The 72,089-nt window shown below is 42.7% G+C and overlaps 1 protein-coding gene across 1 annotated transcript; it reads right to left on the bottom strand.

The window, feature by feature from the left end:
* Positions 1–15,455: 15,455 nt before the first annotated feature.
* Positions 15,456–66,085, bottom strand: LOC124776045. The gene is made up of 11 exons (XM_047250885.1): positions 66,033–66,085; positions 59,004–59,137; positions 56,027–56,155; positions 46,370–46,520; positions 41,369–41,544; positions 41,152–41,278; positions 34,989–36,048; positions 26,777–28,829; positions 21,832–21,979; positions 21,651–21,741; positions 15,456–18,067 (listed from the first exon to the last, which is right to left on the bottom strand). The coding sequence occupies exons 1-11, from the start codon at positions 66,083–66,085 to the stop codon at positions 17,900–17,902; spliced, it is 4,290 nt and encodes a 1,429-aa protein (XP_047106841.1). The 3' UTR covers positions 15,456–17,899.
* Positions 66,086–72,089: the final 6,004 nt, after the last annotated feature.

Below are 72,089 nucleotides of genomic sequence, written 5' to 3'. Positions count from 1 at the left end.
GCCGTGCAGGTGAGCGCAACAATCAGGACTGCATACGACCGAGGCACACAGGGCCAACACCCGGCATCATGGTGTGGGGAGCGATCTCCTACACTGGCCGTACACCACTGGTGATCGTCGAGGGGACACTGAATAGTGCACAGTACATCCAAACCGTCATCGAACCCATCGTTCTACCATTCCTAGACCGGCAAGGGAACTTGCTGTTCCAACAGGACAATGCACGTCCGCATGTATCCCGTGCCACCCAACGTGCTCTAGAAGGTGTAAGTCAACTACCCTGGCCAGCAAGATCTCCGGATCTGTCCCCCATTGAGCATGTTTGGGACTGGATGAAGCGTCGTCTCACGCGGTCTGCACGTCCAGCACGAACGCTGGTCCAACTGAGGCGCCAGGTGGAAATGGCATGGAAGGCGTTCCACAGGACTACATCCAGCATCTCTACGATCGTCTCCATGGGAGAATAGCAGCCTGCATTGCTGCGAAAGGTGGATATACACTGTACTAGTGCCGACATTGTGCATGCTCTGTTGCCTGTGTCTATGTGCCTGTGGTTCTGTCAGTGTGATCATGTGATGTATCTGACCCCAGGAATGTGTCAATAAAGTTTCCCCTTCCTGGGACAATGAATTCACGGTGTTCTTATTTCAATTTCCAGGAGTGTATTTGATTATGACGAAGTATTACTGTATTTGGTGCAGACGTTTGTTTCTGCACAGACGAAAAATGTTTTTCAGCAGGATAATACATATCATACTGTAAACTGTAACGCTACCATTGATCAAGGTTTTAATAGAGGTCATAGAAAAAAAGAAGGAAGTACGCATAAGTACACCTGATCAAAAGTTCTACAGGCTACAGGATCTACTAAACTCCTTCCACAAAAAATTGGAAGAAAAGCAGAAAGAGTTTGAGGCATTGTGGATAGCGGGAATCGAACAAAATCGCATTCTGGTGCTCACGTTATAAAGACACTTGCAACAGCTCTCATTCATTCACTTGTGGTAAGGTCTTATGGGACCAAACTGCTGAGATCATCGGTCCCTAAACTTACACACTACTTAATCTAACTTAAACTAACTTACGCTATGGACAACACACGCACACCCATGCCCGAGGGAGGACTCGAAACTCCGACGGGGGCAGCCGCACGGATGCAGCAGCTCTGAAAATCAGCAAAAGGACTGCGCAGTGGTAGGGAACGATCAGTACACTGTAGAGTATGATGTAGCTGACACAAATAAGGTGGAAAAAATTTTAAAAATTAAAGTAGTCAAGGAAGCGCGTGACGGCTCTGGACGATCTCCCCAACACGTAATTCGTCATATTATATTTACCTGCTGTGAGACAACTTGCTCATGTCACTTCAGAAAGACAAATATTTTTAAAGGCGAGGAAGCAGCAGTACTGTTTCGGGCAGTGCCGAAGAAAAAAAAATTATTGGCAATTAGATGCCAACAGCGTTGTGAAGGGAGTTTTTCCATCATATATGCAACTCAGAAACATAAATGGAAGTGGTTCCACTGACAGGCATAACATTACACCTTCTTTTGTCAGATTATAACTGTTAATATTCTGACGGATTCTTCTGTCGTGCGTTCTAAGCAAATGATGAAAATATTTGACAATGGAAACAAAAAACACTAATAATAATTTGCGATATTACGAAATTAGTTTGCATTTCCATCGTGAAATGTTAAGAAGTAACTGAAAGATATTTTGGCTCGCTATATACTGAAGAGTTCCTTTCAGTGTTTCGAGTTTACATACCAGATGTATACCTCAAACAAAGTGGTTGACAGATGGACACTAGAAGGCGCGCTGTTGTCAATTCATCGTTACCAGCAAACCCAATACGAGTCTGTCAGCAACAGCCGTGCAGTTCAACACTACATTCTTTCTTACGTTTCTCCTCAAACTGCGTGATGCCTTCGCCTTGCACGATCGTAATAGTGTCATCACTGCGATCCTCACTTTCGCTATTGCTTGTAGCCATTCTTTTGCGTATTATAAGGAAAAGCAAGGCGAATGAGGAACACTAATCGTAAGTTAACGTTAGCAGCGTTAACCGCCATCCCCAGGGCGATATGTCAACGATCAAAACAGGCGGCGCGACTAACCTCGTTTTCTGATTGTTTGTTGCTACGGTCGCTTTCTTGTAAACAATTAACTGTCTATCACTTTGTATTCTGATATGGGTATAGCTTATACAGGGCTATTACAAATGATTGAATCGATTTCATAAATTCATTGTAGCTCCATTCATGGACATATGGTCACAACACACAACAGATACGTAGAAAAACTCATAAAGTTTGTTTGGCTGAAGCCGCACTTCAGGTTTCTGCCGCCAGAGCGCTCGAGAGCGCAGTGAGACAAAATGGCGACAGGAGGCGAGAAAGCGTATGTCGTGCTTGAAATGCACTCACATCAGTCAATCATAACAGTGCAACGACACTTCAGGACGAGGTTCAACAAAGATCCACCAACTGCTAACTCCATTCGGCGATGGTATGCGCAGTTTAAAGCTTCTGGATGCCTCTGTAAGGGGAAATCAACGGGTCGGCCTGCAGTGAGCGAAGAAACGGTTGAACGCGTGCGGGCAAGTTTCACGCGTAGCCTGCGGAAGTCGACGAATAAAGCAAGCAGGGAGCTAAACGTACCACAGCCGACGGTTTGGAAAATCTTACGGAAAAGGCTAAAGCAGAAGCCTTACCATTTACAATTGCTACAAGCCCTGACACCCAATGACAAAGTCAAATGCTTTGAATTTTCGGCTCGGTTACAACAGCTCATGGAAGAGGATGCATTCAGTGCGAAACTTGTTTTCAGTGATGAAGCAACATTTTTTCTTAATGGTGAAGTGAACAGACACAATGTGCGAATCTGGGCGGTAGAGAATCCTCACGCATTCGTGCAGCAAATTCGCAATTCACCAAAAGTTAACGTGTTTTGTGCAATCTCACGGTTTAAAGTTTACGGCCCCTTTTTCTACTGCGAAAAAAACGTTACAGGACACATGTATCTGGACATGCTGGAAAATTGGCTCATGCCACAATTGGAGACCGACAGCGCCGACTTCATCTTTCAACAGGATGGTGCTCCACCGCACTTCCATCATGATGTTCGGCATTTCTTAAACAGGAGATTGGAAAACCGATGGATCGGTCGTGATGGAGATCATGATCAGCAATTCATGTCATGGCCTCCACGCTGTCCTGACGTAACCCCATGCGATTTCTTTGTGTGGGGTTATGTGAAAGATTCAGTGTTTAAACCTCCTCTACCAAGAAATGTGCTAGAACTTCGAGCTCGCATCGACGATGCTTTCGAACTCATTGATGGGGACATGCTGCGCCGAGTGTGGGAGGAACTTGATTATCGGCTTGATGTCTGCCGAATCACTAAAGGGGCACATATCGAACATTTGTGAATGCCTAAAAAAACTCTTTAGTTTTTGTATGTGTGTGCAAAGCATTGTGAAAATATCTCAAATAATAAAGTTATTGTAGAGCTGTGAAATCGTTTCAATCATTTGTAATAACCCTGTAGATAAGACCTGCATGTTACCGTATACATTGGATTTGCTCAAGATTACGCGAGTCTTTATCGACTAGGGTGCCGTACATCACATCCAGTAAAATGACCACCTTACCGCCTTAATAGCCGATACCAATCATGCATCTCACGGACTGTATGACTGAAGGAGCCAGAGACCTGCAGGTGAGCTGTTTGCTACATTTCTCACTACGTCGGGCCGGATACGGAGAACACACAGAATAGTTGCATGGGAACGTGTGTTTTTTTTATGCATCATATGGGAACTCAACGAGAATCGAAAGAAACTAAGCATGTGTTGGTTGCACGTGTTCTCAAGTGCCAACTGCTAAGTGCCACCAAGTATTGTAAGGCTTGCTCAGGATATTACCACCAGTGTTCGGAACATTTTAATACGCTGACAGACATCGCGCTTCGTAACAATATCGCCACTAGCAGTTCTAACATTAGTGGAGCAAACCAACGTTTTCATTTAAATCGTAAAGTCATGTTAATAGTGCTGGCGCGTAGTACTTGTGTGAACATCGGGATGTGTTCTTCCTAATAAGAATTGTGCGGTCTCCTTGGTTGAGGAAAAATCTCGTTTATCTCTCGTCAAACACTTTTCCATATTCGAATTATGTGGTGCTCTGCTTCTTTCTCGACTTTTTCGCAAGGTAACTAATGTTTACTAAGCCGTCAGAACAGAGACCTCACATTCCAACATCCACATGGAGCGTGCTTAGTTTCCGACGTCATAGCACCGAAAAAGGAAAAGAAAAAAAAAGACGTTTGGGTGCCTTTCCTAGCGTGTAAAGCAACATGAAGCATGACAAACTCTGAACGTGAGTTTGAAAATAAACCATCGAGATGGACGAAAGCCACCCATTCTATCACACGCGCATCACCTGTTTTCAGTACTGAATTGAGAGACACAATGTAGACAGTCAGCTGAAGCCTATATTCGCTGGGTTCTATAACTTACATCCTATGACTATATGACGTTTAGAAGCATCAACGAACTGATCTCTCGAAATATAAGTGCAATTTGTTGTGATACAATGGCAGGAAACGACGTATTGGTTGTTCAAGAATTTTTGAATTATAGCTTGCGTGTCATGAAGATATTCCATTTGAAGGCAAATTCACTTTGAACGCCCATTAAAAACTCTTTTTATTGATATGATTTGCTTTCATTAAATGTCAGTTAATAAAATTTCTGCTATTAAAGCGTTTAGAAGGTATTAATATAAAGGACAAGATCGTATGTCGGTTGTTCAAGCATAGCGTAATGGGTAGAGATGAAGGTGAAGTGTTGCAAGTTTGCGTCTCACTCCAGCCAGTTATTCTATAACATTCAGTGTTACGCACTTTCTTGCCAATTTTATACATGTTTGTCCCATAATATTGGACGTTATGTACATATAAGTGCGATCTCTCTCAGGATCGAGCTTTTGAACTGCATTTATTAACAAGAGAGCTTGCACTACACTAATGAGCCAAAACATTGTGACCATCTGCTTAATAGGTTGTTTGTCCATCTCTGAAACGAAATACATCACTGATTGTGCATGTCAGTGATCCAACAGTTTGTCCTTTGGTTTTTGGATGTATGTGGCATTAGATGTCTGCCCACAGATCATGTAATTCGCGTAAATGACGGGCCGCTGATTTGTGTTTGCGTTGATGGCACCCGACAGCGACCCAGATGGGTTCCATAGGATTTACATCAAGCATATATGGTCGCCGAGACATCAACGTGAGTTCATTATAATGCCCCTCAAACCACTGTAGTACAGTTATGGCTCCGAGACACGGACAATTACGCTGCTGAAAGATGACATCACCGTCGGGCAAGACATCCAGCATCAATGGATGCAGGTAGTTAGCAGCTGTCAGCGTGTCTTCGATTACTGCCACAGGTCCCATGCAAGCGCAGAAGAATGTCTCCTATAGCATAATACTACTTCCACTAACCTGCGCACGCGGCGGGCTGCACTCTTCAGCCGCGGTTCATCTCGAGGACGGTGTTGGTGGAGACCATCGACCTAGTGCAGCAAAAATATGGTTCATCCGAACAGCCGACCGTTTCCATTGATCGAAGGTCGAATCCCAATGGTCCCGTGCCCACTGAAATCATACTTGACGATGGGGCGTTGGGACAACATCTGCACACGTAGCGGTGGTCTGCTGCGGAGCTCCATGTTCAACAATGTACGATGAACGGTGTGGTCCGAAACATTTTTGCTTGCACCACCATTGTACTCTTTCGCCAGAGATGCCACAGATCACCATCTATCCTACTTAACAGCGCATACAAGCCTTCGAGCCCCAAGTTCTGTGAAGAATCGTGGGCGTCCAACCATTTAGCGTCTAATGGTAGTTTCACTGTCTTTCTTACTCTTTCCATAGATGTTCACGACAGTAGCACGTGAACATTCGATCATGTCCACCCTTTACGGGATACTCGTTCAAAGGCTCTGCGTAACAATGATCTGTTCTTTGTCAAACTCGCTTACCTTAATGGATTTCCCCACTCCCATATCTTCGCTAGTGTGATCCCTCGTCCGTGTATGCTCCTGTTACGTACAGCTGTTAGCTCATTACGTGCAGTGGTCATAATGTGTTGACTGATCAGTATACTTGCAGAAAGACGTTTTGCATGTGCTTGCTTAGTCTTGTATTTCACATGTTCCAACGATTTTCCTAATAATACAAACAGCGATCAAGTCAGAATGACCTCAGAGTCCCACTAAAAAGTGAGAGTGGTGAAACAATTTTTATGTTAGGTCGATGACTGTTGTAAGTTCGTATCGTACTATATGTAATGGAACTTTTGTAAGCTGATGTCCCTAATGGCTGTACATGGAACTTTTCTTCCTAACTGAAATGAAATGTCGTGTGACGAGGGCTCCCCGTCGGGTAGACCGCTCGCCTGGTGCAAGTCTTTCGATTTGACGCCACTTCAGCGACTTACGCGTCGATGGGGATGAAATGATGATGATTAGGACAACACAAGACCCAGTCCCTGAGCGGAGAAAATCTCCGACCCAGCCGGGAATCGAACCCGGGCCCTTAGGATTGTCAGTCTGTCGCGCTGACCACACAGTTACCGGGGGCGGACTTCTTCTAATTTATAACACGTTCGTGTATATTTATGTATAAAGTGACAATTATTGAACTATATGAAAAAAAAACGTAAATTCGTAACACACTACGGGGTGCACAACTTTATTCAACATGTAAACGACACTAAAGGTATTCGGAATTAAGTTACGACATATTCGATATACCAGCTATAATTGGCGATGATGTGGCGCTGACGAATAGCGAAGTTCTGCAGGACCCTGTGTAGTGTCTGAACATTGATGCTGTCGATGACCTCCTCAGTGGCTACTTCCAGCTCAATACTGGTTTTGGCGTTATTGCTGCGCACCTTATCTTTAACGTAGCTCCACGAAAAGGAGTCGCATATGATCAGATCTGGAGAATATGGCGGACAATCGACGCTCATGCCAGTGGCCTCTGGATGCCCCGGAGACATAATGCAGTCCCCAAAGTACACCCTCTAGGACATCAGTCTTCTTCTTCGATGAGATCGAGCTCAGTATTGCATGAACCACATCGTTTCGAAATTAGGGTCACGTACCGTTGGATAGTCACCCTGCCATCAAGGAGTATCAGACCGATTATTCCGTGACTGCACATTGGACACCACACAGTCACCCGTTGAAGGTGAAGAGACTTCTGTATCGCGAAATGCGGATTCTCGACCCTCCAAATGAGTTAATTTTGCTTTTTGACGAACCCATCAAAATGACAGCGCAAATTAATTCCCATTATGCCCCGTGGCCAACCGTGCAGTTTGAACATCCTAACGCAAACCTTTCAGAAGTTATGACGATTTTATTTCATATAGTTCAATGATTGCCACCATGTACACGGTAAACAGAGCAACATCACTAGCATATGAGCAAGGGGGAAATCTGCGTTTTAATAAAGCCAACGTACGAATTTAACTGGCGTCCATTTAATAAACAAACTGTGTGATTTGCATGCCATATAAAGCCGGTAACCCCAGTTGGAGGGTGTTCCGATTGTGTACACGACAGTGAGACCCGCGTACATTATGCAAAAGTCGCAGCATTTCAGAGTATTCAGGAGCGCGATGAACTCGGCACCCTCAAAATTGGTGTTAGAATCCACGGTCCGTGTAACGACGATTTTAAACTAGACGGACAGCAGTTCTCTGCTGGCTCTTATCGTTTTCCAGGTTGTGGGAAAAACTTTCTTACCTGCCAATAGTCTCTGAAATCAGGAACTGAGTTCAATTACTAACAGGTGACATGTCCAAAACTGAAGATGATCCTTCTGATCACCTATCACATGGCATTAACCCAGAATATTTGCGCTCACTTGATCAACGGTAGCCCAGTACTTCATGGTTATGTAACTACGATTTGGACTGGAGCAATTTCCTCCACTTGCTGTAAAAGGTGCGCCAGAAAGATGGCGTATGTCGGAATCCTTACAGGATTTTGACCTGTGAACTGAGATCTCATAAAAACATTGGAGTGAAACAAACAAAACAAATGGGCCACTTATCCCATAATAATGCCAAAACGACATGTAAAGGGCCTTTGGCAGTGTATTGCATTGTCAGTATGGCAGTGAGATTCTTTTCGTTAGAGGCTCGTTCCTTTCATTCAGCGTTTGGTTTATAAGCTCTTGCAGTAGCTTTGTTTTCTGACAAAATTACTGGATTTCAGGTCGATTTTTACCAGCTGTGTATGACATGATGTCTGAGATACTCTTTATGTTTCAGAACACTTTTTATAGTTACAAATTTATTTATTTGTAATTTAGTTGAAACTAGAGTAATGCTTTAAATCTACTAGATATGTATAGACAATTGGAAGTTACAGATAAAATTAGTGCAATGCTGTAAAATTAAGGAGGTGTCTACCTAAAGTCTGAAAAATACAACTTCTGAGAATTGAGAATAGAGATTTGAGTCATATTAAATCATGCCTCAGAACATTTCTGAATTATACTCTTCATACTGCTTCATTCCTTCATCCGTTAGTTTCTTTTTCGCAAGTCTTTTAGCGCTCCTTGTTTTTTTTTTTTTTTGTTTTTGTAACTGTATATTAATCATATTTATGTCAGTATAGCACAGCAAAACCATTTAAATCATTTTTTCACCATGAGGTTATTTGGGACATAAATGTATACAGAATGAGATTTTCACTCTGCAGCGGAGTGTGCGCTGATATGAAACTTAATTAAAACTGTGTGTCGGACCTAGACTTGAACTTGGGACGTTTGCCTTTCGCAGACAAGTGCTCTACCAACTAAGCTACCCAAGCACGACTGACGCCCCGTCCTCACATCAGATACTGGCAGAAGTAAAGCTGTGAGGACGGGGCGTGAGTCGTGCTTGGGTAGCTCAGTTGGTAGAGCACTTGCCCGCGAAAGGCAAAGGTCCCGAGTTCGAGTCTCGGTCCGGCACACAGTTTTAATCTGCCAGTAAGTTTCAGATAAATGTGTAAATTTCAATGGTCTTAAGACTTATATCTGCCTAGCAATAAAGTTCTACTGTTAATTCAGGGGATATAATGATATAATTTCAAAATCGATTATTGACTATAGAACCTTCTTTAACATAAAAGTGTCGAAATGCAAATAATATTTTGATGTAGACTGCCTTTGAGTAACTGAGCAACAAAATGGGAGTGGGGAGGGGGGGGGGGAAACATCCACTACAGATACAATAGCATTGACTGCCTTTTTGATAAACTTGTTATCACTGAATTTTCTTTCATCAGATTTCTTGATGTGTGGCATTGTTAGTATTTGTTGCACACCAATGAATGAATATCCACAGCTACAAAAGTGTTTAGCACTTAGGAAACCTACTATCATTAGGATATAAACAAAACACTTCTCCAAAGCTAAAATAAACATAAGCAGCGATGATCCTTTATAGATTCCACACACCAGCAGTTTTCCAATGCGAGCAATACATTTCAAAGACAACCAGTTTTCGAAAACTTTCCCAGTTCTTTTGTTAGATACTAGCAGAATGTATAGATGAAATAAAGGTGGCATGACAGCATACATGACAGTATCTCTAAAATTGACTATATAGCAGTTAATTTTCATTCTAAATGCAGAATTTAATAGCTGTAAGTATTTCTCCATCATTGAAAAGCATGCCAGCTGGTCCCGGTGGAGGTTCGAGTCCTCCCTCTGGCATGGGTGTGTGTGTGTTTGTCCTTAGGATAATTTAGGTTAAATAGTGTGTAAGCTTAGGGACTGATGACATTGGCAGTTAAGCGCCATAAGATTTCACACACATTTGAACATTTGAAAAGCATACACTGCCCTTAATTTTTTCTACATTGTTGGGGCCTTCCTTATGATAACATAATTGTTCTTAGTCACTATCATCTGCTATTAAATAGTGTTCTTGAGAGTTTGATTAGAATGTTAACAAATCACTATATTTATAAATGTAATTTTGTTACACAATAGTATTTTACAACTGCATTTTCTGATTAGTTTTGGCTAGTTTAGACATATCTGTACTCATCAGCATTCTCATCTTTTTTTTAAATGCATGCACAAACATAATATGTATTTTCTGGAACTTCACTCATAACTTACACTTTTTCACTTTACAAAACACTGTGTTTATATTGCTACCATGTGTCCTGTCCTTGTTTTTAAGTTCTCTGTCCCTCATCACATCTGTGTGTGTCTGTGTGTGTGTGTGTGTGTGTGTGTGTGTGTGTGTGTGTGTGTGTGTGTGTGTGTGTGTGTGTGTGACAGAGAGAGAGAGAGAGAGAGAGAGAGAGAGAGAGAGAGAGAGAGGGAATGGGTGGATGGGTGGGTAGGTCAGTTCACATGTGTGCACATGTGTATGTGTGTGTGGTTGGATGGGCCAGTGCATATGCATGTATATGTGAGTGTTTATCTGTTTGTATAGTCTTTTTGGTAGAGCTCCTTTAATGTGTTACATAGTGTGTCATGAGATAGTGTATCACAGTCATTTAGAACCTGTTTTCCTATTCCAAATGCCTTGTGAATGTGGAGATACTCTTCTATTTTGAATTTATATTACACACTGTGGCTAGAGTTTAGTATCTTTAAAACTGTATCTATTTTAGTTGGATGATGGTGGTCAGCAAATATACTATGGGAGATGTTACTTACCAGAACCCTGTGTTCTGAATATGTTGCTTTAAAGTTTCTGCAAGTTTACTCTATATATACTGACAGATAAGAATTGCATGTAAGTTCATATATCCCGTTCTACATAATTTATCTGAGTTTTCCCCATGTTCTGAGTTTTTCTCTGTTGTTTTGTCTATTCTTTATCCTACTTGAGATCTCTGTTTCTTCAGAATGTTGCCTATTCTGTAAATTTTTTTATGGAAGCTAGGTATGACACATTTTGTTTCGTGTGTCAGTTCTTGACCTGTTGGTCTTGACTATAGTCATTATATATGTGCTAGTTCTTCTGTTTTGCTGAGAACTGTCTTATGTGCAACTGGCCTGTTCATTCCCTGTTCAGTTACGTGCTATTTGTTTCTCTTTCATGTGAATGTCATAAATATTCTCTACTACTATTTGTTTTATTGTATTTCATTCCAGAGTTTAGCTCTGTTTGTTTGTGGGTGTTCAGTAATCTGTGGAGCATGAATCTGAAGCTTGCTTGTTAGTGTGCCAAAGGGTAGTGATTGTGAATGGTGGTGCTAGTGGTTGTGGCTTTCCTGTGTATTGTGATCATGAGTGTGGTTTACTCTTTGTATGGAGAGATTCAGAAAATTTAGTTTTGTCTATTTCTGTCTGTTGTTTAGTTTACTTTTATGTGTGTGGTTCATCAAGTGGGCATATTATGTCATTGACACAACAGTACCAGCATACACCTCTTTAATGTTTGGTTTTACTGTGTGTCTGAAAAACTCATTCTCTAGGTTGTTTGTGGATATGTTGGCTAAGAGGTCACTAATCAGTTATCCCATTGGCAGTCTTTCATGTTGAATTATTCACTTGACAAGCAACCTTTCAGTACAGTAACATCATTTAACTGCACATGACATACTAACAGTATACAGTAATGCACAGAGAGTGATACTACCCAAAAATGTAGAAAAAAGTTACTTTGTAATGACAACAGATAAAAACTGTTTTATGCCTTATTTTGTTAGGCTCATTACTTAAAACGAGTTGACAGTTCATAGAATAGAATGAAAATGCCCACTGATGATGGCACAAATGTGCTGTCACACATTTGGAACCATATAGAGAATAGTTGTTTACACAACAAGTGGACAAGAAATCCAATAAACTAATTGTTGTTTTCCACATAATACCAGTTTAAGAAAGAGGATGTTAATGAATGATGACGTACCATATTATGAGTGACAACCTATTATCACACCATGTAAGTATAACTTAAAAAAATCTCAGCTGTGAGCATGAAAATATGTCACATACCAGGTTTCGAATGATGCTTTACATGTGTCCAGAGGAGATTTCGGATCCACAAAGGGCGTAAAACAGGCAAATGAGCTAATGGAATATGTTTGTAATGCTTTATGTTCTAATTTCAGATTGCAGTTCAAATTCCAAAATGTAGCGTGAGCCAGTCTCGTCCTTACCAGTGCCATGAAGTGGACTATGCAGATCTTGTTTCTACACATCATAGCGGAAAATAAGGTTTCATGGCTGTCAGGGTCATGGACCTGAAGTTAGGTAGTCACTTAATTACTCGATACTGGCTCCCCTCGGGAGATTCCTTGCGGGAAAGGAAAGCCAGCTCATTTACTATGGGAATTGCACTGCTTTCGTAGATGCAAATAATGAAATTCAACATTTTTTTCTGTAAGGATTTTACTTCTCCAAATGTGGCGAACAGTTCGATCTTTTCCAGCACCAGTTGGAATGTTATCTAATGCATACCCTTCACTTTGATGGACTGAGGGAAGTAGGAGTCAAATCAATGAGGTCATATCTCAAACACCTCACTAGCCATTGACAGATACGTACATGCTTACATATAAGGCCATTGTGCACTGCCTCTGATGACATAGATTCCCCTCTGCTCACAGTCAATGGTTTTTTCTCGTCGGGCAGCCCCTTTCTGCCCCTCTTGAACCACCTGTCCTTGGGATTCCCAGAAACAAGTGGGACAGGTGGAAACTTATACAACAGCTCTAGTCAGTCCCTTTTCAAGGGGTTGACCCATGGAAACCAGCATCATACTTTCCTCTCATGGCATACAGGCTGAGTCTTATTGACCTTACTGTTAATGAGCACAATGAGAGGCATATAACAAAACTGTGTCCCTTCTGTAAGCAGATAAACAGTTATCTGTTCTCCCCCTATTTGTGTGGCAGTACTCAATGTACACATTTCCAAATTTCTATTAACAGCAAACAGATCTTAGCTCACTAATTTAACTTAAGAACTAGCTAATGTATTCTTGTGGACTGACTTATGTCAATAGGAATTATTTATCTACATTACAGTCCACCTTCATTGAAAGTACTTTTCTACTTTCATATGCATTAATATTGTGTACAGTAATATATTAATGGTTTGTTGTTTTTGTTGTCAATGGTTCTGAATTTACATATTTGGTGGGTTATTGTGTTTCACTTAATGCTCATGTCAACCTTCCAGCTGTTGGCAGTTAGTGTTATATGATATTACTATTTCTATACTGAATTTTTCTCATATGCTGGTACTATTGATACTTGTGTAAATATTTTGTTGTTTTTGTCATATTACATCACCTTTATTTGTTGTTACACCAACTTTTCTGTAAAGGTTTCTGCAACTACCACTCATGAGCTGGCCTGTCTGTAAAATTGATTAGTTTCACTCATAATTTTTACATTTAACTGAGGAAACGAGAAGATTCGTTTTAGAGTGAGAATATGTTCTCTCACTCCCCTTTTACCACTTCTAGTAACATCTAGTATTATATTTTGTAACTGGTCAGTTGGTACTGTCCACTATCAGTTGCTCCCCTAATTGTGTGCTACTACATGGAGCAGTCTGTCCTTTTGTTCAGCTAAGCCACATATTTCAGAGAGGCTGCAGTGAGCAGATGGATGTCTCTGTGCAAGTAGCTTAGGACTATCACAGTGAGCAGATCTATTGTTTAGCACTGTCTTAGCACATTTATGGGCAAGCCGCAACTGTGATTCTTCTATAAATCACACCCCATTCTTTCAGATCATCTGAGTGGTAATAAGGGTATAGCTTTGTGTCCTCTCACTATATATACTCAGAATGTAAATGTACAACTGAAGGTCCAAAGTTGTCTGGGAGAAAAGCTTGTGTTCAAACACATTAAGTCTGCTCAGTGGGAGCATATGTTTTACCATTAGGAAAGATGCTTAGTAAAAATTTTCATTGATTTACTAAGTAGCAATTTTCCATATGGTGCAGAACAGACCAGTTGTTCAAATTCTTCAGGATAACATGATGCCATTACAGCATTATTAAAAATAATATACTATTAGGTGCAGTGAATAACAAGCATCAAATGTACATTGTCAAACATACAAGATTTCACCTATCATGATACAATGCTTCCAGTTGTTGGTGACCAGTTTGTCAGTGTGTTAAATGGACCACATATATGGACAACTAGTAAAGTTTTACTCTGCATGGAAATCAAGGTACTACTGCACTGTGGCTTCACAACATGTAAGATTTCCTTACAGTCACACTGCAATATTATTTTGTTTAATATCTTGTTCACAGACAAAGTCATGTATGATTTGTCCATTGGTAATTGGTTTCAAAACTATGGGTATGGTCATATATTATTATTGATCTCTGTTCTGCCTGCTGTCCTATGGCCAATATAAATGTGCAAAATTTGTCTTCTTTTGAGTTACTGTGTGTGTGTGTGTGTGTGTGTGTGTGTGTGTGTGTGTGTGTGTGTGTGTGTGTTTATCACATTAAAAAATACTCCATGCTACAGAGAAATGGATGATCTACTACTGCAGTAGAAAAAAATTCTTACACAGTTTCATTTGTTTATGCATATTGCTGATTGTTTTATATCCATTATATAACAAAACTGCCAAGCAATTCTTATGATAAAAATCCAAACTTCAAGTATTTGACAGTAAATATAACTGTATTTATAAATGTAATCAAAAGTTTTAATTTACACCACCCATTAGCTGGAAGTACGTAATTATGAGCAATAACTAATATTGCAACTCTGAGGATCTAATTTGGCCATTAATTTTTTTGACACTTCTGTTTCATCCAGACAACAGGAATAGTTACTGAAAGGAGTAGGTGTCAAAGTAACACTCTTAGGTATGTTGTTGAGGTGAATTAAAAAATCACATAAATACAATTATTCTAAGTACAATAATTTAATAAATCCTTTTTGCCTTGCTTTGTACAGACTCATCTTACAACTTTATGTCAATGGCTTAATCTTACATATTACATATATCAAACTTTCACACAACTTCTACTGCAGAATTTTCATTTTTACTTCAGTTATTAACACAAACACCACTTTTTCAAAATATACTTCAGTCAGTCAGTTATCTTTACATGTTTGTGCAAACATAATTTTGACTAGCTCTGAATACTGTTCCATGACAGAATAAACATAAGCAGCTAAAAATTAAGCAATTTGTAATGTGGGATGCTAGAATGAAACCAGCTGTTACTAACAAGAAGGATAGAAATGTACTGTGCATAGAAATAGATTGTTAGATTAAATAAAATAATATTTCTAGTTCTTAAGTACTGGATGCAGCTACTCAGCATAAAATAACTGTACAAAAAAAGTAGTTTTTACATACCAAATGCAGGTACCAGGCATAAAAGAATTTTGCAAAAAAAAAAAAAAAAAAAAAAGAGAGAAATCTATTTCCTTAAGAAATAAGAGTCGAAAATAATACTTTCATGTTAGATTAAATGTTCAGCAATTTTTGTTTATATACTGTTGTTACATTGACCTTGAACAGTATTAATCACATGAAGATTTGCAGATCAGTAAATGAGGACTGGGGCTAACTGATTTTTGATAAAGTGATTAAAATTGATTCCAGCATACTTATAATGTTTTCATCTTAAGTAGTAACCTTTTAAAAGATGGCAAGGAATGTCTCTCATAAGCATATGTCTCTGTAAAGAGTCTGGCAGTATGGTTTGAAAGTGGTATAATCTCAAAAACTTACAGGTTAGCTAACATCATGTTGTGATGCTTACATCTACTCTTCACATTTATGATTTTAATTTCAAAATTTCTTTACTTTTAAAGGCTATGTACATTGTCTATTTTCATTTTGCAACATGAGGTCTTTGTGAAATTGGAACTGTTGCATTCTGTACACTCAGCTAAACAAATTTATCCTTGTAGTAATCAGTCATAGAAAGGAGCATCCATCATTGATATCCATTACACAAAAGTAAAATAATAAGCAAGGAATTAACAGAACAAAATAGTGGAATAATTCTGGATTGAAATCTAACATACTAGTCCTTCTCCTTTATAAGATAAATGTTGCATTGTTAGTTAAGGGGCATGATTATATCACTGTATCCACATCAGCCACAGAAAATTCTTAAATACACTAAGTACAACCATTATGGATCTGTACAGGAACTGGATGAATTCTTCTGATAGTATGTCCAATCAGTTTCATCAATACTCCATACCAACACATCTCAAAAAATTCTGTTTCTCTTTGTCAACTCTGTCACAGTGGTGCACATGAAATAAAATGAAAATCTGCCATGTGACTAGTTTCTATTGGGTTATACGCATCTACCGCACATGCACACACATACAAAATAACTGCCATCATTTCAGTTTTAATAGTAGAAAATATTTCAATCAACTATAATATTAGCAATGGGTATATATGTACGTCCCCTTAAAAAGTGAAAACAATTTCTCATCACTTTTCTACTTATACTTTATAAAAGGGGTATATAAGAATAAAAAAGTGAAAGAACAATTTTCCTCCACAATTTTTCATGATAAATAAATTCTACTGTATGATTAGAAATATCAAATCACTAGTAAATACCAGGTAGTCAATTATATCAAAATATGTATAAAAGATTTACTGGGAAGAGATAATTTAAGAAATATCTGTGATCATGCATTAAGCTCAAATACACATTCCTGTTGTGAGCAAATTTCATAGGTATCTTCAGAAATAAATGTCATTATTAGCAGCAATTGAAAACCACTACAAAAATATTAACATAACTTATTAAATTTTCGTGAAAATTACAAAATAATTCTTCAGTGTCTAATATCAAAAAACGTGCTGAACATATAAAAAATTATATTACATTTCATTTACATGTTTCATAATATCAGTTTACCTGTACCTAGCTGAGGTAACATTACCTTCAAAAAAGGAAACTTTTCCCTGCAAAACCTTAGCAACTGCAAATAAACAAAATGTATATGAAATGCTGCAACACTGTCTGTTTCGAGTTAATGTGACAGTACATGTGACCAGATTTTGGATTTTATATGCCCAGATTTATTCATTTTTGGTACTTCGTTTTTTGGCCATGTTATTTTTAAAATAGTATTTACCATTCTCAAATGCAAATCAACGAATGTAAAGCATACATTGGCAGTTTCAGAATATTCAAATGCCTTGAAAACAACAGAAATGGTTTTTTCTTTTATGGGTGAAAACATTAGTTGGAAGTGAATTCAGATTTTCGGTTAGGATATAATAGAGACTACCTAGAATAGAAAGATAACCCATGTCGGTCACGGGTCATGACGGAAGGAGGACGCAGAGTAGCCTTCATGTTAAAGGCTGAGTTGTTTCCCATTATTATAACTCGCGAAATGAAATCGGTAGCGTTCTGTAAATCAAGTAAGGTGTACATGATTTTGTAGTCTCTTTGTTGCCTACGTCCGTAGTCGACACATATCATAAATGGTGCTACTTGATACAAACACCATTCAACTAAATTTGCCACAAGAATGGCCACTGTAGAACTATGACCGTTCTTTTATACTGTTACTTCTTACGCTCTCGAATGCAGTACACTTTTTGACATTAATTTGTTACATATACACAGTTAGGACCCCTGCAATAGGAGGAGAACGTATTCTGAAATGGTCTTGATGTTGGACAGGCGATGCACCTTGATACACAGTTCAAACTCTCAACAGCAGTCATCGAGGAGCTCCTTGCCTTCATCATACGATGTGACGAGCTCCAGTCAATGAGCCCAAGTTGCTGCTCAGCACACTCCTACAGGTACCAGAAAATGGCTTCCATCGGCACTCGCTGACCCACGTCAGCCGCAACGCAGAGGTGATGGTGCTCTACTTTGTTGCGAAGTTGTGCAAGATGAGAGGCTGGTCGTCCCGTTCCTGACCTGGAGAGCCGCTCATGTATCCAGGCGAGGGTGATTCGGACTTCTCTGGCACCGGGGTGATGTTGGCGTACTGCCCGCCGATGGTGCGAAGTGGGTGGCCAGCTTTATCGCCCTGCTGCAAACACACATCGAAGCTTAGTACCAGTGCATTTTCCGTATTAAGACGACACTAAAAACTTCAATAGGGTGACGATGGTAGTGGAAGTGGTGGTAATAGTAGCAGAGGTGATAATGAAAATGCTGGTGGCTATGGTATTTCTAACAGAGAATACAGTGGTATTTAGTCATGTTTGGTAAAATGTTGATGTATTATTAATTATTGTTACACAAAAAGGTTATTCGACTGCAATATGAAAACTCTCAACATAGCCGCTAGGGTTCAGTGACCGTGTCAGAATTATATTAGAACAAATAAGCCTTCGGTCACAAATATTAAGTCAAAATTGAACAAGTTTCGACGCTACTATGAGCGTCGTCTTCAGAATTAGACTAACTGTTCTAAAACATATTAAGTATATAATACATTAATGAAATTAAAGTTTGTACTGACTGGAAAAAGATGCAGTAGTTCCAAGTTACATATTAAAAATGGCTAAGCCGGAAAGGCGACGCCATGAATGGTTGTAAGTAAGATGGCGAGCCACTAAGGGCTGCTCGTACTGTGAACAAGGGTTGCAACAAGACTGAGGTGCCCACGTTAGAAAGTGTGGGCATGGTGTTGCTACGAGCGCCATCTAGTAGCCGCAGGCGCTCGTAGCAACACCATGTTTACTTGCCCACACTATCTAACGTGGGCACCTCAGTCTTGTTGCAACCCTTGTTCACTAAAGCACGAGCAGCCCTTAGGGGCTCGCCATCTTACTTACAACTATTCGTGACATCGCCTTTCCGGCTTAGAATTTTTTTAATATGTGACTTGTAAGTACTGCATCTTTTTCCGGTCAGTACAAACTTTAATTTTATTAATGTATTATATACTTAGTATGTTTTAGAACAGTTAGTCTAATTCTCAAGACGACGCTCATAGTAGCGTCGAAACCTGGTCAATTTTGACTTAATAATTGTGACCGTGGGCTTATTTGTTCTAATACAAGTATGAAAGTTAACAATAATACAACAATTTACTAGGTGGTAGGTACATCAACACAAATTCTACCACACGCCCTGGCTGTTCACTATGATGAGAAAGGGTAATCAGGCCACACTGCAAACGTACTGGAAGGGAGTAAGCTTATCCACTATGGATATCGTATAGTTCAAGATAACTGCAGCCTGTCACTTTGTTTATTCGGATGAACTAGCTACAGAACCATTTCAGAGCCATCGTTAGATGACCTGTGCCTAAATTACGTCTCTATTTTCGTAGCGTAAAGCTAGATACTGGTTCCTTGACAAGACGATATGTAACGTTCTGAAGTGTCCACATCAGTGACAGTTATGTCACGTTATGTCGAAAAACGAATTTCTTCACTTACTGCAGCAATGAAAGCATGTGGATGCACATTAACTATAACATGAGAAAAAAAAGTTGAAATGGCTCTGAGCACTATGGAACTTAACATCTGAGATCATCACTTCCCTAGACCTTAGAAGCACTTAAACCTAGCTAACCTAAGGACATCACACACATCCATGCCCGAGGCAGGATTCGAACCTGCGACCGTAGCAGCCGCGCGGTTCTGGATTGAAGCGCCTAGAACCGCTCAGTCACAGCGGCCGGCTTCCAGTAATCCCTCGGGCAAGGGTGTGTGTGTTGTCCTTAGCGTAAGTTAAAGTTATATTAAGTAGTGTGTAAGCCTAGGGACCGATGACCTCAGCAGTTTGGTCCCATAGTAACTTACCACCAACCAACCAACAGAAATTCATTTCCGACACAGATTATCACGTAAATATCACTCAAGGCGATATATTGAAATATTTCTCAAACAGCCAGTACAAAGAACTTTTCTCCAAATGTAACTCCTGAAAGCTTATCTGAGTGTGAACGTGAAAAGTTTGGATAACAAGTTTACAGAAATAATTATCTGAAATGTGAATAGCCTCAATTCTTCAAACTTTTGCTTCGCGCTTTCTTCTTTGCTAATGAAAAGTCATCGCAGTCTGTCCTGTATTTTACATGCTTAAATTCACATGTGTATCTATGGTGCATTATTTTTGGTCAAGATTTATTTCAATTTTGCCTTACCCCCACTTATCCAGTTGAACTGAAATTCTGTTCCGTTAACTGTTGGAGACAGTGAAGTATCACAGTTACTTTCCGCGGAAATTTCAGGTCACAGCTCCATATTGTCGACAAACTATAATATTTGCTGTCAGATTTTACTAAAAATCGATATCCCACAGTTTTCAGAGCCACAGATAATGAACTACTAAGCGTGTGAAAATAAAAATTCATTACATATTATCTTTTCACAGTGTTGCATTGCGGTTTCCTTCGTTGATTTACTTGAAACTATTTGCAATCAGTTTACAGATATTTTATTAAGAGCTAAGTTATTAGGAGTAACCTTACTGCACACCCAATTATTTACATTTTTAACGAGAATTGCACAGCTACGCCGGCCGTGGTGGCCGAGCGCTTCTAGGCACTACAGCCTGGAACTGCGAGATCGTTGCGGTCGCAGGTTCGAATCCTGCCTCGGGCACAGATGTGTGTGATGTCCTTAGGTTAGTTAAGTTTAAGTAGTTCTAAGTTCTAGGAGACTGATGACCTCAGAAGTTAAGTCCCATAGTGCTCAGAGCCATTTGAACCATTTTGCACAGCTATGCCTCTCCATGGAAGGCCTTTGCGTCTCTGTGGTTTGAGCACCTCTGCACTAAATCATAGTATTTGATAGAATTTTAAAATTATGCAGGTGGAGGGTTAAGCTTACACTCTCTTGCCATAAAATACAATGTACTATAGTTAGTGATAGATATCATTCCTGAAGTGCAAAGTTTCTAGTCTGGAGAATGCGTTACACAGAGACAATTGAATGAAAGTCTAAGTAACTGTTAAAAGGTAGAACACTGACCTAAACCTGCTATCACTAAGCAAACGTGTAAGTCACTGTACCTCCCAGTGACACATGGCCTCCATGCATCAACAAAGTTGCTACCCCTGTGATTACGATATAATCTTACTCGCATCCTTCGAGTCCAATGTGTCATGGTATTCAGTAGACTGCAACAAAATTCCGCCGGTTCTTTTGTTTTCAGAAAGATATGCAATATTGAATTCTCCAATTTTTTCCTTGTGGATCACAGCAGGAAAGCTAATTCTTTCCTCAGTAACACTATATTGCTCCAATAGTTTCAGGGTTCCACAGAACTCTGCCTTATTACAGTAACTGATCTTGTGAAGAAGAAAGGAAGGAAGATTAGGAGTTAGCGTCCTGCCAATTGGTCTTGGAGGTAAATCTTATAAACATAGTAAAGGAGAACTGAGCTGCCCAGGAAGCACCTCCATCCCCGCCATCCCCCTGCCCACCACTGTGCAATCGTAAAATGATAGCACTGAAGTTACATTTGCATTGCATTCGCTTCCCGAAAAATTTCAGATGTGAAGCGTACAGACTTCCCTACGGACCAATAGTGAAGAAGGATTACTCAAGTTTTGGGGGTCACGACTTGTGGGGAGTAAATGGATGTTTGAACTACGACAAAATCTCAGAAGTTTATAGTACTATACGTAGCATACGAATGCATATCGACTTTACCTTCATGTCGCCGTCAAGTATCGACCGGTCGATTAGCTGATATTCCTTTCCAGACCTCGGCCTCAGCGTTGTTGTGGCTTGTCTTCCCAATCTAGAACAATAACAAAAGAATACGTATATTTTCCAGCTGAAAAACGACGGAATAGCAACTGATGAAGAGCAATGAAGTCATCATACGTACAGTAGAGCGTCCTGGACGTCAGAGGAGCTGTGAGAGGAGACCGACAGAGTCTCGATGTAGTCGGACATGTCAGATGTGCCGCTACTGGTACTGCGAGAGTCCATGTAGGGCGCAACCACGGCGCTCTCGCCGCCCGGACTCTGGAAGCCTGCATACAGAAGAGTTGCAACATTACATCTGCTGAACAACAACTGGTATAATTTACGTATTACGCAGTATAGTGATGTAAGGGCCATACAGTCGTTACGTAACTGATATGATTTCTTAAATTCGAGATTAATTCGTCACAAACTACAGCTGAAATCGTTAAAGTTTAAACTGTCACTGGTGCATAGTGAAATGCACGAAAACGAATTTTATGCTGAATTTCGTACAATATTTTTGTTCTACATCTACATCTGCATGGATACTCTGCAAATCACATTTAAGTGCCTGGCAGAGGGTTCATCGAACCACCTTCCAAATCTTTATTATTCCAATCTCGTACACCGTCCTCCGTATGTAGGTCGGTGCCAACAAAATATTTTCGCATTCGGAGGAGAAAGTTGGTGATTGGAATTTCGTGAGAAGATTCCGTAGCAACGAAAAACGTCTTTCTTTTAATGATGTCCAGCTCAAATCCTGTATCATTTCTGTGACACTCTCTCCCATATTCCGCGATAATACAAAACGTGTTGCCTTTCTTTGAACTTTTTCGATGTACTCCGTCAGTCCTATCTGGTAAGGATCCCACGCCGCGCAGCAGTATTCTAAAAGAGGACGCACAATTATAGTGTAGGCAGTCTCCTTAGTAGGTCTGTTACATTTTCTATGTGTCCAGCCAATAAATCGCATTCTTTGGTTAGCCTTCCCCACAACATTTTCCGTGTGTTCCTTCCAATTTAAATAGTTCGTAATTGTAATACCTAGGTATTTAGTTGAATTTAGACCTTTAGATTCCACTGATTTATCGTGTAACCGAAGTTTAACGAGTTCCTTTTAGCACTCATGTGGATGACCTCACACTTTTCGTTATTTAGTGTCAACTGCCACGTTTCGCACCATTCAGATATCTTTTCTCAATCGTTTTTCAATTTGTTTTGGTTTTCTGATGACTTTATTAGTCGATAAACGGCAGCGTCATCTGCAAGCAACCGAAGACGGCTGCTCAGATTGTCTCAAAAATCGTTAATGTAGATAAGGAACAGCAAAGGGTCTATAACGCTACCTTGGGGAACGCCCGAAATCACTTCTGTTTTACTCGATGACTTTCCGTCAATTACTACGAACTGTGACCTCTCTGACAGGAAATCACAAATCCAGTCACATAACTGAGACGATATTCCATAAGCACGCAATTTCACTACGAGCCGCTTGTGTGGTACAGTGTCAAAAGCCTTCAGGAAATCCAGAAATACGGAATCGATCTGAAATCCCTTGTCAATAGTACTCAACACTTCATATGAATAAAGAGCTAATTGTGTTTCACAGGAATGATGTTTTCTAAACCCATGTTGACTGTGTGTTAGTAGACCGTTTTCTTCGAGGTAATTCATAATGTTCGAACACAATATATGTTCTAAAATCCTGCTTCATATCGATGTTAATGAAATGGGCGTGTAATTTAGTTTACTACTACTACCTTTCTTGAATATTGGTGTGACCTGTGCAACTTTCCAGTCTTTGGGTATGGATATTTCTTAGAGCGAACGGTTGCATATGATTGTTAAGTATGGAGCTGATGCATCAGCATACTCCGAAAGGAACCTAATTGGTATACAGTCTGGACCAGAAGACTTGCTTTTATTAAGTGATTTAAGTTGCTTCACTACTCCGAGGATGTTTACTTCTATGTTACTCATGTTGGCAGCTGTTCTCGATTCGAATTCTGGAATATTTACTTCGTCTTCTTTTGTGAATGCATTTCGGAAGGCTGTGTTTAGTAACTCTGCTTTGGCACCGCTGTCTTCGATAGTATCTCCATTGCTATCGTGCAGAGAAGGCATTCATTGTTTCTTGCCGCTAACATACTTCACATACGACCAGAATCTCTTTGGATTTTCTGCCAAGTTTTGAGACAAAGTTTCGTTGTGGAAACTGTTATAGGCATCTCGCATGGAAGTCCGCGCTAAATTTCGAGCTTCTGTAAAAGATAGCCAATCGTGGGGATTTTGCGTCTGTTTGAATTTGGCATGTTTGTTTCGTTGTTTCTGCAAGAGTGTTCTAAACCGTTTTGTATACCAAGGAGGATCAGCTCCGTCAACTATATTACTACATAACTGTTAAAACTAATATTGGATACATTAATTAATTCTCGCTCTTTGTTCGACAGAAAACACATGTTCACTTTAATAGAGTGGTGTAAGGTAATTTTCTGCAAATAGTGTCATTTGGCTTTTCGCACTTTCCGGTAACGGATGCTCCACTCATTTAGTCAGTTTTAGAGATCTTAAAAGATGTGTTGTTCAGAAAGGCCATGCTGCAGGGGCCGAAGCAAATAACTGGAAGGGGCCTTGCCTGGTGAATATGGCGCGGGCGGGGTAAGACATCCAGTCTTGCGACCTGTGGTTTGGCATTGTCAAGAAGCGGAACTCCTTTGTCACGTCTCTGAGCTCATTGGAGGTGTTTGACTTTAACTGCACGATTGAAAGTGAAGAATTGTGCTTATAACCGTTCAGCATTCACGGTTGCAGCAGCTCACGGTACACCACACCGACTACGTCGCATTTTACCATTCACCTCAGTATTATCGCCTTTGAATCGTAGAAAACAATGTCAGCACGTCGTTTCCGACAGAGCATGTTCTCCGTTAGCTTGCAGTAGCAAACGATGAATTTCCGCAGCAGATATCTCGAGACGAAAGCCGAAAAGTAATACTTCCCAGACACACTATTTTGTAGGTTCAAAACATGACATGTTTGAGGCACTGAATAGGCATTTCCTTTTCAGTCGACTCTGAAGGTATATACTTTCTGCTGTTAAAATTGGTCTAGTGTCCATGTCCGCTATGCTGAACTACAACGGCTATAGCCCATTCCTTGTCAACAGTGAGAATTAATTTAAGCTTCCAATAAATTAACATTCTTTCACTGCACCATTAATGTGCAACAACAAGACAAATACATGCAGTACAATCAGATAAGAAATTATTTTGCGTACGTTTCTCCAGCAGAAACGCTATAACTTACTTAATGACACAGCACATTAGAAATGAACAAAGATTTAGTATCATCAAAACTATTCTACAGGAAGCTTTATTACCTTAAGCAGAGGAAAAGAAGAAGAATTATGCATTATTCGACAATATCTTAACCATCTTTGTTTTGCGCTGGACATTTTGTCGATACAACGATGAGCGGAAGATCCTGATAAAACACGTTTGATAGCAGAGATGGAAATCAGTTACAATAAGACTAAAGTATCGTGGATTAAATTTCAAACCTCTCCGAAGTGCGTTATGAGGTAAGGACTAGGACACTGTTGATGGCCAGTTTTTCTTTTTTTTTTTTTTTTTTGCGTAATGTCAGTATTTCCTCAATGGAAAGCAGTTATTCCTACAGCTATGAACGATGCGAGTAAATAATAGCTGCTGGATCTATCTAACGTTACTAGAGCTTTTCGAGTGGAGATCACAACTCAGCATATCCACAGGACACCTATGTGCAGCTATCGTCATCTTTCGGACTTCTGGAAACGTCTATTCATTGGTATGTGTCATATGGGAACAGATCTCTCAGACAGTGGTCTGTAGTACGTAGAGTGAATACGGAACGAGTGATGACGAGACAGACTCAGAACAACAGGCGTGGCAATAAAAATAGGCACTGATTATACTAGAAGCTCTACAGCACTATAGAATCGTAGCATTGTCAGACAGTCTCAGGTGAGACGGTGCAGGCAGACAGTCACCACGAACCATCGGCAACAGATTACTGGAAACTGGATTGAGATCTCGAGCTGCCATTCGTCGTTTACCACTGACACCACATCAAAGACTTGCATGGTGTAGAATCAGAGTCAATTGAGACACTGAATAACATTTCCTGGTATTCAGAGAAGACCCACCAACTTCTGCAGTCATGATGAGAGGAGCTATTAGATATTACAAAGGGACTGATTTGTTAATTGGTGAATGGGGACTGTCAGTATGTGGCAATAATAGTAGTTCCTGTTACCATACCTTTCATGAGCAGGATAAAAATGGTATTTTCCAGGAGTAGAATGCGAGACCCCACACTGCAGTTCTCACCAGAAACAGCGTGAAGAAAGTACAGGTTCTTGACCACTCTGATAAGTCCCTTGATTTGTCACTCACAGATCATGTCTCGGATATGATTGGAAGACGTATATTTTCTTCTAGCGTCCAGCAAGCAATGTGATAAAACATGTAGTTGAAGTATGGCAAGATATTTCTGAAGATGACGTATGGAGGCTGTTTATCCCAAACAACAAACATAGGAATGTAATTGCGTCCAGGGGTGTCAGACATACTGATTTTGATGATGATGGACATCAGTTCCGGATGAAAGTTTAATCATCTAAGAACAGTTATGAGCATCTATACAGAGTTTGATAAATACTGCAAAGTACTTCACTATGTAACTATTTTCATTTCCTGTAAAACAACGACGTTCCATTCCTGACACTGCATTTCCTCGATTTGATAAACATCACAGACTGACGAACAATACTAGAGACTTGGTTGAACGAAACATTCGTAATCTGTCCTCTGGGGAAGAATTACTTCCTCCTCAGTATTCTCTCAATGAAATTCAGCCTGTGATGTACCTTCCTAGTTTCATGTAGTTTCATGTGGTCGCTCGTTCCTTGAATGGAACTGGTAGAGATTTTACTATGTGGTAACACAAAAAAATTGCATAGTTTTATAGTGATATACAAACAATGGATTTGGATAAACTACTGTGCGAGGATTAGTTAATTTGATGACTAGGGAAGGCATAGTTACCTCTAGCTTTCGGACATACTGGCACTTCAGCCTCCGCCGAAGAAGACTTGGCTGGAACTTTAATCTTTTGGAACTGGAAGGTGATGTCTCTGAGAGGATCCACTGACTTGGATCTCCTCGGTAACGAGGAGTGCAAGCAGTTGGTGACATAGCCAGGATGCCTAGCTAAGCTGTACTGGTGCTTCTTCGCTGACACGGACGTCGTCAGGGGCAGCTCAAATTCGGAAAAGTCACCTCCTCCTTGTTTCAGAGAACCGGTGGAGACGCCAGAATCATTGGAGCTGGACGAGTCGCGGTTATTTCCGGACTTGCAAGGGACGCTCGACGACCGACGAATGTGGACTGAAGCTGGTACCGCAGTGTGAGATCCCTTGGGTTGTTCCGATATTGACAGCTCGCAGTTGTTAATGCTGGGTCGGCGAGAGCTGGGCACGGATTCATCGGAGCTCCCTGGCTGGCTTGCTGCAACTGCCTCTTCCTTTTGTCTGGATGAGACGCCATCAGGTTGCGGAGTTTCTTTGTGAACATCACATGCCGATGAGACTTCAGTCTCTGTAGTGGATATCATTTCAGTCTTTGGATCGCATTTATGGAACATAGCGTTCGCGCACACTCTCCTCACTGGAGCCGGTGACATCTTTGACTGAATAACGCTGTTCACGTCTTCTAGAGCCTCTGGGTTTCTCGAATCCGCGGAACTCGATCGTTTCCTGCAAACCACTTGGTGTGCCCGCTCGTCGGATTCGGCAAGCCGCTGCTTTAGGTACGGGCTCATCATCATGGCTGCGCCAGGTACTCTGTGGTACTCCAACTCCGACCTCTTACAGCATTTGTCCGCAGACTGAGTTATTGGGCTGGCCAGACTGGGGATGCTAGCGGACTTTTCACTGGACAAGTTGCACATACCTCTCTGGTGAGCGCGCTTGAGCAGATCATTCTTTGCAGCAGTGGATCCGCTAGGTACTGGAGACATCGGGAGATAACCTGGATGGTTTCTACCTGCTGATCCGGTGCTCGGTCCCGCTGAACCGTTCTTTGCAGGTTCCATCATCAGGTAATCGTCTTGCGCGTTAGCACTTGCTGCTTCTGCACTCTCGGTCAGTGCTGAAATACGGCAGTCTCCGTCACTTCCCGCACTCATTGGGCCAGACAGAAAAGCGTGACACTCGTGGCCACATTTACTGCACACCATGATCTCGTGAGTGCCGTAGTGTGTCGTGAATTCCCCCGAGGAGGGCTCTTCACACTTCTGTGAACATGTGGCGCCAGAAATTCCACTATCTGAGGCGTCCTGATTCATACCTGCCCTCATCAGCACGTCTTTGGCATTCTCGTAGTACTCTAGTGACTGGGCAAAGTCAATATTTTCATAATTCGTATCCATCTGGCAGAATTCGTCTCCAGCTGTCTGTTGCTCGCCAGCAGTAGAACACTTCGAACTCTCTCCCTCTATATCGACATTCACGTAGTTCGACTGGGAAGAATTCTGTTCTGCGTCTTCCGCTGTCACTCGGGGACATGTACAAGCCCCCTGGCTGCAGGATGGTAAGTGTTTCCTGCTCTTCTTGGACTTATCCACAGTCGCGTAGATAGCTATCTCTCCGCTCGTGTTGACAACTGGCATCTTGCCCTCGCCACTCAGTTTCACCTTCTGTATAGGAACACCAGTGTTCTCAATGCCGTTGCCACGCCTGCAGTAGGGCAACATCATTAGGTTCTCCGCCCAACACATCACTTTCTGGCAAGGGCAGTTGGCAGGAGCGCTCTCTGACGGATCTTCGTGTTCCATGACGAGTTTGGTCGTCTCTACCAAAGACGTGACCAGGACAGACTTCTTGGACAACTTGATAACGCAACCACAGGGCTTCCGCAAAGTTTTCACACTGGGCGGCACGTCGTAGTTGCCGTACTGGTTCGTGGTGATCTCCATTTCAGTCGTCGAGGCCAGGGAATCTTTGATGCTCTTCGGAGTGTCGTAATATTCTTCTGTGGTACTTGTGCTTAGTGACGATCTGTTCAGGGTATCACTTTGTCTCGTGTCTTCTTTCGGCTCCTAGGAAAAACAAATAAAACAGAGCACGTTAAAAACTTACTCCTGTATGTACATAAAGAATAGGAAATATTATGGTACAATATTGTTTTGTATACTAAAATATTTTCGACCAGAGGACGAACAACTGAGTAAACATTTTTTAGGTTCTGAGCTGTATCATAATTAATATTTTAATGTGTATCCGAAAAAGTCATGGTCTGCAACCAGGACATTAGTTTCAAAACGAATACATGAACGATACGCATGTGCTAAAACATGGTGACTGCGTAGACAGAAACAAGTTAAAAAGATTCTGTGTGATTATTAATAAAGTACAATAGCCTGATATCAGCGTTCCCATTTGTGCTGTGCTCTGTCGTCCTTTTAATTACTGCCCTATGGATTATCTCTCTATAGGTTTGAGGACGTTGATTGGTACTAAGAAGCGGGTAAGTGGAAAGCGATTAATAATTTTTAGTCCAGTGTTTGTGTCGAGGTTCGTCTAGTCGGTTAACGACTGATCTCAGAAATATGTTTCAGGGTGAAAGTAAGGCTGGTGAGTCTTATGACAGCAACGTAAGGGGCGTATAGATGAAGAAAGGTCATCATGTTGGCTAACAAAATGTGGGGACGGTTACATGCGTCCTTCTTCGATCATATGGAGGAAAGAAACTTGCATTATTTAGATGTAGCAAGGTTGTGCAACAAAACATTTTGTTCTGTTCTTGATCTTAGGTACATCTTTCCCGAAACCTGTACCATTAACTATCTGCAGGTTCTGTGATGTCTTACGCGAGGACTCCCGTAACAGCTTCCGTGCTAGGACGTTATTAAGCACTAGCCCAACACTCAGTGTTGCCAGATTACTTATTTGTCCTAATATTAATACTGGATAGGAAAATCAGGTCAGAAATCATCAGGACTATCACCAATCAGACTAACGACACAGTAAACTATGGATATGACGCGCATATCGTTCGTTTCTCTATTATTTTTCCGACACTCACTACCCCTAAGGAGGCTGCGCCCCAATAGTATATTTTATAATGCTTTAAGTGGTACATGTGCCAAGATCGTTAAAACTGATTCAGATGTTCCAGTTACGCATATATGTCACAAAGGCCTCACCACAACTCCCACAAATCGGGATGTTGGGGGTGTCCCACACAAATAGTGCATTTTCCTAGATGTGTGTACTAAGATTTGTTGAAATGTTACACAGTTATGCTTTTATATTACTTCTCTCCTCCACACATCTCAGTTCAAACGTCCAGTTTAGGGGCGGTAGGAATGTCCTACTCTGACAGCAGATATTTTCCCCCATTTAGTGTATCACATGTGTATCAAGTGGCGTTTGCATGTGTTCCAGAATTAAAGAGTGACGCTTTAGATATCACTGTTTCCGATCGCCACACCAACCTCCGCGGGTTAAATGTCTTCGCGTTTATCACCAATAAGCTCAGTGAACTTGAAAATTATGGATTTCGTGGAAATGTAGTTCCGCTTTTTTTTTTTTTTTTTTTTTTTTTTTTTTTTTTAACAGGACATACTCCTCACAGCCTTACTCTGTCCCTATAGATATTAGGGATATCTTACCCTAGGCAGTCAGATAGCAAACTTACGCGTACAAGGTTACTCATAAGCACATCTGGGGTATCGAAGGATCGACGCGCGAACTACGAGAGATAGAGAGAAATGACAGACAGCACTGAATAAAGCATCTTTTCAAGTTTCGGTTTGTAATACACAGTTGCTCAGCGCACCACTCTGGGCAGGCGTGTCTAACAAGAGAGAAATCATCCGCTCCACATTGTTGCTTCGCATTACACTGCACAACACAACTAAAGGATGAGTTTTTAGATTCCCCATAACTGTGTCCCATTGCGACGTAGAAGTTTGAAATTTGGAACAAAGGTGCCTACAACCTATCCCTGTAATGGTACAAAAGCATGGCGCCCTGCGACATTAACTTTTGGCGAAGCTTAAAACAGCAAGATTTTGACATATGAGAAAAAATACCAGAGTTCAAAAAAATCATGTGAAGTGTAAAAGAGTTAATTATGTCACATAGGCACCATATTTCACCACCTCATACCAATAGTTCACCCCTGTTTTGACGCTTCTGCGATGGAGATCAGAACTGCGACATCCAGAGCCCTGATGGAGTGGCATAAAGGGCGTCAATGCAACCACCCCTTTACATGGGACGTTGATTCCGACATATTTCCCTGTCGAGAACAACGTTTCGAATTGTAGTGAGCAATAGAATGACGTTCTGGAGAACCTTTGACACTCCTCGAATGCTAAGGCCTTACTCTAAGGGCATCATGGGGTAACAAACCCATTGAAAGTGATCGCACCCCTCTGGAGTGCAGTGCGACCGCAATTTTTGCTCTGGTGTACCAGTAGGGACCGTTCAAAACTATTCCACGAAAGCTAAGCGAGGTCCAAGGCAGCAGTTGACACCGAGGGTGTTGCCGAACTATGGCACGGGGGAGGGGGTGTTAGGTGGACCCTTTGACATTTCGCCGGCCGGAGTGGCCGGCCGGTTCTAGGCGCTTCAGTCTGGAACTGCGCGACTGCTAAGGTTGCAGGTTCGAATCCTGCCTCGGGCATGGATGTGCGTGATGTCCTTAGGTAGGTTTAAGTAGTTCTAAGTTCTAGGGGACTGATGACCTTAGCAGTTAAGTCCCATAGTGCTCAGAGCCATTTGAACCATTTTTTTGACATTACACGCCCTCTTGTAAAGTGATCACTCGAGGGAGGAAGGGGGGGGGGGGTGACACATTGACAGACATGTGAATGAATCGGCAAACACCAACCCCGGTGCCATAGTTTGGATACACCCTGGGTGTCAACCATCCGCTTTTGCTGAACGTTTTAAAACGTCTGCAAGCACCTATGTCTCTGTTCCACAAAATTTCGGGCGAACTGCCGGATGTTTGCAACTTCCTGCCACAATATTTCGGCGCAGAGTCTTGTGGCCATCTCCAGGTGATTCAGTATCACCTGAAGATGGCCAGAAGGCTCTGCGCCGAAATATTGTGGCAGGAAGTTGCAAACATCCGGCAGTTCGCCCGAAATTTTGTGGATCAATATGTACGCCTGGAAAGTTTTAAATCTCATACCTATGTCTCTGTCATGGATACCTGTAAAAGTACATTTTTAAAGTATTCAGCGAAGGAGTGTGGTTGACACCAGGGGTGTTGCCAAACTATGGCATAGGGGAGGGGGGAGGTGTTAGCCTGACACTTTGCCATTTTATTCACTCATTTGTAAATGCTGCACCTCAACGTGAGTATGCCATAGGAGAGTGGCAAACAGGAAGGCTGCAATGCCTAAGCATCCTTCGCTGCTTCCGATCACGTTCAGATTTCGTCGAATGGTTTTGAACAGTCCCTAGTGGTTATACTCTGCTCACCAGAGCAAAAATAGCGGTCGCACTGCATTTCAAAGGGGTGGAACCACTTTCAGTGGGGTAGCTGGCCCATGATGTCCTCAGCGTAGGGTTGAAGCACTCGGCGAGTGCCGGGAAAGTCAAAGGTTGCCAATAACATCGTGCTGTTGCTCATCACTCTGTGAACTGTTGTACTCGACGGCGAAATGGAGGAACCGACGCTCCAGGGAAAACGGTGGGTTCTTTACGCCCTCTATGCCACCACATTAGGCCTTTCCGCGTCGATTCTGAGCGGCTGTGTTGCTGAAATGTTTTCCTTGGCCACCCAAAGGAAAATCGCGTGAGGCCATGCATTATTTCAGAGTTAAGTATTTCGTCTTCTTAAAGTTATAGTAAAGTGATTTATTTGATTTATATCTTGTTTTCTTATGAAACACCAGCAGCACTTACGAATAAACCTGTAACAAATTCGATTGACCTTGTTCCAGACCTCCCACGTTTATGCTTACAGATCATCATTTTCCCACCCCAACCAAAATAACTAACAGTGATATATTATCACTATGTCTTATGTGTGTTAAGTTTGGCTGAAATTGCTCCATCCATTCCACACCTATCCCTAACATGTTACATAGCTGTGCTTTTATGTTACTCCTTCCCTCGACATTTCTCCAACGAAATGCTCAATTTATGAGTTGAAGGAATGTCCTAGTATGACAGTATATTTCTTTCCCAATTTGTATGTCATATGTGCTTCAAAAGACATGTCTGTGTATATACTGTAGAAGAGTGGTAAGAATGTCCTGCTCCGACAACATATTTCTTCCCGAGTTAATATACCATGCATGTATCAAGCGCCCAGTTTGTGTGTATACAGGGTCAAAAGTATTTAAACCGACAAACTCTGGGAGGTTGTACGGGACATCACAACAAATATTTTTCCCGTATGTCATTTTTTCCTATGAGGATTATTTAAACCCGTGGAGGCCGTATTACGCTCTTCAGTTGTTAGGGGCCGTATTACGATCTTCAGTTGTTAGAGGGTGCATTATGCTCTTCAGTTGTAGGCAACTGCTGTCCACCAGTGTAGTAGTGCATTGTCTCTGTTTACTAATGTAGCGATACACCTGGAGTGAGTACACTGATATGGTTGGTGCGTACTACGTTGCGCACCACAACGGACGAGCTGCACAGCGGGTTTATCAATAACAATATCCTAATCGCCGTATCCCGCTTCATACGACCTTTGCTGCTGTATACCAACGTCTACATGAGACCGGGTCATTTTGCATATTACCTGGACAGGGACGCCGTCGCACGGTAAGAACGCTGCAAGTTGAGGAAGCTGTCTTGCAGCATGTGGAGAGGGATCCTTCAATCAGCACTCGTGCAATTGAACGTAACATGGGGATGAATCAGACAAATGTAAGAAAAGTCCTTCGACAGCAATTGTTACGTTCATTTCACTTAAAGCGTGTCCACAAACTGGAACCAGTTGATTATCCACCCAGAGCACAGTTTTCGCAGTGGTATCTGGAACAGTGTGAAGTGCATCCTACATTTCCATCCTCTGTATTGTTTACTGGTGAAGCAACGTTCGGGAGTGATGGAGTCTTCAACATGCAGAATTCGCACGTTTTGAGTGAGGATAACCCACATGCCGCAGTTACTAGCGCTCATCAAGTGCGGTTCTTCGTTAATGCGTGGGTGCCGTCCGGAGTGGCCGAGTGGTTCTAGGCGCTATAGTCTGGAACCGCGCAACCGCTACGGTCGCAGGTTCGAATCCTGCCTCGGGCATGGATGTGTGTGATGTCCTTACGTTAGTTAGGTTTAAGTAGTTCTAAGTTCTAGGGGACTGGTGACCTCAGAAGTTAAGTCCCATAGTGCTCAGAGCCAGCCAATGCGTGGGTCGGTGTTGTTGGGGACTGTTTAATTGGGCCGTATTTGCTACCTAGGCCATTAAATTGCACGCAATATTACAATTTTCTCGTCAGAGCAATGACAGAATTGCTGGAAGACCTCACGCTCTCTACAAGAAAACGCATGTGGTTCCAACATGATGGGGCGCCGGCACATTTTAGTCGTCGTGTGCGTCGATTCCTAGACCGACGGTTCCCAGAAAAGTGGATTGGCAGAGATGGTCCTGTACCATGGCCTGCTCGATCCCCGGATATGTCTCCTCTGTACTTTTTTGTGTGTGGAGAGATGCGCAACATTGTTTACGTAACTCCTGCTGCGTCAGAAGAGGATCTGGTTGGCCGGATAGTAGCAGCAGCAGGAACAATTCAGGATACTCCTGGGGTTGTTGCCACAGAACATGATCCGACGGTGTAACCTTTGTTTACGTGTCATTGGAGGCATTTTTGAAAATCTACTGTAATTGAAATGAGGTTGTGTTAATTTGTTGTGTCTTGGTCATAAAAAATGGTAAAGTGTTTGTTGGTTTAATTAATTTGCCACCAGAGGAATCTTCCTCTACCGGTTTAAATACTCCTCATAGGAGAAAATGACATTAGGGGAAAATATTTGTTTTGATGTTCCCTGCAACCTCCCAGAGTTTGTCGGTTTAAAAACTTTTCACCCTGTATACTGTAGGGGACTGGTAGGAATGTCCTGCTCCAACAGCATATTTCTTCCCGGGTTAGTATACCATGCGTGTATCAAGCGACCGGTCTGTATGTATAGAGGAGTGGCAGGAATGTCCTAGTCCGACTGTAAATTGCTTCCCCAGTTAATATGCCATACGTACATCAGGCGACGTGTCTCTGTATATAGAGCCTCACCTGCGTCTGCACGCTGCCCAGGAGGGACTTGGGCACGTCGTAGTTCTCATACGGGACGGGCTGGCCCGCAGCCTCGGACCTGTGCTGCTGCTTGAGTAGCGCCACTTTGGGGTGGTGCGGGCAGGCGCAGGCGGGACTGGACGCCGTCGGCTGCTCCGTCACCAGCGGCAGCGGCATCGGCGGTTTCTTGATCTTCTTCTTGCTAGGCGAGTCCGTCACCGGTGAGTGCGGAGGCGGCGTGGGCGTCGGCGACAGCTGCGGCGGCTTGGGCGGCCTCGACGGCGGGCAGCACTGGCAGCGGCAGGCCTCGAACGGCGGCACCCTGGCGGTGGGAGGGTGCGCGGGGTGGGCCACGCTGGGCGGCAGGCCGGCGTTGGTGGTGGGCTGCGCCTGCTGGAAGCCGTGCGCCATGGGCGGCGTCTTGGGGCTCTTGGGCGGCACCAGAGGCGGCAGCGACGCCGGCTGGTGGGCGAGGTGCGGCGACTGCGGCCGGTCGTACCAGGAGCGCGGCACGCAGTACTCGGAGGGCGCGCCCCCGCCGCCGCCGCCGCCGCTGCTGCCGTGCGAGGACAGCGACATGCAGTCGCAGCCGCTGCTGGCGGTGCTGCGCGCGCACGCGCAGTGCCGGTGGCACGGCGACGAGGAGGCGGCAGCCGCCGCGCCGTCCGCGCCCACCACGTCCATCGTCCAGGCGGGGTTGAACGGCACGCCGCCGACGGGGTAGCTGGTGGTCGAAGTGGAGGAGCGCGACATGGAGGCGGCACCCAGCTTGCTGATGCAGCTGGAGCAGCGCTCCATGGTGGCGGCCGAGGACGAGGGGGCACCGCGCCCCACCGGGCTGGACGAGACCATCGAGCTGGGCCACACCTCGCCGAGCTGGTGCGAGTGCTGGTGGTGGTGGTGCAGCATGTGGTGCTGCTGGTGCTGCTGGTGGTAGTCGCTGATGGACATGGCGTCGCCGCAGCCGAAGTTGATGTCCAGGTCCGCCCCGCTGTGTAGGCCCGTGGCTGACGTCTCCGTTGACAGCCAGAAGGGGGAGCTGCTGTCGCGGTGCAGCCGGCTGCGTGAAACGGGACAGAATATTGCATATCAGAGCGAGTACACTCCATTTATTCGAGCTACAAAATACAGTCTCAGAAAAATTGGTGGAAGCTATAAGGAAAGACGGGTAACACACAGCACTTACACGAACGTAATGGAAGACCAAGAATGAAGTGATGGAATTAAAACGAGTATAAGGTAGGAATGTAATCTATGGACACTGGAGAACAATTTATAAATCGAAGATACACGAAAAGTTCAAAATCTCATTTAAGTTCAGGGTGGAATGATGATAACGGTAAGACTCTTTCGTTTTTAAAGTTGGGAACAACTGAGAACTTAGCAATTTAATGATTGCAGATTTTGTATTGAGAGTAAACCAAACAGGGAGGGAACTAATGAGGAGCGGCAAAAATGAGATTGGAATCAGAGTAAGAGTGACATCAGGACTGGTGATCACAAAGTAAACAAACCTAAGGAATCGAAATGATACACCATGGACGAAGCAAGGGGAGACTAGCGCAGGCAAAAAGGCATTTCCGATCAAAATAAGCCTATCTAGTATCAAATATAGTCTTTAATATGAGGAAGAACATTCTTAAAATGTACTTTTCGAGCACAGCATTTTATGGTAATGAATCACTGACATTGGCGAAACCGGAACAGGAGAACGTCGAAGAATTTAAGGTGTAGCGCTATAGAAGGATCCTGAGAATTATAGTGGAAGACTGAAATTTAAATATATCTAACAAATAATTGAGGGTGCTGTGTGCAAGTGCTTCTCCGAGGTGACGAGACTGTTGTGCAGGAGCGGAACTAAGAGGACAGTAACACACACAAGAATATCAAGTGGAAGTAATTGCAAACAAAAATATTGAAAGCAGTGAACACGTAGCTAAATTGTACATCTTATGATTACGATTTCTGTTGAGGAGCGTTTTCCGATATTAAAACGTTGCCTAGCAGATTTCAGTTTAAGGGCTTACGTGTCTCACATATTAGTGTTTACCAAGCTCATATTTTAGAATTATTTCTTCCTTGAAAGAAAAATATAACTTATTTTTTATCATGGTACATTTGTGTACAGATTACTACCAGAAACGTTTGCAAGAGAAAAGATATGAATATCAATGATGAAGAGGCAGCTGTCTTTAGAAAGACCGAGAATTGACAGAGGTAGAGGCAACTCAAAGAAGAGTACCTCTCAGCCTCGATGGCATTCCACTTGAGTTGCTACAGAATAAATTGCTGACATAAACGCTTGAAAGAAATACATATCAGAAAAATCAGGTCGCTGGCGTCTATGTTCCAAAAAAATGAAATGTTATTTAGTGAGCTGACAATTCCGCCCCATCTTACTGCATTCAAACAAATAGGGACCAATCAAGTAATAATTTATGATTATACATGGTACAAGAACAGAAAAAGAACATGAAAGTGGGGTTCGAAGATACGTAAAACAATAAATTACGCCTACAAATTAGAAGTGGGATCCGAGCCTGGATTCTACTCCAAATTCTTGCCTTTCGCGTGCAGTTATTTTATCGAAGGCCCTATTCAGGTCGTGACTTGCAACCTGCCTACACAATTCTAGATCTACCAGAACCTTTTTAATAACATTTAAATTACTAATAAGGTGCCCACTTTCGGATCCAGTAAGCTGTTTTCATAACAGTGCATGCTTTAAAGTGAAAAATTCATTTACAAATAACCTACAGGCTGCTGCTAAGCCACTTACCAAGACAATCTTTATTCTAGCAATGATATGCCAGAAAGCTTTTTGTAGTTTCGAAATCAGAAAATCGTTACTAGTAAAGGTGAAGCATCATGAGCAGTCGCCAGTTAGCACAGTCGGTGAGAAAAATTTGTATAAATAGCAAGAATCCAGGTTCGAATCTACAGTCATACAGTTTTATTCTATCAGGAAGTTTCACTAGAGCGCACCCTCTATTAATGTAGTTCAAGATTCTTTCTTTAAGTAGTAATTGGATCTGATGAGTGTTTAGACACTCAAGTGCGTATTGTTCAGAAGATACTTGTTTCATAACCATCTTAGTTGCAAAAAGGACATGGAACATGGAATTAGCCAAGGATGGATTGCAAAACGTCTCTATTATTATGGAGCGTTACATGGTATATCAAACAAGCCAGCTTTCCTAAACCAGTGTGCGTAACAATTGTGACGTCAACATGTACCAGATAGGAAATGACATGAAATACTGACTCTACGGTATTAATCCTATGGCCCATTGCGTCCACTACAGCGAACAGTTGTTAATGGTCGCATCTTTGGCGTTTGCAATCACTTCCTAGGCTGGAAATGCACGTAGTCTGCTGCAGTGGGCACTCCCTACTGGTCTCGTGCCCTACATACATTTGCAGCCTCATGACTGACTGGAAGCACCAGAGAAATGACCATTAACCACATGGTTAATTTCAGTCTGTTCCGAATGAGCCCGAAAAACAAATCCTAGAATAAATGAAACATTTATCGTTATCCAGTGCACAAGATCTGAGCGTTATTTAGTATAGTCAACAGAGGCAAAACTTTGTGAAGTCAGGCCAGGTTCGAAAATAGTAGGATACGATGTGACACTATGACTGCAATTCATATAAAATTCAGAAGACTTGTACTTAATTTACACTACCTCTCCTAGCGGCGAGTATCTGTACTCTAATACCAACGCTACATTTACAAAGTACATGCTCATGGGAACAGACAGTCCAGATTTTCCAGAACTTATCAAGGAACCCGCGTAACAATTGGCATAGGGGTAAAATTACCGGCAGCGAAGCGATTTGAGTAACTGCTTCCGCATTAATGTGTTCAAAGTTAATGTGGATAGGTACGCTGTAAATGTGGAAGCGAATCATCAAAGATAAGAATTCCTTATCAATTTGGGCCTCGTATGGATCAAGTAAATAACTACTTCTGTTTTATGTTCGGTTTTCACAACAATATTTCATTCGATCAGAGTGCTGTTTTTCTCCGAATGCCTGACCACTTTGCTTCCGATTTTTGTTTGATTTTTTTCCTTGATATGGAAATGTATAATTCTTTTTTATGAAACGCACCTCTCTTCAAAATTTCATGTTGTTCAGTCTTCATCTCTTTCAGATCACTTCTGTTTTCTTGGAGTCACTTCCAGCAAATATATTCTTTTCCGGCTCGCATGTTCAAAAATTCTCTTGTATAACTTTTTTTCATTAAATAGGACCGTCCGTGAATCATCATTCCACGTTTTGTGATCGTTTTCTTGTTCAGTTTCCTTGAACAGATCTTCATTACTTCTGTTCCTGTATTCATCGTTTTGTTTTATTGGCCCAATGTTTTTCTCAGGATTTTCTTCTCTTGGTGTTCCATTTCTCGTGTCCAGAAATGAAGTTACAAATATACATTCTGATTTTATTAAAGTAACATACTGCTGCAACGTTCATTGAGGAACCATTTCCGTCTTCTTTGCACTGGGTTTATTAGTTTCTTCACTCATTGGCGTTCTTCCGTATCAATTCATCGATATATTTAAATTTTGGAACATCTTATACAGGGCTATTACAAATGATTGAAGCGATTTCATAAATTCACTGTAGCTCCATTCATTGACATATGGTCACGACACACTACAGATACGTAGAAAAACTCATAAAGTTTTGTTCGGCTGAAGCCGCACTTCAGGTTTCTGCCGCCAGAGCGCTCGAGAGCGCAGTGAGACAGAATGGCGACAGGAGCCGAGAAAGCGTATGTCGTGCTTGAAATGCACTCACATAAGTCAGTCATAACAGTGCAACGACACTTCAGGACGAAGTTCAACAAAGATCCACCAACTGCTAACTCCATTCGGCGATGGTATGCACAGTTTAAAGCTTCTGGATGCCTCTGTAAGGGGAAATCAACGGGTCGGCCTGCAGTGAGCGAAGAAACGGTTGAACGCGTGCGGGCAAGCTTCGCGCGTAGCCCGCGGAAGTCGACGAATAAAGCAAGCAGGGAGCTAAACGTACCACAGCCGACGGTTTGGAAAATCTTACGGAAAAGGCTAAAGCAGAAGCCTTACCGTTTACAATTGCTACAAGCCCTGACGCCCGATGACAAAGTCAAACGCTTTGAATTTTCGGTGCGGTTGCAACAGCTCATGGAAGAGGATGCGTTCAGTGCGAAACTTGTTTTCAGTGATGAAGCAACATTTTCTCTTAATGATGAAGTGAACAGACACAATGTGCGAATCTGGGCGGTAGAGAATCCTCACGCATTCGTGCAGCAAATTCGCCGTTCACCAAAAGTTAACGTGTTTTGTGCAATCTCACGATTTAAAGTTTACGGCCCCTTTTTCTCCTGCGAGAAAAACGTTACAGGACACGTGTATCTGGACATGCTGGAAAATTGGCTCATGCCACAACTGGAGACCGACAGCGCCGACTTCATCTTTCAACAGGATGGTGCTCCACCGCACTTCCATTATGATGTTCGGCATTTCTTAAACAGGAGATTGGAAAACCGATGGATCGGTCGTGGTGGAGATCATGATCTGCAATTCATGTCATGGCCTCCACGCTCTCCCGACTTAACCCCATGCGATTTCTTTCTGTGGGGTTGTGTGAAAGATTCAGTGTTTAAACCTCCTCTACCAAGAAACGTGCCAGAACTGCGAGCTCGCATCAACGATGCTTTCGAACTCATTGACGAGGACATGCTGCACCGAGTGTGGGAGGAACTTGATTATCGGCTTGATGTCTGCCGAATCACTAAAGGGGCACATATCGATCATTTGTGAATGCCTAAAAAAACTTTTTGAGTTTTTGTATGTGTGTGCAAAGAAAGCATTGTGAAAATATCTCAAATAATAAAGTTATTGTAGAGTTGTGAAATCGCTTCAATCGTTTGTAATAACCCTGTATATTTGTCATATATTCCTATTTTTTATATTGCACTTAAAAGACCTGTTACACTACACGTAAAGTGCGGTGCTCCTTTCGTTTCTCTTCTGGTCACCTTTTTAGATACTGACGAGACTGACTATAGAATTTTAGTTTTCGTAATTCCAGTATGCAATGAAACATTATTTAGTGCCGTGTTTCATGTCTGAACGCTTCCATCAGCTTACCAAAGTGTCTCACAATAACTTACCTGCAGGGACACGGGAAGTCGTCGCCGCTGAAGTCGCTGGACATTGTCTGGTTGTGAATGAAAGACTGCTGGAGGGAGTCCACGTCGGAAGCCCTGGAATGCACCTGTCTCCTCGGACTGTCGATAACTAAGGAAGAGAACCGCACAGTGAGCAATATTGTTTGCTGTTGGCAACATAAGAATGTGCACGAACAAGTGTGTGGCGTGAGGTACTGACCGGACATATTCCTGGTGACCGCTCGCCGCCGGTTGGTGATCTTGCCCTGGGCCGCCATCTGGAAGACCTTGGTGATCTCCTCGGCTTGGTCTGTGACGCACACGTGGACACCTTCGCCTTTCCCACAGCGGGATCCACCCTCGAACACGAACCGGCCTTCCACCACGCCATAGCGCCTGAAACATCCCGAACCCCGTGCAGATTTCCTGACAGGTATGTACTTTCCAGTGTGACCGATAGTTACCGCGTATGTACATAACGACAGGGAGCAGGAGGATCTGTGACTCAAATGAAGTAAGGATAATACATGGTCTACACTCGAGAACCACTTGCAGAGAATTGGGACATACTGAAAATAGTTTTATACTACATATACACCCCTATGATGTTTAGTGTCAACAGTCAACCAATTATAAAAAACAATAACATTCACAAGCATGATACTAGAGGGAGACCTGATTTACGTTATCTATCTCTCGTCCTTAGTGTGGGGCAGACAGGAGTGAGGAAACCAGCCATAAAAATCTTTGACGTCCTATGTAATGTTGTAAAGAGTTTAACAGATAATTAAATTAATATTAAACATAAAGTAAAATTATATATGTTTGACAACTCCTCAAGCAACTATTCCATACAAGATTTTCTGAATTGGAGATGTTGCGTTGTTTGTGTGTGTGGTGTGTGTGTGTGTGTGTGTGTGTGTGTGAGAGAGAGAGAGAGAGAGAGAGAGAGAGAGAGAGAGAGAGCACGCAATTTTTTTTTATGTTTCGGACAAGAAGAGAGAGAGATACACTGAACATAGTTAAGCATAAATAACTGTGTGCATGGAAAAATATAACTTAAGAAATCATGTACATGGCGAGCGTGTTGCACATTTTTAGCTGAAAACAGTACTGTTGTTATAAAACTGACACTTTCAACATCATACCGAGAGATCGAAATTATGATCCATGGCACATGTAAAAGTAGCCCTTGACCTTGGGCTTTCGCCAGAAAGGTCACGGCATCGAGTATCACACTGCTTATGCGCTTTGCATGGAAGGTGGAGGGGGTGCGAGTCTGATCGCGGGGGTGGAGTGGGATCGTAGTGATGTAGGGAAGTTGAGGAAGGGAGGGAAGTAGCCAGACAGATGATTATGACGTCACTGCGACGATGATGTCGATCATAGCACTGTGTGACCGTGCGGTCACATTAAAGGAGGAAGTCGACACACATACACAAACACACACACACACACACACACACAAACACACACACCTACCACATAACATTAGCAAGTCAACATGCACATATCAGGAATGGCGCCAGTACTGCAATGTGCAAAACACAACTCATCCACAGAAGATCGTCGTCTACGGATTGGGCATATGATAGGCGATATCTGACGCGAATGATAAGGATGCGTTTCCATCTGGACACGTTGCGTAACTTCCTCCGAAAATGCGTTAGACTCACCAACTTATTCTCCTTACCCATCATCAGAAGGTGACTTGAGACACATATTCTTTTCGTGTGGGCTGCATGCGATCAGCATGAAAGCCAACAAAACACCAGTACCATACCTACCACTACTGTCCTCGAGCCATAAAAAATACAAACACGTACGAAGTTACCACTGATCTTATACAGGTTTAAACCGGCACATACCGGGTGTCCTAGGAGGAATAATCAGTATTCAGGCATATGACAGGAACGATCATTCGAAGCAAAAACAACAGTAAACATGGGCTCTAAAATGCATACCTTAAGAGCTATGAGCATTTCATGTTCAGTACCGTGAAACAAATCTCTTCTACTGTAAACTCTTTGCTTTCCGTGTTTTGTGGTAGAATGGACCAGGAGAACACTAGCTTATCTTCGCTACTATGAAACACATTCCTTCTACTGAACAAGTGCTCATAGCTCTTACGGTATGCGTTTTGGAGTCCTTGTTTATTGGAAATTTTTGCTTCAAATCATCATTCCAGTAATGTCCCAGAATATTGACACCCTACGAATTTATCAGCTAATATGTGCTCCAAATAGGTTTTCAGACAAAAAAATGTTACACATACGGTCACGTAGTTTCGCTGCATGTATAATGGAGTTACCACTTCTACCAACCGAGGCGGTGAAGGAAGTATTTTTTAACGGGGCGATATACTTTATTAAAAAGACGATTACATTGACATAACGGTATTAAATGTTGGCATTGAAATATTTTGCAGAAATATCCAGAAAATAAACTGAAATTGAAAGGCAAGGTCACCGGAGTCAACTAGCCTACTTCAGTGTAAAAACCACTGGGTAGGGCCCTCATGCCACAATTTGCGTCATTCTATCAAGCCTTTCGACTGTTCACTTGTTTTCAAGAAAGCGGTTTGCTGAACATGAGTACGTAAACACAATTTAAGTCGTATTCCTTGACGTAGCTAATGTGTGTTTGTCGTTCAAAGTAGGGCCAAGAGGAATTACGTTCACGCCGGCCGGAGTGGCCGAGCGGTTCTAGGCGCTACAGTCTGGAACCGCGCGACCGCTACGGTCGCAGGTTCGAATCCTGCCTCGGGCATGGATGTGTGTGATGTCCTTACGTTAGTTAGGTTTAAGTAGTTCTAAGTTCTATGGGACTGATGACCTCAGAAGTTAAGTCCCATAGTGCTCAGAGCCATTTGAATTACGTTCACTCTTAGAAGCGTAGGTATATTTTCTTGCTGTAAGTAATGACGAAGGCACGGATGACAGCCTCACTCGACAGCGTAAGTCGCTCAGTAGCTTATTCCAGCCACCTTGCCTCGGAGAAGAATATTTATGTAGACAGCTAAACGTAAGAAATGTTACTCTTCCTCTAGCGTTGTGAACACAGATTATTTATTATTTTCCAGGATGTTACACCAACAAGTTACAGTTTTCTAAATAGAACGCAATTTTTTCTATCATATAAGTGTTGTGTTAGAAACAATGGTCTACAAACCAATTTAAATGAAATTGCTATCAATTTTAGTTAGGGAACTAGAAACGTCCAAAGGTCTAGGTGTGAATGCAACGTTCTGTATATTATTGGTGGTGTTTTAGACGAATTTACTTGGGACAGAACGTTCATTTCAGTGAAGTGTGCAAACAAGTGTCCATTTTCCTCAACGCACAGCTCAATACGACTTCTGAACGATCTGCAGACTCTCGTCTGCTGGTGTTACGGAGGGGTAAACTTCCTCGATGAGCTGTTTGAAGTCATGTTCGGCTAGACAGTAGAATGTACCCGTACACTGCCGTATACAAGGCAGGTCGGAATGCGCAAATGAACCATGTTTGGTTTCCGTCTGAACACAGCCCATTAAGTACAACACGCATCCGCCCCTGAAAGTCTGAACGTTTCTAGCTCCCTGAATAAAACTGGCAGAAATTTTGCTTGAATTTATTTGTCGACAGTTTGTTTAACTGTATCAGATACGGGATGGAAAAAAATGTTCTATTCAAATAAATCGTTGGTGAAATTTCCTGGAAAATAACCAAATAAACTACATTCGTAACTCCACAGAAATAGTAACGTCTCTCACGTTTACCTATTTAAATAAATATCCCTTGCCCTTATTTTTTGCCAACAGACTGGGCCGTTGAACACACTGGTGCTCGTCAGATCACCGAAGTTAAGCAACGTTGGGCATGACCAGTACATGGATGGGCAGCCGTCTGGTTACGCAGTGTAATTTTGGCTTCTTTCCCTTTGTCAATAAGGCAAAAGGGAAGAGGGGTGGTGACTTAAAATTCCTGATGACCAGACGTTGCCACCAATGTCTTGGATTAAATTCCAAGCCTTTCTGCAATGTCTCATGAAGTGTTGGCGTATGACACTGTAGGTGGTCATCAGTTCAACAGATGCTGACGCTGAGCTCAGCGGCTCTCCTGCTGCTATTCCAGAACCGTAAGCTAAGTCGCGGCACCTTCACACTTTTCTCATTATCATCATAATCCAATACAACAGGCACCCATTAGGGTGACCTCCACCTGTCAGACACAAACTCACATCTCCCATACTTCGCGAAGGAAAGGTGCGCCAGTGCGCTAAGGACAGAAATTATTTCCAATTAGGCGGCCTAACGTACCATTCGACGACTCCCAGCCAACAACGTCACACATCTCATAGTTTTTTAGAACACCATTACTCTAAACTAAGTCTCATGCAAAGCCCGCAAAGTGGTTTCTCCAGATCATTTCCGAAGAACTCTAGTACGGCTCTTGGAACAAAGCTACGGTCAGTTTCTACCAAGCCTCCCATCTGAGCTAAAGCTAAGTCTCTCTCTCTCTCCCTCCCTGCCTTCCTTTCTCTCTTTCTCTCTCCCTCCCTTTCTCTCTCTCCCTCTCTCCCCTTCCTCCCTCTCTCTCTCTCTCTCTCTCTCTCTCTCTCTCTCTCTCTCTCTCTCCTTCCTCGATCCCTTTCTCTCTCTCTCTCCCTCCCTTTTTCTCTCTCCCCCTCCCTCCCTCCCTTTCTCACTCTTTCTCTCTCTCCCTCCCTTTTCTCTCTCTCCCTCCCTTTCTCTCTCTCCCTCCCTTTTTCTCTCTCTTCCTCCCTCCTCCCTCCCTTTTCTCTCCCTCCCTCCCCCCTTTTTCTCTCCCTCTCTCCGTCCCCCCCCCCTCTCTCTCTCTCTCTCTCTCTCTCTCTCTCTCTCTCTCTTTTTCTCTCTCTCCCCCTCCCTCTCTCTCTCTCTCTCTCTCTCTCTCTCCTTCCTCCGTCCCTCCCTTTTTCTCTCTCCCCCCCCTCCCTCTCTCTCTTCCTCCCTCCTCCCTCCCTTTTCTCTCTCTCCCTCCCCCCTTTTTCTCTCCCTCCCTCCTTTTTTCTCTCGCTCCCTCCCTCCCTCTCTCCCTCTCTCTCTCTCTCTCTCTCTCTGTCTGTCTCCCCCCCTATCTCCCTCTCTGTCACACACAAACACACACACACACACACAAACACCTCCTTCCTTGCCATCATGCTGCCGTGTGGTCCAGACAGACAGACAGACGGTTACAGCGTGGCCCGCAGATCGTACCTCAGCTGGCTGATGTCCCAGAAACCGAGAAGCCGCGGCGGCACGCCGGACGTGAGGCAGAATCGCTGCTCCTGGACGTGCAGGCGCGCGGGGCCGGGCGAGATCTTGGCTCGCGGCGGCGCCGACGTTATCTGGATCAGGAACGGCTGGTCTGAAACACCGAGTCTGCACTCAGCTAGCGGCACCAGGACGAGAGTCGGTGGCAAAAAATGACATATGAAATCAGTGGAGTCACTTCCACCAGAAAACTCTCAGATTCTGTAGTAACAACTCAAGAGTTTCCAGAATGAGATTTTCACTCTGCAGCGGAGTGTGCGCTGATAAGAAACTTCCTGACAGGTTAGAACTGTGTGCCGGAGCGAGACTCGAACTCGGGACCTTTGCCTTTCGCAGGCAAGTGCTCTACCATCTGAGCTACCCAAGCACGACTCACGACCCATCCTCACAGCTTCAATTCTGCCAATACCTCGTCTCCTACCTTCCAAACTTCACAGAAGCTCTTCTGCAAAACTTGCAGAACTAGCACTCCTGGAAGAAAGGATGTTGCGGAGACATGGCTTAGCCACAGCCTAGGGGATGTTTCCAGAATGAGATTTTTCACTCTGCAGCGGAGTGTGCACTGATATGAAATTTCCTGACAGATTAAAACTGTGTGCCGGACCGAGAGTGGTAGAGCACTTGACCGCGAAAGGAAAGGTCCCGAGTTCGAGTCTCGGTCCGACGCACAGTTTTAATCTGTCAGGAAGTTTCAAATCAAGAGTTAATTGGTGCCACAGACATGCCTGAAATACCGCGTGTATTAAGTGCCTGAAACGAGCAAGGTTTGTCCTTGTCTTAAAATACTGACTTCGTGACAGGCACTCTTTCATTCAGGTGGGGGATTAATGTTCTCCTGTATAATTAAATTTTCTTCGAGACATTTGAGTCTCATCTTTATCTACGATAATGATGGAAACTGAAGAACTGACTTAAAATTTGTACCGCAGTTGAAACTTGACACAATATCTCCTTGCTTACAAGGCTGGTATGCTAGTCACTACACCACCATAGCATTACAGCTAACCTAAGTGCGCAAACTACCCAAGTCAAATGCCCTCCCCAACACTAACTTCAATTCACATCTTCAGTTTATTTTCCCTTTTTAGATCGTCATTATGGCTAAGGCTCTCCGGTATTGGAGTAGCAATCCAGCATTGGATGTAATGGGGAAAATCCTGCAGAAACGATAAAAATGAGACTGAAATGTCTGGACGAAAATTTCATTACATCACTCCATAGATCACCTGCTCCTAAGGTACAAGCAGAATTTCCCCATTACCATGCGGTGCTATTCCAGTACTGGAGAGCCTCAGCAATAGTGACGACCTAAGAAGAGAAAATATGCTGAAAATGTCAACTGAAGGCTGTGTTAGGGAGGGCACTGGACTATCTTAGTCCGTGCAGTTATTGTAGCTGTAACGCTGTGGTGGTGTAATGTGTACCATACCTGCCTAGTAAGTAACGGAACTCAGGTTCAAGTCGCCGCCTCAGCACAAATTTTAAATCATTTCTTCAGCATTCATCATTCTCCTCTTTGTTTATTCAGATAGCTAATAACGCATTTTAGCAGCAACCCAATAAATCATACCTGAACAAGATGCCTGTCTGTTCCACTGATTTACTTCTTTGCAGTTCACACTGCTGAACTTCGTGTCTCCGCTGTTAGCAGTACAACCTGGGATTCTTCCTCTTCTTCTCCTTCTTCTTTTCATTAGCACTTACCCGTTTGGATCCAGGCTCTGCTGCTCTCGAATTTTGTCAGATTTATTTTTATTTAACTCTGCGACTGGGTGCCCTTCTTGTCGCCTCAAGCGTCAGTTACGTAAGCGAGGTAAGTCCTGTGCACTACCTGTCTGTTATTAATGTAAGGTTCGTTCTGAATGACTACATACGTCCCATAATTATTTAATTAGGGGCGTGGGGACAAGCCCAGTATTTGCCTAAACGAGCGCGGGAAACCGCCTAAAAACCACACCCAGGTAGATTGTTGTCTCACCTTCCAGTCTAGTAAGCTACTGCGCTTCTCGTTACACTTTCTTTTTTCTTTCTTTTTTGAGTCATTAGTCTTCCGGCTAGTTTGAAGCGGCTCGACATGAATTCCTCTCCCGTGCCAACCTTCTCGTCCACTTGCATCTTCTCCAGTATTTTCTGGAATTACTACTCTCTCTCTCTCTCTCTCTCTCTCTCTCTCTCTTTCTCTCTTCCTTTACAAACCACTACGGCTTCCTCTAGTACCACAGAAGTTATTCCCTGAAGTCTTGGAAAATGTCCTATCATCCGTCAGTGTTTCCCATATGTTCCATGCCTGACCGATTCTGCGGAGAACCTCTTCATTCTTTACCTTATCAGTGCACCTAATTTTCAAAATTCGTCTGCAGCACCACAATACACATGCTTAAATTCTCTTCTGCCGCGGTTTTCCCACAGTCCCTGTTTCACTACCATTCAAAGCTGTGCTTCAAATGTACATTCTCATAAATTTCTTCCTCTAATTAAGGCCTTTATTTGGTACAAGTAGTTTCTATTGGCTATTTCCTGTGATAGCCTGCTCTTTATATTCTCCCTGCTCCGTCCATCATAGGTTATTTTGTTGCGTATGTAGCTCTATTCCTTAACTTCTTCTACTTCGTGATTGCCAGTTCTCATGTTCAGTTTCTTGTTGTTCCCATTTCTGCTGCTTCTCATTACTTTCGCCTTTCTTCGACTCACTCTCACTCCATATTCTATAATCACGAGACTGCTCATTCAATTCAACTGACCACCTTTACCCGTCTTCATTTTCATCGAGGAAACTTAAATTTATTCCTGTCATTGTTTCTTCGATGTATAGTTTAAACAGTAGGGGCGACAGACTACATCTCTGTCTCCCACTCTTTTTAATCCGAGCCCTTTGCTCTTGATCTTATAATCTTATTGTGCCCCTTGCTCCTTTTCAATATACACTCCTGGAAATGGAAAAAAGAACACATTGACACCGGTGTGTCAGACCCACCATACTTGCTCCTGACACTGCGAGAGGGCTGTACAAGCAATGATCACACGCACGGCACAGCCGACACACCAGGAACCGCGGTGTTGGCCGTCGAATGGCGCTAGCTGCGCAGCATTTGTGCACCGCCGCCGTCAGTGTCAGCCAGTTTGCCGTGGCATACGGAGCTCCATCGCAGTCTTTAACACTGGTAGCATGCCGCGACAGCGTGGACGTGAACCGTATGTGCAGTTGACGGACTTTGAGCGAGGGCGTATAGTGGGCATGCGGGAGGCCGGGTGGACGTACCGCCGAATTGCTCAACACGTGGGGCGTGAGGTCTCCACAGTACATCGATGTTGTCGCCAGTGGTCGGCGGAAGGTGCACGTGCCCGTCGACCTGGGACCGGACCGCAGCGACGCACGGATGCACGCCAAGACCGTAGGATCCTACGCAGTGCCGTAGGGGACCGCACCGCCACTTCCCAGCAAATTAGGGACACTGTTGCTCCTGGGGTATCGGCGAGGACCATTCGCAACCGTCTCCATTAAGCTGGGCTACGGTCCCGCACACCGTTAGGCCGTCTTCCGCTCACGCCCCAACATCGTGCAGCCCGCCTCCAGTGGTGTCGCGACAGGCGTGATTGGAGGGACGAATGGAGACGTGTCGTCTTCAGCGATGAGAGTCGCTTCTGCCTTGGTGCCAATGATGGTCGTATGCGTGTTTGGCGCCGTGCAGGTGAGCGCCACAATCAGGACTGCATACGACCGAGGCACACAGGGCCAACACCCGGCATCATGGTGTGGGGAGCGATCTCTTACACGTCCGCATGTATCCCGTGCCACCCAACGTGCTCTAGAAGGTGTAAGTCAACTACCCTGGCCAGCAAGATCTCCGGATCTGTCCCCCATTGAGCATGTTTGGGATTGACTGAAGCGTCATCTCACGCGGTCTGCACGTCCAGCACGAACGCTGGTCCAACTGAGGCGCCAGGTGGAAATGGCATGGCAAGCCGTTCCACAGGACTACATCCAGCATCTCTACGATCGTCTCCATGGGAGAATAGCAGCCTGCATTGCTGCGAAAGGTGGATATACACTGTACTAGTGCCGACACTGTGCATGCTCTGTTGCCTGTGTCTATGTGCCTGTGGTTCTGTCAGTGTGATCATGTGATGTATCTGACCCCAGGAATGTGTCAATAAAGTTTCCCCTTCCTGGGACAATGAATTCACGGTGTTCTTATTTCAATTTCCAGGAGTGTAGTATATTATCCGCCATTACACTGTACAAGCAGGTAACAATTAAGTTCCCCAAATAACAGACCTACCTAGAGAGTGCACGATAGCTCGCCATCAAACCTCATGTCTCAATCCCATATCTCCATTCCTACTAAACACAGCAATTTTGATAATCGGTTTTATATACTCCATTCTTTGTCCGACCTTGCAATTCTTTCAGTCTATGGCTCCTTTCAGTATTAAGTCTTTCTGTGTACTTTACAACATGTACAAATAACTCGTGCACGTCTTGCTCCTCTTCGTGTTTTTCCAGTAAGTCATTCACAATACTTATAATTTGTCTTCTGTTTGTTTCCTAGTTAACGTGTGTCATTCCTCATTCCTGATAATGAACTGAGAAAGACGACAAAACTTAGTTGCTGGTGGGAAAAATTCTTACAGGGTTAATATATTAGCCAATTATAACAATCAAACACATTTTCAAAATGTTTGCTCCTTCTTTTTATGCATATTTCGAGTATCTTACTTCACACCAGATTTATCTCAGCCTTCGTAACAATGGTTTTCATTTCGCAATACTGCCCTGGCAGAACATTTATACAGATCCTTCCAATTATTCTCTGCTGTGTCTTACAGAACTATAACATCTACTCTGCGCCATTAACCACCATGAACATCCCTCACATAATTACCTACGTTCCAAGAATGGAATCCGTTTTTGATATTCGAGACATCAATTTATCCAATTTTTTCACGTTTATTAAATATTAAATTTTTCATACTAAACAGTCTGTTGTGTACATAGTTCCGCGTAGTCAGCGCGTACACAACTTCCCCACTAGAGCGCGCCCCGCTAAGCACAACAGCGCAGGCGCAGCGCTCGTCCGTCTCGACACTACGAGATGGCGCTGCCTTACAGACGGACCAAATTCTGCTTCCGCCGATCCGCGTATTAATATGTAACGCAGCCAATGAGATTACTGCTAACGTAGAACATTTTCTCCTCGCGGATCACACTCGCGCAGTGATACCTGAACGCGCGAGGTATTATAACGAGTGTACAGACCTCCGATCAGTCAGTCTGCATTTGTCTGCACCAGTCTGTACTAGTCTGCATTAGTCTGTACCAGTCTATAGTCAAGTTTCAGTCTGCACCTAATAAGATTATCATATTCTTGTACACAGCCATGAAGATAAATGTATAGACACTTTGTCAAGTATCAGAGATATGTGAGAATAAGATTAACGTACTAAGACCAAAGGAACTTCAGACTGTCAATTGTAAATAGCATCCACAATCAAGTTACGTAATATCTATGCTTTTTATTATTTTAATAAATGTGTGTGAAAATAAATCAAGTTCTGTTTAAAGTTGGTCACCGTCAATCTGCTACTCTGAGCGTGTAAGTGGCATTTCTATCGTCTGACCTAACGGCAGAAGATAAACACGCCACGAAAAGACCACGAGACATATTGCTGACACTTGCCTACTTCGTTAGAGCGACAAGTCAATTAATCTGATGGTGTGTGTACCGAAGGTCTTACAGTACGCACACCACACAGTCAAAGCAAACTGTTAGGGTTGTACAAATATTAATGAAGATTTTCCTACATCTGCGTCGCTCTTTGTGGATAGCTGGATCTGTATGTTAACTAACGTGTTCTAAATTTTGTATAGATAAAAGTAGGACAATAACCGAGGAAAATGTGCAGTATTTAGAAATTTTGGTGAAAACTGAAACCGCGAAGGAACAGGAAACTTGCGAAATTAAACAATAGTTATGAGCATAGAACTGAAGTACACTAGACTCTCGCCAATCCTGCCTTCAGTAGTGCGATCTCACAGTAATCCGGCGCACATCCAAAAACACGTGCACAATGAATATGTCCTGCGCAACAATCCTTAGTTAAACAACGCTTTATATACTGTATTTGAAACTGTAGCTTTCTTTACAGGTCGGAAACATGTCTTCTAAAAGGAAACACGTTACGCTAGACCTCAAGCAGAAATTAGAAATTTTAGATAACTTAAATCGAGGTTCATAGCAGAAACCCACAGCTGCTGAGTTCAATGCAACTATTTATGACATCAAAAAGAAAGAAGATGTTGTTCGACAGTACTCAACATAAATGGATAGTGAGTTGGGAAAACGGAAGGTTATGCGAAAGACTGAGAATGAAGAACTGGACATAGCTATTTATAGATAGTTCAGATAACAACGCAGTAAAGGAATTCCAGTCAGTGGCCCGATTATAAAGGTAAAAGCAGCTGCATTTAACAAACAGCTTCGTAGCAGTAACTTGTTTGCGAAGGTTGACTATCAAACTAGAAAAAAAGACATGGCATTCCGCAGCTGACTGTAACCGGGGAAAGACGCTCAGCTAACGGTAAGGACGCTGATGAGTTTTTAAGCAAGATATGGAAGATAATAGAGGAAGAAGATTTAACTCCTGTTGCCTGGTATAACGATGATGGAACGGGACTCTTTTACAAGATGCTTCCTTCAAAAACAATGTCTGCCAAGAACGAGCAGGAAGCTCGTTGTTACAAGCAACAGAAACAACGCGTAACATTAATGACGTGTTTTAATGCAAATGGGAGTCATAAACTACCGCTTATGGTGACTGAAAAATCCCAACTCCACGTTGTTTTCAACACATTGACATAAATACTCTACAAGCGCAGCATTGCGCTTTCAAGAAAGCGTGGATGGACACACAAATATTCTCTCGGTGGTTCCATGAAACGTTTGTACCAGCAGTGAGAAAAGAACTAAAGAAGAAAAAGCTTTATAATTGACAGTGCTCCCAGTCGTCCTTCAGATGTTCCTCCAAAGTCCGATGGTATACGAGCACTCTTTCTCCCACACAATGTGACAGCCCTAATTCAGCCCATGGTCCAGGGAATCTTGGAAGCAATTAAACGTCATTTTCGACATTCATTTCTCGCCTCCTTGCTGAACGAAAGTGAAAACGACTCCATCGAGAATATGCTGAAGGCGTGGAAAACAATTAACATACGTAATGTTGTTTTCCAAGCAGCCGAATCATGGGATAAATTGGAGAGCGGTGCCATAATGAAGAGCTGGAGAAAATTGTGGCCATCCATTGATGCCGAGTTGGATCCAGTAGACAATGACAGCGATGAGTCAGTCAGTTCGGAATTATCAATAACTTTGTACACTGACATACTCCACAACCTTTCAGGACGAGAAGAAATTGATGATGAAGAGGTTACTAAGTGGCTGAATGAGGAAAACTGTGATCCGGACCAAACTTTAATACATGAAGAAATAATCAAAAGCGTGCAAGAAAGTAATGATGAAAGTGATGAAGAAGAGGACACAGGAGGAGAGAGCATGAAGGTTTCTCACGCTGCTGGTGCTGAAGCTGCCGAGGTCTTCTTGGAGTACCTTATGCACGAACCAGGTACATGCAGTACCGATGTAATGCTTGCAAAGCGGCTGCGTGATAAAGCATGCCACCGTCGCGTATCATCATTGTGACAGTTAAAAATTAGGGACGTGTTTCATAGTGAGGGATACGACTCTATAATTATTTACAGTATACGCTTAAGGAGTATGTTTTCTTTGAAAAGTAATATACACTACTGGCTATTAAAATTGCTACACCACGAAGATGTGCTACAGACAAGAAATTTTACCGACAGGAAAAAGGTGCTGTGATATGCAAATGATTGCCTTTTCAGAGCATTCACACAAGGTTCGCGCCGGTGGCGACACCTACAACGTGCGGACATGAGGAAAGTTTCCAACTGATTTCTCATACACGAACAGCAGTTGACCGGCATTGCCTGGTAAAACGTTGCTGTGATGCCTCGTTAAGGAGGAGAAATGCGTACCATCACGCTTCCGACTTTGATAAAGGTCGGATTGTAGCCCACCGCGATTGCGGTTTATCGTATCGCGACATTGCTGCTCGAGTTGGTCGAGATCCAATAACTGTTAGCAGAATATGGAATCGGTGGGTTCAGGAGGGTAATACGGAACGCCGTGCTGGATCCCAACGGCCTCGTATCACTAGCAGTCGAGATGACAGGCATCTAATCCCTATGGCTCTAACGGATCGTGCAGCCACGTCTCGATCCCTGAGTCAACAGATGGGGACATTTGCAAGACAACAACCATCTGCACGAACAGTTCGACGACGTTTGCAGCAGCTCGGAGACCATGGCTGCGGTTACCCTTGACGCTGCATCGCAGACAGGAGCGCCTGCGATGGTGTACTCAGCGACGAACCTGGGTGCACGAATGGCAAAACGTAATTTTTTCGGATGAATCCAGGTTCTGTTTGCAGCATCATAATGGTCGCATCCGTGTTTGGAGACATCGCGGTGAACGCACATTGGAAGCGTGTATTCGTCATCGCCATACTGGCGTATCATCCGGCGTGATGGTATGGGGTGTCATTGGTTACACGTCTCGGTCACCTCTTGTTCACATTGACGGCACTCTGAACAGTGGACGTTACATTTCAGATGTGTTACAACCCGTGGCTCTTCCCCTCATTCGATACCTGCGAAACCCTACATTTCAGCAGGATAATGCACGACCGCATGTTGCAGGTCCTGTACGGGCCTTTCTGGATGCAGAAAATGTTCTACTGCTGCCCTGGCCACCACATTCTCCAGATCTCTCACCAGCTGAAAACGTCTGGTCAATGGCGGCCGAGCAACTGGCTCGTCAAAATACGCCAGTAACTACTGTTGATGAACTGTGGTATCTTGTTGAAGCTGCATGGGCAGCTGTACCTGTACACGCCATCCAAGCTCTGTTTGACTCAATGCCCAGGCGTATCACTGCCGTTATTACGACTAGAAGCTGATTTCTCAGGATCTATGCACCCAAATTGTGTGAAAATGTAATCACATGTCAGTTCTAGTATAATATATTTGTCCAATGAATACCCGTTTATCATCTGCATTTCATCTTGGTGTAGCAATTTTAATGGCCAGTAGTGTATTTTTGGATTTAATAAAGTATATCCTCTGTGTTTTAATATTTTATCCTTCGGTTTAATAAAGTACAGTACACTGTATCTCCTATGTTTTCAAAATAAATAGAAAACAAAATAAATGAATAAAATAAATTTCAGACACTCAATAATCCGGTACTTCCGCTAATCCGGCACCCACATATGCCAGGAATGGCCGGATTAGCAAGAGTCTAGTGTACTAAATTCCACGGAGAGGAATGGTTTAGTGATCTGCAGACCTGTTAATATGTATTTGTGGTGCATGTAAGCAGGAGGCCCGGGTTCGAGTTCTAGTCTGGCAAAAATTTTCAACTTGCCCCGTTGAGATACATCAATGCCCACTGGCAGCTAATGTCTTATTTCCTTTGTATCTTATTTCAATATTTGTAAGAAAGTTGAGAGACATTGACTTACCTTCTCCTAAGTTGTTGACAATCTTAACCTGCCACTGCATCAGTCTCTCTCGGGTGTCGAAAGCGAGAATGACAGTCACATCTTGACAGATTATAGCTATCGTGTTCGATTCCTTGTCAAGAGTGAAACCTGAAACAAAGAAAGTAGTATAAAGGCTTATTATTAAATTCACTTTTATTACACGTTGTAAAATTTAGAAAACTCAATAGTGCTCTAGATTTATTAGCCACCCAAAATTGGAGAGGGATGTAAATAATGCGTTCTACGGAGAAAATGTGCGAGACCCTTTAAAAAGTGATACATACAATAAAAAATTTGTGGCTATTGTTGCAAACAGTATCCCTAAAATTTGAATCAGATGTTTATGTGAGTGTTGAAGACCAGACTTTTTGTAGGTGTTCAAGATGACACTTAATTTCTTGAAAGACATTTTACTATCTGCAGTACGCTGTAGGAATTCGGTATGGAAAATTTGTAACTGGAAATCTAAACATTACTAGTGGTATTAAATGTCTAAATTGTTTAAAGTGATAGTTATTAAATGTTATCAACCATCAATCTGATACGTAATAATTGAAATTAAAAAGTAGTTCATTCGCACAGGAATCAATGTTTTATTGAAAAGTAAATTCGTATCTGTAACAAAAGGGCACTTTCAGAATTATCCGAAAAGACTTTTAGCAACCTTTGGAAAACGGTATGTGACATAGCATATGGACTACCGCTCCAATTGGTATGCTATCTAGTCTACAATGGTGGTAATCTCCATGGTGAAGAAAAATTCGTGCACTCGGTCTTCGCAGCGTGATTCCTCACATATTGGCAGTACAAAAATGTCTCATATAATTTCGTCCTGCGCATATGTTCAAAAATGTGTGAAATCTTATGGGACTTAACTGCTAAGGTCATCAGTCCCTAAGCTTAGACACTACTTAACCTAAATTATCCTAATGACACACATGCCCGAGGGAGGACTCGAACCTCCGCTGGGACCAGCCTCACAGTCCATGACTGCAGAGCCCTAGACCGCTCGGCTAATCCCGCGCGGCTCCTGCGCATATCTCGGACAGTAAATGGATGTTAACAGATTGGCAAGGTTAGGTTGCAAGAAGTCGAGGGTTCGACTCTGGATCGAGTCTAGATTGTTTTTATTTGCTAAAAGTAGTCTGCGTGGTACGATATTTGGGGTCTTAATCGTCATATAGCTATTAAAGTGGGTCTTCTACAAAACGTTTGCAGTTACATTCTACGAACACAGAAATGGAAGTACAATCGTTTTCATTAGGCAGCTTTTAAAGAAGCGAAATTTTTCGCACCACTACATCTACTAGATTCCAAACCTGTTTTCTGTGTACCATCCTCGAATGGTCCCGTCGAAGCACATTGCTAGCTCTACTGGTGACCTAAGGCCCTAACTAAATGTAACGGACCTAAACGTGGCAGTGTTAACAGTTCTTATTAATCAACGGAACCATTGGTGGAACGTGCACACTTAAAAATTTGGAATCTGGTGGATGCGTGGTGCGAAACAATTTCCGTCCACGACGTGCAAATATTTTATTTTTAAACGCCCACTAATGAAATCGATTGTATTTCCATTTCTGTGTTCGTAGCACGTAACTGCAAATGTTTTGTAGAAGACCCATTGTATTCGCTGTACAGGGTGATTCAAAAAGAATACCACAACTTTAGGAATTTAAAACTCTGCAACGACAAAAGGCAGAGCTAAGCACTATCTGTCGGCGAATTAGGGGAGCTATAAAGTTTCATTTAGTTGTACATTTGTTCGCTTGAGGCGCTGCTGACTAGGCGTCAGCGTCAGTTGATGCTAAGATGGCGACCGCTCAACAGAAAAATTTTTGTGTTATTGAGTACGGCAGAAGTGAATCGACGACAGTTGTTCAGCGTGCATTTCGAACGAAGTATGGTGTTAAACCTCCTGATAGGTGGTGTATTAAACGTTGGTATAAACAGTTTACAGAGAATGGGTGTTTGTGCAAAGGGAAAAGTTCTGGACGGCCGAGAACGAGTGATGAAAATGTAGCACGCATCCAGCAAGCATTTGTTCGCAGCCCAGGAAAATCGACTCGCAGAGCTAGCAGAGAGCTGCAAATTCCACAGTCAACTGTATGGAGAGTCCTACGAAAAAGGTTAGTTATGAAACCTTATCGTCTGAATTGAACGTCAACTACCCGAGGCGATGGATCGGCCGCCAGGCAGCCCGTGACAGAGCACTTCATCACTGGCCTCCAAGAAGCCCTGATCTTACCCCCTGCGATTTTTTCTTATGGGGGTATGTTAAGGATATGGTGTTTCGGCCACCTCTCCCAGCCACCATTGATGATTTGAAACGAGAAATAACAGCAGCTATCCAAACTGTTACGCCTGATATGCTACAGAGAGTGTGGAACGAGTTGGAGTATCGGGTTGATATTGCTCGTGTGTCTGGAGGGGGCCATATTGAACATCTCTGTACTTGTTTTTGAGTGAAAAAAAACCTTTTTAAATACTCTTTGTAATGATGTATAACAGAAGGTTATGTTTCTTTCATTAAATACACATTTTTAAAGTTGTGGTATTCTTTTTGAATCACCCTGTATAACGATTAAAATGCCAGATATCGTACCACGCAGACTACTTTTAGCAAATAAAAACAAATAAGCCCCGACCTCAATCGAACCCTCGACTGCCTTCATCCTAACACAAAACACTACCACTGCACCAACTGCGCAGTCCTGCTGTTGTATTCTGACAGAGATAGTTGCCGTAAAAGTGATTACAGTGTTGCCACATTGACAGTATTTAACGTGCACTAGAAGAAATTTTGTGAGAGTCATTTCTGTATTGCTAGTAATTGAGGAATCGCATTGCGAAGTCCGAGTGCGCGAATTTTTATTCACCTTGTATAGTGAAGTAGCTGTAATAGTACTTCTCTCATGATTGCAACGTTAAAGGATTTTTACTTTGAAAAACTCACCAGTGTCGATGGCCAGGAAGTGTTGCAGGGAGAGCGATGCCTTTGTGTGTCCCTGCTTGTAGCGGTCTTTGCTGTCCCGGTACAGCTGAAGGTGCAGGCAGTCTGGAACAAAGAGAAAAGAGATTTTACGTTTTCTGTAGGTTACGGATTTCGCATTCCGTGGCCCTCAGAGTATACTTTAAATCCTGTTACATAGCTGCAACAACAAAATAATGCTAGGAAATCTGCATGCTATGATTTCAAAGAACGAGGAAATAGATGTATTATTACATCGTACATGATACTTCAAGACACCGTCACCGTATTAGAGAGGATAGAAAGAAATGGTTGAGTGACTGGCTGGAACGCTGAACCAAGGGTGCCATGACAGGTTTAATTATGTCAATATCCACTCCCGAAAGCATGTGGGAAAAATGAATACCTAAATCTTCACGTTAGAGCTCTGATTTCTTATATTCTATTACAATATTCATTTCTTCCTGTATGGTGGGGAATTGCCAAAATTTTTTGGCATTTGGGAGAAAAAGACGGTAATAGGAATTTCGGAAAAAACATCGCAGCGACGAAAAATGCCTATGTTTTGAAGACTACACCCTAACTCGCGTGTGATATAAAGTTCTTTCCCCTGTTTCACTACAGCACAAAACGAGCTGCCCTTCTTTGAACTTTTTCGGAGGCCTCCATCAGTCTCATCAGGCAAAGATCCCATACCGCGCAGCAATACTACGGGAGAAGATACGTATATATTATCTGTGTATTTTGATGTTACTATTTTTAGTGTCGCTTCAAAGACCTTGTGGCCATTAACTGCTGTATATATCATGAACTATTTGCTAAGGATTGTTCATTGCTGTGGGAGCTAGTATGTATCAATTGTACTATGTATCATTTGCACTATGTATCGTTTGCTTTCGTGTAAACTCCTGACCTAACCCGTCAAAATAATTTTCGGAGAAAGCATTTAGTACAATTTCGGACGATGTTTTATGCCTACCACCGAACTTAAAAATGTATTTATCCGAGGGAAGATAGAAGTCGCCACGAACCACTGAGACGAGTTCCAATTGTAAATGAGCCCCAAACTTTCCTTCAACCTTTCAACAACTGTATCTTCTGCATCAGGGGGTCATTAAAAGGACAAATTGTTAATTTATTCCCGCTCATGAGTATACCGTCTACCCATAGTAACTCAAAGCATCAATCTGTTTCAATTTCATTACAAGATAAACTACTAACAGCAACAAACACGTCATTAACTACTGTATTTAGTCTATCCACATTGAAAACCGTTAGGCCTTTGGTAAAACCTTCGGCTGAACATATTTCCGGCCTTAGCGATGTTTCAGTACCTATACAGCATATTTCCGGCCTTAGCGATGTTTCAGTACCTATACAGCTTTCTACTTCAGTGCTCGCTTCGAGGTTTGGTTCGTTCCTAAGACAACTAGAATACCGTCGTTTCTTGGGTCTATACTCCCCTGGTGTACTCCCTTCGAGAGTTTAGCCTGCTTGCATTTTTTTAATCAATAATCAAGCCAATTACTGCTCGTTTTCGTTTACCATCTATTGGCATGGGTAACACCGTTTTCGTCACATTCATAATAACCTCTTCCACTCCAGTCTGTTAGCTGCTCCATTTGCTTATTTTCTGTCTTTCGCAGTAATTTCCAACGTATATGCCTCTGCTACGCACTGAGAAAATGTATGATCTTTGATAGCTGTTGTGTTCACAGTCAGTGATTCGCCATACGTAGAGTGGATCTTAGCGCGCTTTCCACATTTTAGTCTTCACATCTTCGTGTATAGGTGTCCTCTAATTCTTTTTTCTGCCAACCAGGAATTATTATTTGTTTCTCATTCTTTCAGTGCTCGTCTTCTTTTCTCCTTCTTATTGGGACATATGTTAAATTTCCTTCTGGCCAACGAGCGTCCTCCATTCCATTATATGTACATAACACTGTAATTACTTTTGCTTTAATCGGTAGGTCATTGTAGCTTCATTCATATTCACAAGACTTCTCACTTCATCATCCCCAATTATTTGCGAACGAGATACCATACGTGCAAGTGTAAGAAAGTCAGACCCGTTTCCAGTGCTTCTAATATTTTTCTTATGTTGTTTGTTCACCAATGCTCTATTCTGCTCTACATGTGTTTATCTCTACACTGATTTTGATTTTATCTAAGCCAAGCAGAACAAGAAATGGATACTTTCAATACATTTCGTCTCTTGTTCATCTATTTTCTAGACTTCTACTGTTCACTTCATCTTCTAACATAAAGCTTGCAAGTTATGTTCCAAAAGGCTAAAATTACAAATTCACTAAATCTATGTAGTTTTTAAATGAGAGAGGAAAGATGTAGAGAGGGAGTATAACATGTAGAGAGAGATGGAAATGACATATTTTAATGAAACCTTCTTCTCATACATAAACAATGTTTCGCGCATAATTTCAGCTGCAGAAAAACACATTGCAAGCACTGTTTAGTTTTCAAATACATACAGTAACTTATATTACGTATGTATTTGTGCAGTTGTTGTGGGAGGGGTTATAGAATTCGATATTATCCGCTCATGGCTGAATGAGTAGTAAACCACACCAGAAAGCGCTTCAGTGACGAGGCGATAGGATTAAATGCATTGCATAGTGCCCAGCCACCATTCTCGTAAACAAAGCTTAGCACGCAAACAATAGAGGTATAGATTCAGAGCCCGATGCACCCGCACTGCTGAATTTGAAACCGAGATCCAACGCTTTCAAAATATGTGCCTGACTGGCTCGACAACAACATTTATTTTGTATCTATGAAATTCATTCGCCGTTGCATAATTAGCTGCATTGGATATGAAGATATAGCCATTGGTGACAAATGAAAAACTCTGCCTGACTGGGACTCGAAAGTCGAGTTCTTGCTCGTCGCGAGAGTTAGCTTTGACTACTTCAAGTCAGAACTTCCGTATGTCATATTATCCACGGCCACACTGCTCGCAACTTTACTTACTTTTATATTTCACTCTGTAGTTCACTAAAAATAACACAGAAAGAAGACCCATTCTCACAAGCTTCAGAAAATAAGTATTTCTGAAACAACAATTTGCGAAATTGTGTGATAGACTCTATTGTCATCTTTCGATAGGTCACGGAAATTAGTCGACGGGTACCTCTTGTTTGTTTTCTAAGGCACGAAATCTAAATCATGCCATCTGGTCTTATACCTCTAGGGTCAGTGCACTCGCTTACGACAAAAGGAGGTCAATCACACCAATGGATCAAATCTGTCATCGTCGGATAATACTCGTATCCGAGTTTTCATTTTCGTCCCGTATTTCCTTTACTGTCCCTTACTGCATCGCAGTTCGACACACTTGTTTAACGGCCATTTGCCTAGTATACCGACTACCCTCTCTGTGGTTTTAGGCGATTTTATGCAGTTCGTCTATGAGCAGCAATAATTGAGTTAATTTCCAGACTTTATCCCAGAAACAAGACACTCAGACACTTGAAATATGAATACCTACCTTCAAAAGTCTACACGATACTGAGACAGATGACACACATATTTTTTCTCTTACTATAAATGAACGTTGTAGATATTGGATGGGTAACTGCATCTGAACTAAAATACAAATCAATGTCATTCAGCGATCGTTTTGCATAGGAGGACGTATTGGCAACCGGTAATCATGTGCTAAAGTACTACAGCTCAAGTTTATTATCACGTTGAAATTATACCATTTTTCTTCGAATGTGAGACGGAAAGCGCACTAAAATTGTGCATTTCTCAACGAATGCATGCCATAAGGCAAATAAAACGGGCGAAAATACGTTTTGTAGCGCTGTCTCCGTGATAACCAGAGACCAGTGTCAACAGCGCAAAAGTCAAGTCAGAGAAGGGACGCAGCTGCTTATTTACGACTGTGCATTCTCTGATGTGACGCCTCTTTGCCGGCACTAAGGTTGCCACGGTGCTCTCGCAACCATGTCAGTATTTTTCGTTGAAAGTGCGTGACAATTGTTGAGGAAGCAACAAACCGCATCCCGTAGATGGTCTGCTAAAGAGGCTCATTTGCAGTAGATCTTTGGAGGAGAAAGTGGGAGTCAAAGAATTTGACAGACCTATTCGAAATTTAAATCCAACAAGAGGAGGGTGTGGGATGAGGCTCATCAGTTTATCTTAAACTTTGTGAGTAGAAGCAGGTTGATGTCCTTTTACTGTTCCTATAATATTTCACCTGAATGATCTGTAGGGAAAGTTGGAACGCTCCCTAAAGATCTACGAGTAGAGTGTGAGCGATTTTTGAGCAACACTGGATGAATCAGTGCCGTGCCACAGTGGTGAAGAGCACCTACTGGCCGTGAGTCACATGGGTTTGATTCTCACTGCTATCACGTTTTTCTCCATTTTATTTTATTCCTCACAATGTTAAACTACTAATAATACAAATTAAATATATTTCTACAGTTCAGTTTATATGCTTATGTAAACATAATACATTCAGTTTAGCGACGATTACTACCCTTGTAAGTCAAAAGGCATAGGTGGTGGTAAGAAAGCGAGTATACGTGAAAATTTAGTATGAAAGAGTATCAAAAGAGCTTGAGCTGCATGTATGATGTTCGGATTGCACTTTTTTGCTTTCCATGTCAGCTGTTTGGGAAGAATGACGCGTCGGTACCGTGAGAGTGAAATATATAGAATATATTAACGTATTAATAAAGAAAAAGGACGGAAATCATAAACACATAAGGAACATACTGCTTCTTAGTACAGTATATGAATCTAATATTACAACAACATTGAGTCACGCGTTTATTTTTGTAATATTGTAGTATTTAGGCAAAATTTTGCAGGGAGCCGCCACAAGTGCAACATAACCAAGACAAAAAAAAAAAAAAACTGACGTGAAAATCAAAATTTAAAACACGCATTCGGCGGTCTCTGCCCTTTTCTGGCCTGGAAGCCGGATCAGGCTAACCACTATGTTATTCTTCACAATGCCTATAGTGTCCCCGAACCTCATACCATCATTATCACTCCTGGTACGCCTTAGAAAATGCTGCCAATAACCGCTCCATCAGACGAAATCGATATTGTCTTTAATGATACTTGGACATCTGATTTCACCCATAACTTTGATTGTGCCATGATGTGGTGGACGCACTTGTCGTTTAAAGTAACGGAATTTCAGTGGAATCTTTTTTAGACGTTACGAAGCCTTCACCTCTCAATGATGTGAGGAGTCGCGGGAAATGGCAGGTGGTTCAGATTCCAGATTAAACTGTAGGATCCCTTCTCCCAGTTGGGTTACCAGGGTAGATCAGGGAACACAAGTCACCGAAGGGGCGTTCAGTAGAAAGACTAGGACGAGATCACTGAGTCACACGATATTATAACTTGGAAATTAATTTGCGCTATGACTTTTGTCTAATATAAGCAAATGCGGCACATATTTTCACCAAACATTCTCATAGGTAATTCTAAATGAAAAAAATGTACCACACTGCTTTTGTAACAAGCTCATGGTGACAGTTATTTGATACACCTTTAATATATGATACCAGCTTTACGCCCCGTTCGTGTTTTCAGCTGTTGGAGGTTTCAGGAATTCTTTGATATGCATCTTTTTCAAAATATGTATGACTTCTGAATTCAGTCTCCCATTTCATAACTGTTGAAAACGAAGGTTTTAAGCAACACAAGTGTGATTATCCCTTTCCCAAACTAACTATCCATGCGGTCTCAGTGTTTAAGAATCATCCGGCACCACTTTTCTCTGTTGGTCCATCATGGCCAGGGGATATCGGCTCGTAAGTAGTTTTCAATGTCAATAAAACTCACCAACACCCATATACTTTAAGATATTTTATTATATTCTGAAAGCAACCATTTCCGGCATTTCATTTTGCTATCATCAGGCCCCGTAGCCTTCTATCCAAATAAATGAACTTGTAACAAAGTGTTTGAAGTCACGCTGGTACGTTCTGTTGCTGTGTGTTTCCATTCCATGATTAATGTGATTTGAAGAGAAGTAATAAAATGAGCTCTAACATGGAAAGTAAGCGTTTCCGGACACATGTCCGCATAACATATTTTCTTTCTTTGTGTGTGAGGAATGTTTCTTGAAAATTTGGCCGTACCTTCTTGTAACACCCTGTATGTCCATGTGAAGTTTTTTGTTCGGAATCACTAATACTATCACTCTTCAAAGCATGTACCTTTCCTCGTAACGCACCATGTGTATCTTGAGGTGACGTAACTCAACAGTGTTGAAGAATGCGAACACTCAGCTTGACAGTTCCAAGCATTTTTGACACATTTTCCCGTTGACACCCCGCTCTCTCTCCCACAACACAGTAAAATTTGATTTGCATACTGTAGATCTTCAGTATATTTTAATCTGTTACCTCTTTACCAATAATTCTATTGGCAATAAATTTTACAGATATTCTGCACAGTACCACTGAATGGACGTCGAAAATTATAGCATTATACGACACACAGTTAGCGAGACGCGACGTCGTAAACATTGAGAAACGTAAAAAAACTAGCTTTTCTTAAAGGTTTTATACGTGGGAGTTACGTATGTTAAAGAATCGGCCTCTGGGCTGTTACTGCTAAGGTCTAATTGCTCACGCAGTGCTTGCACAATATTGTTATTAGAGTTAATTACCGAATAAAATTTTATTTCTGGATGACCTATCGCTCCCATCAGCTGTAATTATGGATTGGTCTATCATTTTCTGTTACGCGTCTGACATAGGCTGAGCAGTAGTTCTACCGTCGCACTGTCATACGTATTTACTGAGTCGACCTTATCTGCGGCATTAGCCAGATTTCATTACCTGTAACGACCGTGACTTCAATGCAGTCTGTGTGCGCTTGGAGGCATATCACGGTCATTACTCACCAACCAAGCATAGACTAAACACGCTGGAAGTTAGACGTCACTATGATTTTCGTCTACTTGTTTTTCATGCAGAGTGTACAGTGACCTTTATGTCTGGTGACTTCTAGAGGTGTTCTCACTGTGATGGAGATGGAACTCCCGACGTGCGTGAAGATGTATGTTTAATTCTCATGGCTCCAACCACGGGTGCTGTGCTCTTTGCAGAGAGAGAGAGAGAGAGAGAGAGAGAGAGAGAGAGGGCTAATCTTAACGACATTACGTTCGCACTGCGAGAGCTCGCCAAGTGCAATCATGGCCGGGGAGGTATGTCGGAGTCGCTGAGGCACTTTCTCTCTGCTAGAGTCCCGCATCCTTTTGTAGAGCAATTACCATGGACGACAGCATAATCAAGTGTCATCTCGCGGCACCTGTCTACAAACGGAATTCGTAACGTGTGTCAGAAGAGCTACACACATCCAGGCTTCCAGGCTCTCTTCAGTGGCCGAGCACACACGGAAATTCGTGCATATGTGTATGCGTGTGTGTGTGTGTGTGTGTGTGTGTGTGTGTGTGTGTGTGTGTGTGTGTGTGTGTGTGTGGAAGGGGAGGGAGGTTGAGAGAGAAATGCGAGGAAGTGGGAGGGGTTAGAGTTAGGCAGGCTGAGAGAGAAGGAACTCGCGAGTTATATATGGTAGCAGATTCTGAGTCCGACAACTCGCTCCTGCAATATGAATCGCATCGCGAGGTACTGCAAAAAATAAATGCATAAATAAAAGCCAGCACCAGGCATCCGGCATATCGCGAGCCAGCGTTCCGTGACGTGAACAGTCACGCACCGGGATTGCGAAATGCAAATCAGCGGATCTGCGCCGTTTCAATCAATGGTGTTTCCCTAGTTATTGAGTCTGGACTAATAATGTGCAATATTACAGAATTAGGCAGAAATGTAGCGGAAGTCACTGTAATACTGTAGCAATAACAGGCAGAACATCAGTACCGCTTTTGTGTAGGCGATTTTTCGCGGAACAGACTAGCTGTGATTTTAAACATTTCCATATGCGCCTTTTTGTGTTCTTTTCTGTACATAATGACAATGACATAGGTGTTTGCAATTGCCTTGAATGCTACGCTGTTACGTGATTGTCAGCTCCTATGAAAGATAGGACTTTATAAAAGTAGTGTCAAGTCCCCATTTCACTACTAACAATATTTTAAAAGAGTTTTTAAAAGTTGGTTTATTCTAGAATATTCTAGAATAGTATCCCACCTTTGCAACAATGATATCCTCAGTAAAATTCAGAAAAGTTGCTCAATTCAGACTGCCCTTACGGGTTCACCAAACATTACAAATATTAAATAACAAAACAGAACTTGTTGGTATTTTCTGTCACATACCTGAGGCCTCTGATTGTGTGAATCACTATATTCTTCTAGATAAGCTGAGGTTTCAAGCAATTTATGGTATATCCAATCAATGCATAAAGTCATATTTAACTAAAAGAACACAGGAAATTCTAATTGATAGTGCAACCTATGTAAGCAGGTGAGACTGTTCTGACTGCGGTCAGCCGGCCGAAGTGGCCGTGCGGTGAAAGGCGCTGCAGTCTGGAACCGCAAGACCGCTACGGTCGCAGGTTCGAATCCTGCCTCGGGCATGGATGTTTGTGATGTCCTTAGGTTAGTTAGGTTTAACTAGTTCTACGTTCTAGGGGACTAACGACCTCAGCAGTTGAGTCCCATAGTGCTCAGAGCCATTTGACTGCGGTCAGTTCACGTATTTGGTCCCAAAAGGCTCGATCTTAGGTTCACAATTGTTTCTCATATACATAAACGACCTTCCGTCTAATATACAACGAGTAAGATTAGTCCCTTTCGCTGAAGACATTACTACTGTAATCAATCCAAATATACCTACAGCAACAGAAGAAATGGTAAATAATGTTCTTGAAAGTGTTATTGTGTGCTTTTCTGTGAATGGTCTCACTCACATTTCAGAAAGTGTAACATATTCAGTTCTGCATGTCTAGAGGTACTACACCACTGATAAGTTTAACATAGGTTGACAACTCACTGCACTTGGAAGGAGACTATACTTGTCTTGTCTGTACTTCACTCTTCGGGCACAAACAGCACGTGAACTGGGCTGGGTTTTTGGGCTGAACTTGGGCCCCCTAGACCTGAGAGGTAATAGAATAAATCTGCTACTAGAGTATTTGCAAATACTATTTGCAATCACTTAATACGACACTAGCATCCGCTGCCTACTGACTACCAGTTAATTTATAACTTCATCGAAGTTTACCCTTTGTCCACATTGGGATAGGACTAAGACAACAGAAGCAAGTACATAGTTCAAGACACCAAGGTCCACGAGCCCTTAATATCACCACGTTAAATGCTTAAAATAACTGCAAGATTAATGTACGTGATACTTTCAGTATAAAAAAGTACTGTCAATGGTAGAAGCCTTAAGTCAGCACAACGGAGCGAGAAGTCCAAGTTTTCATTAGTTAATTTTGCCTACGTCGATTCGAGCACTGTTCAAAATTAACTTTGCTTGGAAGCAGTATAATTTTATTCTTCAAATAATATTTTTGCTAGTTGTTATTTCGTTTCTTTTGTTACAGAGGCCTTTTGTTCATTTTCTGTGCGAGTTTGCGGCCAGGTAGGTACGCAACAAAAATGTACGATATGCGAGTGCCCATCACGTATCCAATCAATGCCTCATTTCATTACTAAGTCATGTCCATTTCTTCCACACCCCATATTCATCGCAGTATTCGTAATGGTATAAAAATGTTTATGTATGTTCCACATCTCCTACTAACCCACTGGATCGATTTCAACCAAACATGGTACATATATCTCTTAGTGTTAGGCAACAATCACTTTGGGAGTAAGACCACCTGACTATCACAGTTCTGGAGAAATAACGCCATAACAATCAAATGCGTGAAAAACTGCTGCATCAAGCATGACGTTTAAATTTACTGCTTCTTTGCTACTAACGCTCCTCGCATGATATTTCTCAAACAACTATCTCATATGAAACTCAATGTACATTTACGACACTTATTTCAAAAGATATCATGCATGAACTTTTATTACATTTATTTTTTACAACTAAAACTCGCCTACAGTCGAATCATCTTAAGGTAATCCCTGTCATCTGACAGTGCTTTTTACAGCTTTCAACAGCGAAGTGCAAATGGCTTTAGGTGAAAAACATAGCCGTCTACAGAGTTACAAAGACGCCTTGCCGGAGGGACGTTTACAAAATTGCGTTGTAGACAGGCAAAGCAGCTGCGCCCAGTATACCGAAACTGTACACTACAAACATAATTCCTGCATCTGTTTTCGTTTCCAACAGAAAATTGACAAAATGAATAACCGCGCAATACCGGGTTCGTCATCTTCTAGTTCACCCAAGCGTCAGACACTGATCAGCCAGAATGTTATGACCGCCTACCTAATAGTCAGTTTGTCTACCTTTGTACGGATAACAGCGGCGATGAGTCGTGACATGGAAGCAACGAGGCGTAGTATGTCGCTGGAGGGAGTTGGCAACACATCTGCACACACACACACACACACACACACACACACACACACACACACTCACACACACACAAGTTGTGTCACCCGGTTCCCGGAAAGGTGGGTGGTGAGCTCTGACGCCACGTTCAATCACATCCCAGATGTGTTCAGTCGGGTTCAGGTCTGGTGAGTTGAGGGGCCAGCACATCAATTGTTTCCCTCGAACCACTCCATCACACTCCTGACCTTGTGACATGGTGCGTTAGCTTGGTGAAAAATGCCACTGGAATTGGGAAACATGAGGGGATGTAAGTGATCGGCAACCGCGTACGATACTCTTTGGCCGTCATGGTATCTTGCACGAGCTCAACTGGACCCGTGGATGCCCACGCTAATGTTGCCCACAGCCTAATGGAGCCGCCGCCAGCTTGTCTCCGTCCCGCTGTGGAAGTTGAAACACCCCCGTTTGAATTCCTTTATTGGGTTTTGCGTGATTTACCAAAGCCACCAAACAGTTAATTATTATAATTATATGACCGTGTGCTTAATGGATGAAAGGCTACCGGTTTTTTTCTGCTGTGGTTTCTGGGGTATTTCAACCGAGTGCGGCTGTTCTGAGACGGAATAGTTAATGATTGAAAGTTTGTCTATAACTAATGACCATAAAGGTTGCGATGTACAAACTGATATGTATTTTCTACTAACACACAAATTCTGAGACAGTTGCTACCTTCGCCTTACACTTTTAATTACGGTTATATCTTTTTATTGGTTGCTGATTTCAAGCACTTCGTCACACGCAATGATGATGGTTAACATTCACAACAATCCTCACTGCAATCCATGGTTGTTGCTGGCCGACGCGGTTGACGCGAAACACGTAATTCGGCACTTGTCACTTTAGGTTTCATATCAATGGCGAATCGGTATCGATGAGGGTCAACCCCACAACGATCAGGGGGACGCGCTCATTTGTCATACTCCAGTGAATTTACCGTTTACTACTCACTCGACCACCATTCTTGCCCGTCTCTCCAGTATCCAGTACCACTCCTCACTCGGCACACTAGTCTCACTGCCTCCCGCAGCGCTCGTCAATCGACTCCTGTCTGCTATCGACCTGGGTGTCGGATACTAGCATCTATGTTTGTGGGATCACGGATCCCTTACAAAGTGTCAAGGAGCTGTTCTCCTGGAAGACGACGGATTCGCGTCCTCCCATCGACATGATGGATAAAGTATTCATCAGCTCATGCAACGCTCTGACACTGCTCCAATGTCCAGTATCTGTGGTCACGTGCCGACGTCGTTGTATCAACATTAGCACATGCATGGACCTTCAGCTGCGATGCCCATCGTTAGCAGTGTTCAATGAACTCGTGTTCAGACACGCTTGTTCTCTGCTCAGCATTAGTCTGATGTTAGTTCCTCCACAGTTCGCCGCCTGTGCTGTTCTAACAGTCTACCTGCCTACGACGTCCTAACATCACGACATCTGGAAGCGATTTCACCTGATAATGCACTGTGCGTGCGTCTGACTAGCAGTCATTCCTCGCCAGGTGACACTGCTATTGAATGTATGGGTTTATACTGACAGTAGGTGGGTGGTCATTATAGTCTGGCTGATCGGTGTAAATGCCATACCAGCTATATCTGCGTAAAACGTTGTTGCTGGTTACAAACGTCTTAAAGTTTCGTAAATTTACAACAGGAACTTTCCCTAACAAGACTTCCGTATTTTTTCTGAGTGCCTTACATTCGTATTGCGCAATGGTTCCCGCATCCAGCAGAGCGTATTCTCTGTTCGCAATTACTCCGATATAAGCGACACATTTGAATCATAACTTGTTTCCACCCTTTGTGAAAGTCCTGTATCATTATCGAGGACTCTGCGTAGAAAATTCGGCGAAAACGTTAGGTTTAGCCGTTTGTCACATAAGAGATACGTGAATCGGCAATGCTACACGCAGAGGAAGTGATCATTAAACGCAGTCGCGTGTAGATTAGCCGACACGTAATACCAAATTAAGGGACCCGCCTCTCCCCTTTACCAGACGGATGTCGGGCGTCCGGGCGTCTGCGTTCGGCGGAGTTCCTAGCATCCCTCGCGATAGGAATAGGCAGATAAAGCCGCGGTCGGGGGGATTGAAAAGCCAGGGGAGGCGAACTGTGTAAAAGAGGGATAGGGGGATGCGGGTTACCCAAACCACACGCCCTCGAAACCAGCTCATCGCCCTGGCTGTTAATTAAAAGCTAGTGAATGTTTCAGCTAACCCGTGCCGGCAGCTCGCTACACGGGCGCATCCGGCGAGAGAAGTTGCGCGTCGTGTACAGGAGTGGAAAGAGGGAGGGGGGCGGGGAGAGGGGGCAGAGGGGGATTCGAGGAACGGCGCAACTGTAAAAGCCTCGCCGGCGAACCGCCTGTCCCGTCGCCTTCATTACAACCCCATTAATAACAGTTACCGCATCAGCAGGAAATAGAGCTGCAGCGAGGCAAGTTTATTGACCCGACATTCAGACCGCCCGAACGCGAATCCAGCTTACTGATAACAAACGAGAGTGGAGTGACACTCTCCCTCCGTCCTGGATGATCATTTAATTAAAACATGAATCATGAAAACGATATAAATTTTGGTAACACGCTGCTTAAGAGACTATGG

Source organism: Schistocerca piceifrons, chromosome 2, assembly GCF_021461385.2.
Source record: "Schistocerca piceifrons isolate TAMUIC-IGC-003096 chromosome 2, iqSchPice1.1, whole genome shotgun sequence".
Taxonomy (NCBI): Eukaryota; Metazoa; Arthropoda; class Insecta; order Orthoptera; family Acrididae; genus Schistocerca; species Schistocerca piceifrons.
This window is presented reverse-complemented; position numbering and strand designations above follow the sequence as displayed.

Coding starts and splice junctions, on each gene's coding strand:
- LOC124776045 (XM_047250885.1), bottom strand. CDS start 66,085: ATGAGAATTAAACATACATCTTCACGCACGTCGGGAGTTCCATCTCCA. Junction 59,138..66,032: donor GGAGTTCCATCTCCATCACA/GTGAGAACACCT, acceptor CGTAACCTACAG/AAAACGTAAAATCTCTTTTC. Junction 21,980..26,776: donor AGTATGTCCGAAAGCTAGAG/GTAACTATGCCT, acceptor TTCTGTATGCAG/GCTTCCAGAGTCCGGGCGGC.